Genomic DNA, 72,089 nt, shown 5'->3' with positions numbered 1-72,089 from the left:
TATGATCCAACAACATGATAGTTTGCTGTCAAAGAAGTTCTGTGTCTACCTGTTTACCAATCTTCCTTGCAAAACTTAAACCAATTAAGAGAAGTTTTATCATGACAGGGACTGAATGACTGTCATAACGTAAAAAGAAAAGTGGAAATGTTTCCATGTGTCAGGAAGAAAAACTAAGGAGGAACTCTGAGTGCAGCCAGCTCTCACCAATCCAATCAGGTCCACTGTGTGTTTGCCAGCTATTTTTCCAGTCTGTAGAGGAATACATTCTAATGACCTTTTGATACAGACGACCATAGAATTCTGATGTCACAGTGTTCTGATGTCACGAAATTCTGACACACACACGCACGCACACAGACACACATTCTTGTTCACATTCTACATTTGACACTCCTTGACTTAATACATTTCCTAACCCTAAACACCATAACTGAATGTCTAACCCAACCTAAACCTCATTCTTACCCTAAAACCAAGTCTAAACCCCAGCAGCCTTTTGGGGGTATCAGAAAGTGAGGGCCGATCAAAATGTCCTCCCTTTCAAAAAATTTCCTCACTCTTTTAAGAAAATACTTTTCTTGTCAGTATGTAGCATTTGCAAGTGCACACACACACGCTTCTCATATTGAATTTTAATGTGATGAAATAAACAGTTATTATAATAATACTGAATTCCTTACAATACTACTTCTGTTAAATTATTTAGTTTTTTTCAATTGCTAACGAGCACTGGTCAATACTGAAACTACTTTTTCAAAACTCTCCACACAGTCTGCATTACAAACATGCATCTCAGCTAAACAGTTCATCTCACCTCCAAATATCTTTCTCACCAACAAAACACATCATACATGTCTCAAAATAAGCTCATTCATCCACAACACTGGCAACAAGTCTCACTCAGGAAGCTAACTCTGTCACTCTTTGCACACTGAACTACAAAATATTAACAACAGAGAGCATTACATAAAAGACATTTTATCTTTAAAGTTTGAAAGATTTTTTTTAAGATAAATCAGTATTTTATTATAGAATAAGATCTTTCTATGTATAACATATTCACTCCCTCTCTTCTGCATTTGGTCACATGTTTTTGTCAACATCACATCTTATGTCTTCTTTGGCAATGCACCTTGGGAAGAATCTTTTAGAATGTCTGATTCAACCCTGGCAGGCTTCAGGAGAAATATCTCCACAGCCCTGCATTCATGGCATCCAGCAAGGACAGCTGGTCATGTGGAGAGTGGTCATAAACCTTCCACCTCCATGCAGAGAAAAACTCTTCTATGGGGTTCAGGAAGGGCGAGTATGAAGGCAAGAAAAGGACAGACATCCTGGGATTTGCAGCAAACCCGTCAGTAACTGCAGCAGAGTGGTGGAATACCACATTATCCCACACAACAACCGATGTTGTGTTTCTTGCCCTTTGACCTCTTTCGCCCACTGGCACAAGTTGATTACAGAGGTCAATCGAGAAAGAAATGAGCCTCTCTGTATTGTAGGGACCAATGAGAGGGTTGTACAAAAGCAAACCATGATTGGAGAGGGCTGCACACATCGTAATGTTTGTTCCTCTCTGACCTGGGACATCCACAGTTGCCCGCTGCCCAATGAAGTTTCAACCTCTGCGTCGTGTTTTTGCCAGGTTGAATCCCGCTTCATCCACAAAGATGAATATATGTGGAGTTGGTCTGGCCTCCATCTCAATTACCATCTAAAATAAAGTAAATCCACATTTTTAATACAGCACATTATGCATAGTGTAGCTGCCATCAGAGATAGTCATACAATTTAAGTTCATTTAATAATTTAAATTAAAAATTAGAATAATTTTTATGTTTGGATAAAAATATTTATTTCGTTTATTAACATGATTATTAGTTAGAATACACATAAAAACATATATGAAAAGGAGCTGTGTAATATTTGATAGCGGAACAAATGTTCTTTGTGTTGTTGTGGGTTGGGTTTTTGGTTTGTTGCGCACTGAGCAGGAGCACAGGTGAAAAAGGTTGAAAGCTGAATGAAGACTCAAAAGGCTGGAAGTTCATTTTCTTACCGCCTTTAGTTCAAGCGGCCAATGAGGTATGCAAGTCTATTTTATTTCTATATGTTTGTAATTATTGAGTTCATGTGATAACTGCATGTTACCTTACCGAAGCTAATTATTCATTATTTAAGTGGCTTTCGTCTTCAAGTTAAATAATTATGTAAGCTTTATTTTGTTTGTAACATATGTTTCATAGTAAATTATTATTTTCTGTGAGAATTTATGTCTGTAATATTATAATTTCGTATTTTGTATTCATCCAGTTCTCACGGCATGTTGACGGTATGGATGCAATAAATGCCTACAAGAACGCCTTGTGTTCGTGTTTTAACTGGAGGGAGTAACAGTGAGAACTCAGCCAGCTCGACATGAGGTGAAGAGACGAGAGTCTGTCCGCCGTCGACGAAGCTGCAAGCAAGTTCATCGCACTACAGAACCGAACAGATAAGACTGTGCATAAACCAGTAACCTAAGCAAGCAGCAAGCAGAGTTCATAAGCATTGCTTGGTTAAGCCAACAAAGTGACACATTTAAAATAAGTTAAATGTAAAGGTCTAATGTAGCCTCATCAACTGCTTTAAAGGGACTCTATAAGTGCTAAAAGGGTGAAATGTTTTTGGTGTTATGTACATGTGTATAAGTTAAGTATAAGTAAGTCACTGCTGATTTCAATAGGTATTTACTACTAAGCAATTTTGAAGAGTGAATAATATTTAAAAGGTACTAGCATAGTATAACTATTGTTGTTATAATTTGCCAAGTGTTAAAGAGAAGTGATTTCTGATTCACTGTGATTGTAAATAAGTTCATTTGTTTTGTGAAAGGGTGTTCATAACACACTATAAGTTACTCTAAAATTTAGCTGGTTAAATTTAAAGGTTAATTAAATCAAGTTCATTGCAATTAACATTATTATTGCTGTTCAAATCATAGACTGGTTAGTAACACTGTAGTTGTGCTAATTAATTTAGTTATATTTAAGGTTCAAGAACTAAGCAAGGAAGTATAAGTCAAACAGTACTAAAATGGCTGAGGGTAGCAGTGAAGCTGGAGAGTTACAGCAACAGTCTGCAAACAATAATGCACCAAACCCATCAAAAGAAACTGATGCAGGTGTAGGGACACAAGCTGCTGGAGGACTACGAAGAAGCCAGAGAACCTGAAAGCTAACTGAAAAGGGTCAAGAGCTCCAAGAGAGCAAATTGCTTCAGATCTGTTTATGATAAATTGAAGGCTGTGGCTAAGGAGGCCAAGAAAGAACTTGACAGACCTCTCTCCAGCGAAATCCTACAAGACCTTATGACCAAAATCCAAAGTGCCTCATCAGACCTTAAACAAGCTTATGAGGAGATACGACAATACATAACTCCTGATGCAGAGACCCGCCGCCGAGTAGATATTGTGATGCTGTCTCAAGACAGCTCTTGGACTTTGCGTGGAATCAACAGGAAGAGGAAGACAAGGGTCAAGGTTATAAAGAACAAACCTACTGGACTGAGACAGGCTCAGTGTTCTTATCTGCAGCATACCTGGTTCAGCCTCTCCAAGTTCAAGGTCTTCAAACAGGTTAAGCATAAGGTTAGAACGTTCAAGTGTGTCATCTTCAAGGAAACAAAAAGCAGCAGTGGAACTAGCCGCTACCCAAGCCACCTTGAAGGTTTTACAAGAAGTGGAATATGAGAAACAAGAGATTGAATCCCTTGAAGCTGAGAACAGGCAGAAGCTTGCACTACAAGAAGCAGAAAAGACAAAGAGCCTTAGAAGAGAAGCGCAGACAAATAGAGCATTTAGAGACAGTCAAAAGGATGAATGCTGCAAAGGCACGACTGCAAGTGTATGAACAAGAAGTGGGCTCAGATGAAGATATATCAGAGTTACTCCATGACTGCAAGCTTAGGCAGGAAAGACCTGCACCTGATCCAAGACATCTTCCAGTGCATGATGTGACATCACCACAATATGCCACACATGTACAACCTGCTATGCCAACACAAACTGCTGAAATGTCGCAACCTGCTAGTAACCCACATCAAGAGGATAGCACTATACCAATTGCCACAGCAATAGCCGAGTCTATCAATGCAAGCCGTCTCCCACTACCAGAGTCCTCTGTTTTCATTGGAGACCCACTGAGGTACAAAGACTGGAAAATGTCTTTTCAAACATTGATAGGCAGGAAAAACATTCCAGTAAATGAGAAAGTCTACTACCTACGCAAGTATGTTGGCGGACCTGCAAAGAAAGCCATTGAGAGTTATTTCCTGATAGTTACAGATGCAGCCTATCATTCAGCATGGGATGTCCTGGAAGAAAGGTATGGAAGCTCCTTTGTGGTAGCAAAGGCTTTCTGGGATAAGCTCACTTCATGGTCAAAGATTGGACCGAAGGATAGTGTTGAACTAAAAGAGTTCTCAGACTTCCTTCGAGGCTGTCAAGCAGCAATATCTCAGATCAAGAGCCTTGAAGTCTTAAATGACTGTGGTGAAAACCAAAGAATGCTCGCTAAGCTTCCTGATTGGTTAACAGCCAGATGGAACAAAAAGGTTATTGAGGTTGAAGAAGAAAGAAAGACATTTCCTAGCTTCAGTTAGTTTGTTGAGTTTGTCAAAAAGGAAGCCAAGATAGCCTGTAATCCAGTGACCTCTCTTCATGCTCTGAAGTCTAGTGATGGTGAAAAGCTGAAGACACAAAAGACAAGAAGCGCTGTTGCAAGGGTGACGTTAAGGAGCTCTGAAGAAAACCCAGATGCTAAAGGGTGTGTTTTTTGTGAAAGGTCAAGCCATGGCATTCACACATGTCGAAAATTTGTGGACAAGTCAATCGCAGAAAGAGTATAATCTGTACAAACAAAAAGATTGTGTTTTGGATGTCTGAAACCAGGACACCAGTCAAAGAACTGTGAAAAGAGAAATGTCTGTGACACATGTAACAGGAAGCACCCAACATGCTTACATGAAGATCGTGCTAAAGATGACAAGCCAAAGGAAAGTGGGAAACACTCAAAGGAGAAAGAAAGGTTAAAGGAAAAATTGGAGTCTAAACAGACTGACCAAATGCCAAATGAAGCAGCCTCTAACCAAGCGGTGCAAGACATAGACAGCACTCACACATCCACAGTTATGCCAGTGTGGTTGTCCATGATAAGTAACCCAGAGAATGAAATTCTCATATATGCACTTTTGGACAATCAAAGTGACACCACTTTCATCTTGCAAGATAAGGCAGACACTATTGACACACAGAAGAAGACTGTACGATTAAAACTCTCCACTTTGTCATCCAGAAGCACAGTCGTTCCAAGTCAGAAGCTAGCTGGGCTGTGGGTCAGAGGTTTCTACTCATCAAAGAAAATCCCTCTCCCAGTAACCTATTCAAGAGAATTCATTCCTGCCAATTTAAGTCACATTCCTACACCCATGACAGCAAGGGCATGGCCTCACCTAGAGCACCTTGCCGAAGAAATTGCTCCTTTGATCGAATGTGATGTTGGTATGCTCATAGGTTACAACCGGTCCCAAGCCCTGCTACCCAGAGAAGTTGTGTCAGGCAAAGAGAATGAGCCATTTTCCCAAAGAACAGACCTTGGCTGGAGTATAGTCGGCTGTGTCGATCCTTGTGTAGACTATGGCGACGCACTCGGAAGCAGCCACAGGGTTGTTGTGAGGCAAGTAGTACCTTGTCTGCAGTCTCCTGCTCATCTGACCAGTGAAGTTCAATACATATGCCGAACACAAGTCAAGGAATTAGTCATCGCACCTGATGTGATAAAGGTGCTTGAGTCTGACTTCAATGAAAGGACTGTTGAGGATGCTCACTTCTCTCAAGAGGATCTGCGCTTCATATCAATAATGGAGGAGGGAATCAAGATCAATACAGATGGTCACTGTGAAATGCCCTTGCCATTTAAGGAAGCCAGGCCAAATCTGGAAATGGAAATGTGCAGATCACCGTTTCAAATGTTTGAGAAGGAGATTTGAGAGAGAAAAGCAATACCATAAGGATTACATAGCTTACATGAGTGAAACGATTGCTCGCAGAGACACAGAGAAGCTTCCAGATGAAAAAATCAACAAGAGCCCTGCCTGGTACATCCCTCACCATGGGATGTATCACCCCCAGAAACCAGGCAAAGTATGGGTCGTGTTCGATTGCTCTGCAAAGTTTCAAGGCATGTCACTGAACGATCATCTGCTTACTGGGCCAGAGTTGACAAATACTCTGGTGGGTGTTCTCTGTCGGTTTCGTAAGGGTCCGGTGGCAAGCATCGTGCGATACTGAACGTATGTTCCATCAGTTTCATGTCAGAGCAGAAGACCAAGACTATTTCAGATTTCTGTGGTGGGATGATGGAGACTTTCAATCCAAGCCATCAGTTTATAGAATGAGAGTGCACCTGCTCGGGGCAGGATCATCGCCCGGATGTGCAAACTATGGACCCCATCACATTGCCGCTCAAGGACAAGGTCGCTTTAGTTAAGCATCCATCCGCTTCATTGAAAGAAACTTTTACGTGGATGATGGCCTGACTAGTGTGTCAACAGAAGATGAAGCGATACAGTTAGTCAGTGAAGTGAGACAGCTCTGCAGCACTGGCAAGCTGCGAATCCATAATTTCTTTTCAAATCATCAGGAGGTGCTTGCATCAATTCCCAGGGAAGATTGTAGTGAAACAGTAATACATCAAGACTTAGCCTTGGGTGAGCCGCAGATTGAGAGAGCCTTAGGTGTCAAATGGTGTGTCTCTTCAGATCAATTCCTATTCAGGGTCATTGTAAACGAACGTCCGCTCTCTAGAAGAGGAGTCTTGTCAACAATGGTCTCTATCTACAATCCACTTGGGTTTGTAGTGCCTTTCATTGTTGTTGGAAGCAGATACTTCAACAGATGTGCTGAAACAAGATTGGATGGGATGAACCTCTGTCTGATGACTTGCGGCCACAATGGGAGTCTTGGCTGTTGGACCTACAGAATCTAGCAGATGTCAAGATTCAGGGATGTTACCTCCCAACAGGTTTCAAGGAAGTTCAAAGATACGAACTCCATTACTTCTCCGACGCAAGTGTCACAGGGAATGGAGTGAGTACTTTCCTGAGAGCAATCAGTGCATCAGGACAAATCCACTGTTCTCTAGTCATGGCTAAGGCCAGAGTCGCCCCTCACGAAGGTCACCACCGTACCAAGACTTGAGCTGTCAGCAGCTGTTGTTGCTGTCCATACTAGTGATCTGCTCAGGAAGGAGCTGGAAATACAAAGTGCCCAGGAGATTGTCTGGATAGACTCAAAGGTCGTCCTTGGATATGTTAATAACGATGCCAGACGATTTCATGATCTAGTGGCAAACCGCATCCAGCGTATCAAGGAAAGTACCAGTTCAAGTCAATGGAGATGTGCCCTCTGAGGAAAATCCCGCTGATCATGCATCAAGGGGCCTCAGGGCTAAAGAGCTTATTGCTTCTGACTGGTTTACTGGTCCATAACTTCTGTGGTGTGAAGAGCTTCCCAGCAGAGATGTTAAGGTGGGAGACATAGCAGTTGAAGACCTAGAAGTTCGTAAAGCTTTTGCACACAAGACCTCGACAATAGAAGATTCACTACTTGATCACTTCCTGAAGTTTTCTAGTTGGGACAGTTGAGTCAAAGCCGTTGCCAGACTTGTTAGACGTGTCAAAGAGGTCAAAGGTTTGACATCACTGCGGCAAGGAGATGGTAACAATTCCTTGTTACAGGCTGCATAAACTGAATTCTTTCTTGGACGAGCAAGGAATCCTCAGGGTGGAAGGTCGACTAGAGCACGCAGCTTTGCATCCGCACATCAAGCATCCAGCAGTGTTGCCAACGACGAGTCACATATCAAAGTTGTTGATCAAGCACTACCATCAAAGGGTGCAACACCAAGGGCGTGGTATAACAATGAATGAGCTGCGATCAAACAGCATTTGGATACTTGGATGTAGTTATGCTGTGTCCTCCTACATCTACAAGTGTGTCAGGTGTAGAAAGTTCAGAAGGTGTACAGAGCAACAAAGAATGGCAGATTTACCCCCTGAACGCATGGAAACAACTCCTCCCTTTACATACTATGGGATGGACTATTTTGGCCCATTCTATGTCAAGGAGGGCAGAAGGGAGCTGAAGAGGTATGGTCTGCTGTTTACCTGTCTGTGCTCTCGTGCTGTGCACATTGAACTGCTTGACGACATGATGACTGATGCAACTTCATCAATGCTCTTTGTGCCTTCATTGCCTTGCGTGGAAACGTTCGACAACTTCAGTCTGATCAGGGCACTAATTTTGTTGAATTCCTGGAAGCTGTAAAAGAGATGGACCAAGAGGGCCTTAAGCACCTAGGTTGTGAGTTTGCATGAACCCTCCATCTGCCAGCCATATGGGTGGAGCCTGGGAAAGTGTGTTATCTTAACTGAGAGATGAGTACAGGATGGAAAAGCTATGAAGGATACTATAGGAGTGAAGGCCAGGGGCCAGAAGAGGGGGAGTACCTCTTCTGCTCTCCTCTCCCCTGCATTGCTCAACGTTGACTTTTGTATAACCTGCTAAGTTTATGTTATCTGTATCTGCACTCAGAGAATGACCTTGTATGGACATAAATGTTGGTTCTGCTCTTCTATAGGTTACTAGGACTTAGCTGTGATGTATCAAGGGAACATACAACCTATAAATTGTATGAGTTTGGGATAAACGGGGGAGATCCTTTTTGGCTTTGGGTCCTCTCACAGGCTGTTTTTGATGCTTGTTCAACGATGCTGTGCCTTTTTGTAATAAACCTTTTTATATACAACTGAGCCGGTGTCAGCAGAGATTCCTTCATCATCATCACATCATTGCAAGAGAAGAAACAACAAACTTGGCGTCACGAACTCCGGACGTGCTGCGACCTGCTGTGCTGCCAACGCACCTCAACGCTCTTATCCCCGCTCCAGGCCGGCAAAAAGGGTGAGCATTTCTCACACATTGGGGTGCTGATTTGGTCGTTGAGATTGTTGTCTGCTGTGGGCGCAACGTAAAGTATCATGTGTGTGTGTATGTGCCATGATGTATTGATGGTGGAGTGAGACTCTGCTCTAAATTCACTGCCTTTTTGCGTAGTGCACAACGCAAAAGGGGGGAGTAGTACAATAGAATATAAGAGAGAAGAAGAAAAAATAAATACAGGAATAAAAGGAAAAGGAAAAGAAAAATAATAGAAGACAAAAGAGTAAAAGGAATAAAAGTGAAAAGGAAGGAAATAATAAGTTTAAGGTAGCCGCTGATTTGATAAAAACCCTCAGGGAGGTGGTTTTAGACGGGCCAAAAAACCTGTTGTTTTCTAGGTAGAATTTCAGGTCAGTCCTCAGAAAGGGAGGCTGGAGGAGCAGATTACTTCAGTTAGATAGTGGCCGCTCTTATGTGGCCGACGGGTCATGTATGAAGCTGCTTGTGCTGAAAGTGCTGTCTTTCTCAGGTAGCAAAAATTTAGATTAAGGAAAAAGAAAAAAGAGAAAAGGGAGCGGCAGAGCATGCTTATAGGACAGTATGAATGTGTCGATTTAAAATAGAGTGTTGTGTGTTTATTGGTTAAAATCAACGTATTGGAAAGTTGGAGAGGGTTTTTTCCCCCTTCCTTTTTTTTTCTGTTTGCTTTCTGCCCCTCTACGAAGAGAGACTTAAAGCACTATATGTTGGTTGTTTCCTTATATGTGATAAGATTTGTTGGCTATGTGTTGAAATGCTGTGACAAACTTGCTGTGTGTTTTTGCTGAATTTGCTATGTGCTACAAGTTTGCTGTGTGTTTTACTTGTTGAATGATTTATCTCTGTGGGTGTGGAGCCGGACTCTGCAGCCGCTGCATCTGTGTATGTGAGTGTGTGAGTGTTTATAGGTGTCTTTTTTCTTTTTTATGTGGACATTGTCCTGTCTGTGAGGGGAGAGCTGCAGTGAGTTAGGAGATTTAGGTTAAAGCAATAACTATTATATTAAATAGAAGTGGGGGAATCAGTAAATGAGGGACAGATATTCTGTTTTTATTAATAAAACTTATGAGCCTTTTGTAAGGACGTTTTCAGGATTGGTTAAAACGTATGAGCCTTTTCAAAAAGGACATTTATACTTGGTTAAAAGTTATGAGCTTTATGGAGGATATTTTGAATTTGTAATAACATATGAGCCTCGGATAAGGGGACATTTTTAAGGGTTAAAGTATAAGCCTCCAGGAAAGACGTTTTTAAGAGAAGTGGAAAAGGAATTGGGGATACGTGTGAATGTATGCATGAGTGTTGAGTAATTTGATAAATCACATAATAGCACTATATGAAGGTAATATTTCTATATGGTTGAATGATATATAAGTTAATAGAGAGCATCTATTTGCAATTTTGAGCTGCACAGCTGTGGCACATTTAGGGTGAAGCTTGGCAACAGACTGACCGGTTATTATGCTTGAGTGATTATCCGAATATTGTTCTTGGAATTGTACTTTGTTGAAAAGTTGTAAAGGCGTGGCTCTTGACCTTGTGTGGTTTGGCTGAACTGAAGCATTTGGGGATTGTTGACCTCTTGTGGGATTTTTTTATAGGATATTGACAGGAACTTTGCTTTTGCTTCCAGAGATTGTGTGTGTAGTTAGTTGATATCATACGTGGCTGTGAATTGTTATTATAATAGTAAATGGTTGTTCCCTCCGGAGTTGGCAAGACTTTTTGCAGTTTGTTTACTGTGGCAACATAGTAGCAACATAGTGGCATATGAATAACTAAATGGTTGATTAATAAATAAACAAACAAATAGAGAAACAGATTGGTCAGTTGATTGATTGAGTGATTAATTGGTTAATTAACATTAGATTGATTGTTAATTGGTTAATTTATTAATTAATTAAAAAAAAAAGAGAGGGAGTTATCTAAATAGTTTAACTCATTTAAAGGACCAGTTATTAATTTTGATTTATAATTTGTGAACATACAGGAAATAATCAAAATGTGGAAAAAGAAAGTTAAAAATTTAAGTCCGAAAACAATTACTCCTGTTGATGTAGTACAAAAGAGTAATCCTTTAATTAAAGGTATTGCAAAGATGTCAGAAAAATGGCATAAACGTTGGCCTGAAATTGATCAACCTTGGCCAGTGGAAGGGACTCTTACCCCTGATGTAATTAAAACGATGCAGGTGCTTGTGTCAACCTATAAAGCAGATCAAAAGAAGGGTAAAAAAGGGAAGCAACGTAAAGAAAAAAGACAAAAAGAGCTTGGCATTCTTCAGTTGTTTGAAAATGAGGGACAGAAACGCTTAAAAGCTGCAAAAGATAAGAATGACAGAGGTGTAGAAATAATTCGGAAAAATGTAAAAGAAATAGAAAAAGTGATGGCGGAAATTAATACACCATTTTCACATACAGATCCAATCAAGAGTCCTCCACCTTATGAGAAGGAAGTGGAGTATAAGGAGATTTATCCTCAACTTCCACTGTTAAGCCAGGAAGGGAGGTATAGCATCAGAAATGACAATGATCAGGTGATAGAAGCAGGACAGGCAGAGACAACAATTAAAATGTACCCAACCACTAAGAATAAAAAGAAAACGTTACATGTTGGCTCTAGAGGAAAGTTAGGATCTAAGGAGAAGGATTCAGAGGAAGATCTGAGTGACTATGAAAAAACAATGGGAGCATATGGCCCAACAGTCAGACGACTCCTGGCTAGAGCAGAAAAAAAGGGAGCCGATGAGGGTGAGAAAAAACAGACCAAAGAGGGAAAGCAGAAAAAAGCCAAAAATGATAGTTCCGCAGAAAGCGAGGATGAGAGTAGGGACAGAGGCTTAGACAGTGATAGTTCTCTAGATGAGTCTGGTGACATAATATGTAGTCTTAGACGAAGAAGAAATAAAAAACAGCTTGAGGAAGAGATTGATGCAGACATTAAACAATGCCTTACAGAACTGGATACATGCCCTTCACCACATACCACACGAAAAATAGAAGAATACTTACGAGAGCTAGAAATAAAAAAGAAAGAGTTAAAGAAAAAAGATTCAAAGAAATCAGAAAAGGGAGAAGAAAGATACTCTCTGCGCTCAAAAACAAAACATAAAACCGATAAAATGCTCCCAGTGGTAATTCGTGGCCAGAACTTTGAATATAGACCTTGGCAGAACACAGATATGACGGACATCTTGGAAAAATTACCCATTCTCCAAAACGGAGCACATCCGTGGATCTCAAAGTTAGAAGAACTTATGGTGGGGATACAACTTGCCATGGGAGACATTAAGAGACTCATAGCAAACATCTTAGGGGTCCCAGCTATGGAGGAAATCCTCCAGAGAGCAGGACTTAACCGATTTGTGGCGACTTCTGTAAATGACTCGGAGCTGTTTGCAGCAAATAGAGGTCAAATGTGGAGGTCTTTGAGAGACACCTTTCCCACCAATGTGCACCCTGACAATGTTCTCATTGAACCACTGGGGCAAAATGAAAATCCAAGAGCTTATGTTTCAAGAGCTCTTCAAACCTGGAGAAATGTTACAGGTAATGATCCAGATGAACGTCAAATAGAACAATCAGTACTGCGAGATAAAATACAAAAGGGGCTGCCGCTACCAGTGAGAAGTAAACTTGCTGAAGTGGTTGGTCTTGGAAGCATGACAAAGAGCGTTTATATGGATCACATAGCCCATCAGGTGGAGCTATATAGGAAAAAAGAAAATGCTCAGAAAGAACAGGATCAAGAGATCCTTCGAAAACTCAACCAAGTCCAATTAGTGGATAACAAGAGGAAGGAGAAGAAGCAGGCTGTGGTCATACAAACTCAGTCTCCACAGAATCAATCATTATCACAACCACAACCAAACCAAGTTCAGTTTCAATCACCCCAGCCAACACTGATGGGTCCAAGCGATCTCTACCCACAACCTGTTTTTGGTCAGGTGCAGACCTGGAGAGGAAGAGGTAGAGGAACCTTAGGACGAAGAAGAGGAGGAAGATTTATACCATATTCCCAACAATCTTCAGAAGCATGTTATAACTGCGGACAGTGTGGTCACTTTGCTCGTGAATGTAACTACAGAGGAAACTCTAGAGGAAATTACAGAGGAGGATTCAGGGGCCAACCAAGGTCATCCACAGGGCCGGTGAACCCTTACAGGGGTCCGGAACCAGGATTCTAGAGGTGCCCAGAAGACTCGAAAGGGGGGTGTCAGCTGGTAGTATCAGGGCCGGAGAGAGATCCAACAATAGAGGTGAAAATAAACAATCAGCCATTGGAGGCAATGGTTGATAGCGGAGCTGCTTTCACCTGTATTCGGCCTGAAGATGCTATACATCTCCCCATGTCTGGTCAATTGATTCGGACAATCGGGTTTGAGGGAATTAAACAGCTGATCCCACTCACAAAACCAATTGAGCTCTGCTATAAACACAAGAAGACTACAATACCTATACTGGTATCAGAAAATACACCTATAGCACTGTTGGGAAGAGATGCATTGTGTAGACTGAATTGTACAATAAAGTGCACACCAGACGGCTGTCTGGTGGAAGTGCCAAATGAGGTTGCTAATCAATTTGCAATGACAACGGAAGCTGAAACTTCTTCAGTATTTTGGATTGGAAATCTTAGCATTGAACTTTTGGAACCAGTTAATCTGTGGGAGAAGTTCATTGTAGCAAACATGCCCAATGCAAAGCTTCCAGAATATCCATTTCACTGTACACTCAAGTATTTCAAAAATGCTGTCCAATCGAACCCGGAAGAATGGCTGAATCATCAACCAAATCAAGTTCAACTCAGTGCATGTTGCATAATTTTGGGACCACAAGGAGCAGCTATAAAGATAAACAGAGATGACTATTTGAATGGAGAATTTGATATAAAAAAGAGTGTGCCACATGTAACTTTGTTGGTGTCAGAAGGATATGAGCAGAAACACATAGGAGAAATGATGACAGAAGCAGAAGATGCTGTTTTTGAACCAGTGAAAGAGAATCATGCCATTTGGAGAAGTGAAGATCAAAAGTTTATTAAAATTATGATCTCTGCTCAAGGATGGGGACAACCACAGGTTGTGCGGATGACACACGAGTCAATTTGCAGTGCTAAAGTAGATTCAGACTCTAGGAGAGAGGAGATGTTGAAACAAGTGCCAGAGTGTTTGTGGGCTCAACATAATACTGACATTGGATTAGTTAAGTCAGCCCAACCAGTGAAAGTTGAACTCCGACCAGGAGTTAAACCTCCTTGGAAAAATCAATATCCATTGAAGGAAGAAGCGGTTCAAGGAATTGAATCACAAATTGAAGGACTTTTAAAGGCTGATGTTTTGAAGATAACACAAAATCCTAAAAGTAATACGCCTTTGTTGCCTTTGAAAAAACCAGATGGTTCTTACCGTATGGTACATGATTTAAGAGCAGTGAACGAAGTGGTAGCCGATTTTCCAGCTGAGGTACCAGACCCGCACACTTTGCTAGCTCAAATTCCGCCAGATGCTACACATTTTACAGTGTTAGATTTGTGTGGTGCATTTTTCAGTGTTCCACTTAGTACTGAAAGCCGAGATTTATTTGGATTTACATACAAGGGACAGTTTTATGAGTATAAGAGATTGCCACAAGGATTCAAACATAATCCTCACATTTTCAATTAAGTATTAAAAGATGATCTGACAGGGATAGACCTGATGTTAAAAAGTACTGTTATTCAATACGTGGATGATATCATTATCTGCTCACCAAATGAGGAAACATGTCACAAGGACTCAATCAAATTGCTACAAATACTGGCAGAGAAGGGACATAAGGCTTCTCAGAAGAAGCTACAATATTGTCAGGAGAAAGTGGTCTATTTGGGTCAAATAATAACACAGGGTCACAGAAGCATTTCTGAGAGTCAGTTGGAAGCAATTCGGAAGGTTCCTAAGCCTAGAACTGTCAGAGAGATGTTGACGTTTCTTGGTATTGCTGGATATTCCTCTGCATGGATAGAGGATTATGCTAGTTTAACAGGACCTTTGAGAGCTATGATCAAAGATACTGGTAATGCTCAATTACATAGTAATCTTTCCTGGACACAGGATGGCCTTTTGGCATTTGAAACAATCAAACAGAGACTACAAGAAGCTCCAGCATTAGCACTTCCAGATTATACTAAAAATTTCTTGTTGTATGTGTCTACTTCTACTGGGGGTAAATATGCATGTGCAGTACTTTGTCAGCCAACAGGGACAGGAACCAGTCCTCAACCTATTTCATACTATTCCACTGCATATTCTGATGTAGAATTGGGATTGCCACTGTGCTACAGAGCAATGGTTGGAGTGTCTTTGATGTACGATAAAGCATCATCAGTCACTATGGGTTATCCAGTAACAATACTCACACATCATAGTCTCAGAAATCTCTTGAACTATGGCAAATACACATTGACCATGTCTAGGCTTAGAGACTATCATAGACTTTTAGAACAGGAAGATGTCACTCTAGTGAGATGTGCTACGGTGAATCCAGCGGAAAATCTGCCAACCCCGGAAGATGGTGAACCCCATGATTGTGTTCAGGAAGCTGAGAAATATTCAAAACTTAGATCTGATTTGAAAGCCCTCCCATTGCATGAAGCAGACTTGGAATATTGGACAGATGGTTCTTGCTATCGTGTAGGTGATAAATTGAGTGCTGGTTATGCTGTGGTAAGAGCACAAGGAGAGGGATTTGTTGTAGAAAAAGCTGAAACAATACCTCAACCTGCATCTGCACAGCTTGCTGAACTTGTAGGGTTAACTGAAGCATGTTTGTTAGCAGAAGGTAAGCGAGTGACAATATATACAGATTCTGCTTATGCACATAATGTATGTCATTTGTTTGGATCAGTGTGGAGGAGCCGAGGGTTTAAGAAAACGGATGGTTCTCCAATACAGCATCACGCTCAGATAATGAAATTGTTGCAGGCTATGATGAAGCCTAAAGAAATAGCAATAGCTAAATGTGCAGCACACAGAATGGATGTGTCAAAAGTCACCCAGGGGAATAAAGCGGCTGATGAAGCTGCTAAAGCAGTCACAGGTGCAAACAAACCAGGTAAAGTTCTTTTGGTCACTCATGAAGTAGACTTAGAAGATAAAATTACATCTAGGGATGTGATTTTGATGCAAGAAACAGCATCTGAAATGGATAAACAATTGTGGCAAGATCAAGGTGCTACACAGGATTCTACTGACCTTTGGAGAAATCATGAAGGGCTGGTAATAGCACCCCCAGACCTGTTGGGTTTGATGATACAGGAAGCACATGGGTTAGCTCATGTTGCAAGGGGGGAAGTTAAAAGAAAGATCACAAAGGAGTATGGATTTTGGGCGCCGTGTTTGCTGGAACAGATTGACTATATCATAGGCAGATGCACTATCTGTTTGAAAAATAACATTCGGAGAGGTGTGATGGTTCCTCCTGGTTATATTCCAACGCCGAGAGGTCCTATGAGAGAGTTAGTGGTGGACTTTGTTGACATGATAAAACCAGTTGAAGGACATCTGTTGATCTGTTGTGGACAGATTTTCTCGATGGCCTGAAGCTTGTCCGACTAAGCGAAAGGATGCTCAGTCAGTTGCCAAGTTTTTGTGTAGAGAAGTCATAAGCAGGTGGGGACTTCCAGATCGGATATCCTCAGACAATGGAAAGGAGTTTGTGGATAAGACTGTGAAATTGATTTTACAGAAATTGGGAATTAAACAACGTCTTGGTGCTGTTTATCATCCACAAAGTCAAGGGATTTGTGAGAGAATGAATGGTATCTTAAAAAATCGCATAGTGAAAATTTGTCAACATACAGGTCTCAATTGGGTAACTGCACTTCCATTAGCATTAATGGTGTGTCGCTCGAGTGAGTTACGTGATTTGCACATGACACCTCATGAGTTGCTCATGGGAAGAAGGATGCCGACACCTTGTTTACGAACAAGTGGAAAGGGTCCAAGTTTGTCTCTGTTGGAGGATGAAATGCGAGCGTATGTTACATATATGGCTAACTTCCATAAAAGAATATCTACATATGTCTCTGACAGGCAAAGGAAAGAGGAGATACAGGAGAGGCTCGATGAGCAAAGGAGGAACACAGTGCAACCTGGAGACAAGGTGTTCGTGAAGGTATTTAGAAGGAAGTGGTATAACGAACGCCGTGAAGGGCCATTTGAAGTTGTTCGCAGTACGGGAACTGCGGTCCAGGTTAAAGGGTCTCCAACTTGGTATCACTTGTCACATTGTGTTAAAGCACCAACAGAGGAGGTGCCACCCTCGCAGAGCCGAGATGGTGAGAGCTCAAATCTCCAGAGACAGAACTCGGAAGAGGAAATTGTCAATGTTACCGACAATGGTGATGATTCTGTACACGCTGTTGATGGTACCAGAACTGACGCTGCAGTTGATGGACAGGAGAGAAGGTTCAATGAGATTGACTTTCAACATGTCCCGGAAACAGCAGAACCTGTTTCAGTGGAGTGTGAAACGTCAAAGACTAAAAAGAGCTGTGAACCTGCCTCAGGAGGATCTGGAGATCCGGTCAGGCAAAGGAGTCCGAGACCAGATCGGAAAAGAGTCAGACCAAAGCACTACGGAGATTGTGGTAACAGTTAAGCTGGGAAACGCAGCGTATCTTCCTTGTAAATGTGGGAGATGGAATACTGGCGGCAACAATCCTCCTAAGTGGAAGAATAGTCGTGGTGAGGAGATATTGTTGTCAGGACCTGAAGTAGATGCGACGCCTCGTAATAAGAGGAACTATCTTTTGTACAATGACTTGGGGTGGTCTAGAGTTGTGGGTGACTGTTCACTAGTCTTGAGAAATGTTAGAGGGGAAGATCAGGGAGAGTATGAGTGTACTTATTTGGAGCCAGAGTTTATATTAGTTCCAATTCAAAACTATTGGATTGGGGGTCATGTAATTCGTAAAGTAACCCTTAGGATAAAGGATTGGAGTCCTATTGAGGTTTTCACAGCTGTTTCAAAGTTCAGGAACAATTTACTACAACAACCCCAAGAGTGAACAAAACTCAGACGAAGTTGGTTACTTTGCCTTTAGAAACCACCAAGAGTGCTAACGTAACAATGCAATCGACTACTTTAACAGCAACTTTGAAGAAGATTAATGTTACAACAGAAACAACGACTTTGATGTCTAAAAATGTTATAAATATGACGCAACCACCTAAAGAGACTTCTTTGATACTCAAGGAAGTAGTAAATGTAACCCAGAAACCTATGTTGAAGTTAGAGTTTGGTGTAAACAATAGTAGTGACATTTTTACAGTCAAAGACAAAATGGTGGAAGAAAATAATGTTGATTCTTCTGAGACCGCTCAACAGATGATTCCAGACGTAGAAGAGGAGTTTTTCAATATTGATGAGATGTCTGAAGAGATGATTGTAAACCGAAATCATGCTTTATAAAAGAGAGAAGCCGCATGGAAGGCATATGGATTTGATTCGTCTGTGTTACAGATTAAAGATACATGGGCGGCTAAGAACCTATGGTTTCAGCAGTTGACTCATTCGGTAAGATCGGCCCAAAGATTAGATTGTCCATGTGTGGTGAAAGTTCCATCGCCAGGCACATGGCCTTCAATTTTGGAGGCTATACCTCAACCTTTATCAACCATGTGTCAATCTTTTGCTTTATCATGGCTATTGTATCAGCAGCAGTCAGTAACAGATGCACTTATGTCTTTGTCAAAACATCTGTTTAGACCTAAATTTAATTGCTCTTGGTTAGAGAAACTACCTTATATAAATTTGCTTGATCAACAGGAAAATATTCTAACAGCAATCCCAGATGAAATGGTTGTGACAGCTAAGATGGCTGATAGCTGTTTCTGTTCAAATAATACCTATGACGGACCAGGTATGTTTATGGGATTATCGGACTGTAATGAGTACTTCATGACTTTGGATGAGAGTAAAGGCAAGGTTAGGAAGGGAAAGTATAAAGTGACATTGACAGTTCCTAAGCGGAGACATCAGAAAACTGTGATGGTGAAGGATCAGCTTTTGCCTGGAAATGAGACAATAGGAAATTTTAAAGATATTTGGTGGGTTTGTGGAGACAAGGCATATATATTTCTGCCATATGGATGGACAGGTTGTTGTTACATGGCTACACTGAAACTCCCATATGAAGTTTTTTCTATTCAGAAAGGAGAGATGCCTGATATCGATGATCAACCTAATGCTGTTCCTAAAAATAGGAAGAAGAGGGAGTTAGCGGAATTTCATAAGTTGGAAGCCTACCATTGGAGAGTCAGTCTAGGAGAAAAGTGGGGAATAGGACTGTTTCCATGGTATGGTGTGACATTTTTGGCAGATCACATTGATAATATTACATACACCTTACAGGGGTTTGCTAATGAAACCGTAATAGGGTTTCAACATTTGTCAAATACGCCATAGAAGTCATAGATGACATTGTTGAAGCATGACATGGCTCTCGACTACATTTTGGCCAAACAAGGTGGCCTATGTGTAGCTTTGAATCTAACAGGAGATGCATGTTACACTTTAATTCCAGATACTTCTGATAATATGACTAGTGTCATAGATGCATTAAAACAAATAAGAGATGCATTTTGGCCCATCAAAAGGGGCTGGATGGTCTGCAAATGCTTGGTTGCAGAGCAAACTAGGACCAGTAGGAGCAGTGTTGGTTCAAATACTGGTGGCAGTACTTCTATCATTGTGTGTGATGTTTTTGTTGTTGTACACTATTGTTGACCTTTGCGAAGGCAATGATATTGAGATGGGTTGGTGGTTGTATGCCTGGAGATCAATCCCAGATACCATTACTGCAGAGGAAAAGTAAAGATGATGATGAGGAAGAGACGGTAGAAGAGAGTTAGTGGAGAAATACCCATATTGAACTTTAATTCTAGTAATACTTTAGTATTATTTTTATATCAAGTGATTGTTTAGGTGGTGTGCAAGGGGGGAAATGGAATGTGTGAATTATAATCTGACATAATATGAAGTTTTTGAATTTATATTACACTTTGTATTTGATGTTTAAAATGCATTTGTTGTTTTTGGCAAAGATACTGGTTTGTGTTTTTTCTTTCATTGCAGAAGGACAGTGGGGGAAAACTATTTTGAAGAGACTCAGAAGCACAAAAATGGACCGACTGGCCTGAATTTGGACAATATTTTGATTTTATTTTCTGAGGTTTCTATATGTGTTTACTTAAATTGTAGTCTACATAAATTGTTACAAATAATGACAGTTTTTATTTTAATTGATTTGGAGTACTGTAAGTGGTCGCCTAGGCAGAGGGGCCGTGGGAGAATTTTCCTGTCCAGAATGTTTGATGGAAAATTAAGGAAAGATGGCTGTCAGACAGGTTTTTCGCTGTCACACTCCAAAAAAGATATTGCTAAAAAATTAAAGTATGCTAAAGAAAACATATGTTGAAGGAATGATTATCTCTATTATAATTGTATTCATGTATGCTTCATTCTTTTGTTTTTTCGAGACTCAGTGTAGTCTCGAAGGGGGGAAATATGTGGTATCTTAACTGAGAGATGAGTACAGGATGGAAAAGCTATGAAGGATACTATAGGAGTGAAGGCCAGGGGCCAGAAGAGGGGGAGTACCTCTTCTGCTCTCCTCTCCCCTGCATTGCTCAACGTTGACTTTTGTATAACCTGCTAAGTTTATGTTATCTGTATGTGCACTCAGAGAATGACCTTGTATGGACATAAATGTTGGTTCTGCTCTTCTATAGGTTACTAGGACTTAGCTGTGATGTATCAAGGGAACATACAACCTATAAATTGTATGAGTTTGGGATAAACGGGGGAGATCCTTTTTGGCTTTGGGTCCTCTCACAGGCTGTTTTTGATGCTTGTTCAACGATGCTGTGCCTTTTTGTAATAAACCTTTTTATATACAACTGAGCCGGTGTCAGCAGAGATTCCTTCATCATCATCACATCATTGCAAGAGAAGAAACAACAAAAGGCATTATAGTGTGCTGACATCTATTCTGGATCAGTCATCCAGAAGGCTTGATGGGTCATCTTTGCAAACTTACCTTTACGAAGTCATGGCAATCATAAACAGCAGACTTTTACCAGCTCACTTACTCAATGATCCAGCTGGGCCACAGCCTCTTACACCTAATCACATTCTGACAATGAAGTCTTCAGTACTCTTGCCACCACCTGGAAAGTTCGTCAAGGAAGACCTGTATCTTCACAAAAGATGGCGTAAAGTGCAACATTTAGCCAATGAGTTCTGGTCTAGATGGAAGAAAGAGTACCTGTTAAACCTGCAACAGAGACAAAAATGGCAAAAGACGCGCAGAAACGCAAAGGTTGATCATATAGTGATTGTGCAAGACGACACTGCCCACGGAATGAGTGGAAACTAGCCAAGGTCACTGAGGTATATCTGGGTAAGGATGGATGTGTGAGAAAGCTTCAATTGCTCATCAGTGACTCAGCTCTAGATGATCAAGGAAAACGTCTCAGCAAACCAATGTATCTGGAGCGGCCAGTCCACAAGATGGTTACCCTGCTTGAAGCCGAGTAGTGCAGCTGTCTGTCTACCTTTCTTTTCTATTCTTTAAGGATGTTCTTATTTGAATCCTACACTTAAGTTCATTAGAGAATTCACAGGTGATTTGGTGGGAGTGTAGCTGCCATCAGAGATAGTCATACAATTTAAGTTCATTTAATAATTTAAGCTAAAAATTAGAAAAAAATTTTATGTTTGGATAAAAATATTTTATTAATATCCTCCTTGAACCGTCACCTTACCGTGGTGGAGGAGTTTGAGAGCCCTAATGACCCTAGGAGCTATGTTGTCGGGGGCATTTTGCCCCTGGTAGGGTCTCCCAAGGCAGATTGGTCCTAGGCGAAGGACGGTTCCTAATGATAAGTAATATCAAGAACCCGAGTACCCGGTCCGGAGGGACACCGGGGCCCTGCCCTGGAGCCAGGCCTGGGGTTGGGGCCCGTGGACGAGTGCCTGGTGGCCGGACCTTGGCCCATGGGGCCCGGCCGGGCCCAGCCCGAACCGGCTACATGGGTTCGTCTCCCAGTGGGCTCACCACCTGCAGGAAGAGTCAGCGGGATCCGGTGCATTGTGGATTGGGCAGCAGACCAAGGCGGGGGCCTTGGCGGTCCGATCCTCGGTTACGGAAACTGGTTTTTGGAACATGGAACGTCACCTCTCTGGCGGGGAAGGAGCGGGAGCTTGTGGAAGAGGTCGAGCGATACCGGCTAGATATAGTCGGCCTCACCTCAACACATAGCGTCAGCTCCAGAACCCAAGTCCTTGAGAGGGGCTGGTCTCTCCTCTTTGCTGGAGTTGCTCCGGGTGAGAGGCGGAGGGCCGGGGTGGGCTTTTTGGTGTCCCCCAGGCTCTCTGCCTGTATGTTGGAGTTTACCCCGGTGGACGAAAGGGTTGCATCCCTGCGCCTTCGGGTCGGGGATCGGGTTCTGACTGTTGTCGGTGCTTATGCGCCGAACAGCAGTTCAGACTACCCGCCCTTTTTGGAGTCCTTGGGACGGGTGCTGGAAAGTGCCCCGAAAGGGGACTCCATTGTCCTACTGGGAGACTTCAACGCTCACGTGGGCAATGACAGCGTGACCTGGAAGGGTGTGGTGGGGAGGAACGGACTGCCCGATCTGAACCCGAGCGGCATTCAGTTATTGGACTTCTGTGCTAGTCACAGCTTGGCCATAACTAACACCATGTTCAAACATAAGGATGTCCACAGGTGCACTTGGCACCAGGACACCCTAGGTCGCCGGTCTATGATCGACTTTGTAGTCGTATCATCAGACCTGCGGCCGCATGTTTTGGACACTCGGGTGAAGAGAGGAGCAGAGTTGTCAACCGACCACCACCTGGTGATGAGTTGGATCAGATGGCGGGGGAAGACGCCGCGCAGACCTGGCAGGCCCAAACGGGTTGTGAGGGTCTGCTGGGAAAACCTGGCGGAAGAACCCGTCAAGATGATTTTCAACGCACACCTCCGGCAGAGTTTCGACCGCGTCCCGAGGGCAGTGGGGGACATTGAGTCCGAATGGGCCTTGTTCCGCTCTGCTATTGTTGAGGCGGCTGTTGCAAGCTGCGGCCGCAAGGTAGCTGGGGCCAGTCGTGGCGGTAACCCCCGTACCCGCTGGTGGACACCGGGGGTGGGGGAAGCCGTCAGGCTGAAGAAGGAGGCCTACAGGGCGTGGTTGGCCTGTGGGTCTCAGGAATCAGCTGACTGGTACCGGCGGGCCAAGCGGAGTGCAGCCGCGGCAGTTGCTGAGGCAAAAACTCGGACGTGGGAGGAGTTCGGTGAGACAATGGAGGAAGACTATCGATCGGCTCCAAAAAGGTTCTGGCAAACCGTCCGGCGCCTCAGGGGGGGAAGGCGGCAACTCGCTCACACTGTTTACAGTGGGGGCGGGGAGCTGCTGACGTCAACTGAGGATATAGTAGGACGGTGGAAGGAATACTTTGAGGAGCTCCTCAATCCCACCAACACGTATTCCGTGGAGGAAACAGAGCCAAGAGACCTGGGGATGGATGATCTAATCTCCGGGGCAGAAGTCGCCGAGGTAGTGAAACAACTGCGCGGTGGCAGAGCCCCAGGGGTTGATGAGATCTGCCCTGGGTATCTCAAGACTCTGGATGTTGTAGGGCTGTCTTGGTTGACACGCCTCTGCAACATTGCGTGGACATCGGGGGCAGTGCCTTTGGAGTGGCAAACTGGGGTGGTGGTCCCCATCTTTAAGAAGGGTGACCAGAGGGTGTGTTCCAACTACCGTGGAATTACACTCCTCAGCCTCCCTGGTAAGGTCTATGCCAGGGTACTGGAAAAGAGGGTCCGGTCGATAGTTGAACCTCAGATCGAGGAGGAGCGATGTGGTTTTCGTCCTGGGCGTGGAACTGTGGACCAGCTCTTTACCCTCGCTAGGGTGCTGGAGGGAGCATGGGAGTTTGCCAATCCAGTCCACATGTGTTTTGTGGATTTGGAGAAGGCTTACGACCGTGTTCCCAGGGGCTCCCTGTGGGGGGCACTCCGGGAGTATGGGGTAGATGGCCCCTTGTTAGTGGCCATTAAATCCCTGTACCAAAGGAGTGTGAGTCTGGTTCGCGTAGCCGGCAGTAAGTCGGACCTGTTCCCGGTGAGGGTTGGACTCCGCCAGGGCTGCCCTTTGTCACCGGTTCTGTTCGTAACTTTTATGGACAGAATTTCTAGGCGCAGCCGGGTGGTGGACGGGTTTGGGTTCGGTGGCGGGAGGATCTCGTCTCTGCTTTTTGCGGATGATGTGGTCCTCCTAGCTTCATCGAGTGCCGACAGCTCTCGCTTGGGCGGTTCGCGGCCGAGTGTGAAACGGCTGGGAAGATCAGCACCTCCAAGTCTGAGGCCATGGTTCTCAGCCGGAAACGGGTGGACTGCCCGCTCCGGGTCGGGGGGGGAGGCTTTGCCTCAGGTGGAGGAGTTTAAGTATCTCGGGATCTTGTTCACAAGTGAGGGTAGGATGGAGCGGGAGATCGACAGGCGGATTGGGGCGGCGTCAGCAGTGATGCGGGCGCTGAATCGGTCCGTTGTGGGGAAGAGGGAGCTAAGCCGGAAGGCGAAGCTCTCAATTTTCCGGTCGATCTACGTTCCGATCCTCACCTATGGTCATGAGCTTTGGGTAATGACCGAAAGAACGAGATCGCGAGTACAAGCGGCCGAAATGAGTTTCCTCCGCAGGGTGGCCGGGCTCAGCCTTAGAGATAGGGTGAGGAGCTCGGTCATCCGGGAGGGACTCGGAGTAGAGCCGCTGCTCCTCCATGTCGAGAGGAGCCAGTTGAGGTGGTTCGGGCATCTGGTGAGGATGCCTCCTGGACGCCTTCCCAGGGAGGTCTCGAGGCCGACCAAGGACACGCTGGAGGGATTATATCTCGCGGCTGGCCTTGGAACGCCTCGGGATTCTCCCGGAGGAACTGGTGGAAGTGGCTGGGGAGAGGGCCGTCTGGACCTCTTTGCTGAGGCTGCTGCCCCTGCGACCCGGATCCGGATAAGCGGGAGACGACGAGAGACGAGACGAAAAATATTTATTTCGTTTATTAACATGATTATTAGTTAGAATACACATAAAAACACACATGAAAAGGAGCTGTGTAATATTTGATAGCAGAACAAATGTTCTTTGCGTTGTTGTGGGTTGGGTTTTTGGTTAGTTGCGCACTGAGCAGGAGCACGGGTGAAAAAGATTCGGTTCGTCAGAAAGGATGGCAAAAGGTTGCTCACTGTATTAAGTGTATGAAGATAAATGAAGACTCAAAAGGCTGGAGGTTCATTTTCTTACCCCCTTTAGTTCACACAGCCAATGAGGTATGCAAGTCTATTTTATTTCTATATGTTTGTAATTATTGAGTTCACGTGATAACTGCATGTTACCTTACCAAAGTGTAACCCCATGTAAAATTCAGACAGGTTACGAAATGTATTTTACTATTGTTTTATGTAAATTGTTTTCATTGCTATGCACATTCACTAAAAGAGTTGTGTTGTGACTGTAGTTTCCTTAAGCAACCACAAGGGGGCGCTTCTTGTTTAGACAGTGCAGGAAATGTAGTGCCGTGTGCATTGCATGCAGGGAGGGAGACACGATAGTTGAGCTCCGATACTGATATTGCCACGAGTGCCATGAGTGAGAGTTTTGCCCTTTCATGGGAAGAGTGTTGTTTTATTTGTGTGCATATCAGTGTTATTGTGTGTTTGAGTTGTGACCGATGTTCCATGACGGCTGTGATGGAGGAATTGCCGTGTTTTGTTGTTTTTTTTCCACCGAGGACTCCGGTGAGTTTTTAGTTGAATGCTACATGCTAGTTGCTAGCCAAGATGTATCTTTCTGTTGTAGTGAATGCTAATTGTGAAGTTCCAAGTTAGAGAACAAAAACCAATCGGAGATTGACTATAATTATTATGAGATGTTTCAATGAGCGGTAAGCTGAGTTTTAGTTACGAGTGTATTTGTTCCCATGACAACCATACTTTTTATGCGCCATTTCTGGACGCCATGTTCATGGTTGGTGGATGAAAATTGTCCGTTAAGGGTTATATTATGTACATTGTAGGGATTCTCGTGAATTATTAATGTGAACGTGGTGTTTAGTTCACTTTGAAATGGTTGAACATGATTATATAGATAAGATAGAAGATAACAATTGGTGCAACATGATTTATGTGATACTGCAAACTAACATTAATGATGATTTGAGTTATTTATATCTCATGGTACAATTATTCATTCTTGTGGTCAGAATTACAGGTTGCACTTATTTGAAAGAAAAAAAGAATTCTGTACAGAAATTAATTTATGATTTTATATTCTGCTATGCAGATTGGTTTTTTGGCTGGATCCGTATTGATTTGGACAGCGTTGATATTGATTGAACAGGGATCGAGGGGAGATACTCCACCCTTCGTCTTCACCTTCCAACCCTGGATCCAGATAAGCACCGAAAGAGTACCACACACACACTACCCGGGTAGACAGACTTGAACTTGAATCACAAGACATTGGACTGACTTAATGGAACTGTGAACTTTGAACTGTGAGAACTTATCTACTTTGAACTATGAACTTAAGAACAGCTATAAGCTTATTTTGGTTTGTTATTTTCTTTTATTGTTGAAAGGGATTTGAACAGATTCTTCTTTTGTTGTGTAAATAAATTTGTACTTACCGTCCCTCGCTCCTTGAGTCGAACCAGTAACTAATTAACTAGGTTACATACTACCCCGTTACTGAAGCTTCAATGCTAATTATTCATTATTTAAGTGGCTTTCGTCTTCAAGTTAAATAATTATGTAAGCTTTATTTTGTTTGTAACATATGTTTCATAGTAAATTATTATTCTCTGTGAGAATTTATGTCTGTAAATTTATAATTTCGTATTTTGGATTCATCCAGTTCTCAAGGCATGTTGACGGTATGGATGCAATAAATGCCCGTATCTACAAGAACACCTTGTGTTCGTGTTTTAACTGGAGGGAGTAACACATAGTTATGCATGTATTCTGTTTGCTTATTGAACAGACATCTTACCTGGACTTATTGATAATGGAGTTCTTTCACACGTTCTCCATTTCTTTCAAATGGTACTGTGGACAACTGCTTCATCCTTATTTTATGTTTTTCAAAGACTCTGGCAATTGTTCTTGTGCTGACCATATTCACATTGGCAAAAGTAACATTGTCTGCCAGCACTCTGTCCCAAATTTCTCTCCCAAAGATTCTCAATATTGATGCAACTGTTGAACGCCTCAAGTTTGGCTGCACTTTTAAACTGGCATCTCTCAAAGAGAGTCCATGATTCACCACATGGTCAATAATTGTGACCCTCATCTCATCAGAGACCATAGCTCCTGGTCTTCCTCTCCTTCCTCTTCTCCCTCTCCCTGCCACTCTTCTCTCTCCACCAACCTGTCCTCTTTGATCCATATTTCCAAAAAAAACATTCAGAAGCCATCCCCTTTTATCTGCTTGCTACAGTAATGAGGCCAAACACAGGTCACCTGGGTAGGTTTTCAGCTGCACACTACACTCAGCTGTGTTTGAATTATTATTATTTCATTTTATTGTCAATATTTTGATATTATTTTCTATAGATTTCAATGTGGCTGCAGCAGAAATGCACTTTTTTTCCCCATCATTCTGTTTTAACTGTTTTGAACAAAGTGTGATAGCATTTGACTGTGGTCACTGAATGCATTTTGTGTGAAAGCAATGAAATGTGATTCACAGTTTGCTCCAAATAGACTATGTGTTTTGACAATGTGACTTTAGTCTTGACCAAGTTGCGTTGCTAGCAATTGAAAAAAGGTGATCCAAACGTTAGCTATTTTGATATATATTGCATTATATTAGCTTGGGCACATTGAGTTCAACTTATGATTTAAAAATGAGATGAATATCAGATCATGACCAATTAGAATTTTTTTCAGTTGCTAACAACCATCTGTCAACACTGAGGCCACTTCATTATACAGTCCTCCGTATTTAAGAACATGTATCTTCACTAAACTGTCCATCTCACCTCCAGAACTCAGTCAGACCAAAACACTATGTTCAACCATAACATTGCTACAGTTCTCACTCAGGAGACAGACAGTGTCACTCATAACACACTGACATAATTAATACTAACAACAGGAAGAATTATGATAAATGATGAGCTCTTATCTCTGAGATTTCACATAAATCAGTATTTCATTATAGACTATGGCATCTTTTCACTATGACAAGAATGAATCAGAAATGCAGCAACTTTTTTTTTTATCTCTGATCACAATTTGCTGTAATTCTCATTTCTCGTAAATGTAGCAATAACCTAGACGTCTACTCCAAAACCTTAGTCACAAAAGTCTAACGGGAAGTAACTTGCCTTTTCCAAACACAACCAATTAAAATGCTACACATATTCACCGGTGTCACATGCTTCACATGTACCAACGCTAATTGTTTAACTGATCACAAGCCAATCACTGCTTTAGAATAGTCCAATAAATAGGCTGAAGGTCAGACAGCAGAGGGAGAGGATGAGAACAAGGACAAGGACGAGGATGAGAAAGAATGAGGAAGAAAAGCGAAAAAGAGGAGGGAGACCCATCTCTGATGAGATTAGAGTTACACTTGTTGATAATGTCATCAGGTTATTGTAACTATGAGAGAGACTGGAGGCAATGAGAGTCCAACCCCACATGAGCCAGTTTACAGTGGCATTCATAATTCAAACTGAACAGGACAGTTACGTAGACATTTGTAGGCCTTCCTGTAGCCACCCATTTATGTATGGTTATCATACTGTACTACAATACAGCCAGCTCCAAAAAAACGTGTGTATTATACTGAAAACACCCACACTGTTTGTTACTTTAATTTTCTACTGAGTGGAAAGGTAAAAAATATCATGGAGAAACAGGAAGTATGTAGGTTTTTACATACAAGTGCAAATTCCTATATATTGTATATAATTTTGTTTTCTTGTATTACACTGTACTACAGTTACAACAGTAAAGTTTTGGATAGCTAAATATATTCAGTTTCAACATTGCATTGGTGTTTTCTGTACTGTGTACATGTCTCAACAGATCACTGTACTGTACTGTCACTGTCCATTGTATGGTAATGTGGCCTATATAAAAGCTTATGGAAGACAGAGCTCTGCCTCATGAGCTGGACACCATAAATGTTGGATCTTCAGTTGTCTATCAATTTATTCGCTATCATAAATTAAGAACATATGAAAAATATTAATATAAAATAATAACTGTAAAATGAAATAAAGTCCTTAGGGGCACCAGCCTAAACTAAAAGGCAAAATAGCCAATATTGTTTCAGTCTTAATTTATTACCATTAATCTGGAACTCCGCTTAATAATTACCTTAATAACTATAACCAAATTACCATATCAACAGTAAATTAAATTGAAGAATTGGAGTTCTACTAAGTAGAGGCTGGCAATATTCACACTTGTGCAACATTAAACACACCAGTGGTTATACTTAAAGACATTTATTTACAATGGAACACAGTAAAAACACATGTGTGTATGGGGGTGTGTCTGTAGGGACACAGACAAAGGCAAGATGGCCGATTCAAAGTGGTCACTGTGACCACATGACCTGAACAAAGAAGACTATATAAGATGGTGGTAAACAAAGAAACTACTCAAAATTGCCACTGAGACCACCTAGTGTGTGGGGGAGGGAAGGTGTGAGTTTCTTTGTTAGCGTAGCTCATGTAATCTAAAGGTACCAGGTTAGAGGGAAAAGTTTAGCTACATGCAGGTTCTAGAACTGAGGCGTACTACAGGTATGTGTGTGAACATACAAGTACCCGATTAACTGTGTGACTGACCACAACCTAAGCAAACATTACAACAACAAGATATTAATCAACATTAATATTGGTACATTAACAAAGTTAAGACTTCTGCTGCTTAGCTGTACTGTGCTATGCTGTGCTTGGAGAGGTTAGGTCCAGTCAGTTAATGTTACGCAGTCCTTGGAACAAAACAAAGAGGTCCTTTCCAGTGTTGTTGTAAAGTCCAGTGAATTGGGGAGGCTTCCTGGTGGGGTAAAGTCCTGTCTGGCTGGGTGGCTTCTGCTGTTATCTCCTTTGTTCTCCTCACAGAGTTAGCTGTTCCGTGCTAACTCTGCTGTGGCTCCCGTTGCTTGGAAAATCAGCTGGCTTACCTTGTGTTGTAGCTGCTGATTCTGAAGAGAGCTTGGTTTACTCTCAGTTAATCCGAAGCAGGAGGCTGCTGTTGAGGAGAAGAGTGTTTGCAGGCTGCTGTGAGCAGGCTGGCAAGAGAGCTGGTTTCTCAGGTAGAAGGGCTGACCTGCGCTGGGGCCTTGTTGCCCTTTGAAGAGCAGAGAGGGGAGAGCAGGAGCTGCTCTCCAGAGCATGTCGAGAAGAGAGGGGAAGAAAGAAGATCTGGTTTTGTTTGGTGACACCCTGGGGAGTCACATGTCACACACTGACCAACACTGACTGGTAAGTGAGGTCCCTGGGGGAGGGTCACCCCCAGTTGTGAACAGTGAGGAAATGTGAGGAGGTGAGTTCCTTTGTCTGTGGAGCAAAGAAACATCTGGTCTCTTGAATAAGTCCCAATAGAGCTTTAGATCTAGAACAACATTGTCTGTATGGTATACCCAAAAATTTACTACAATACTATTTGATTTGATTTTGAGATGTGTTTATGATATTTCGAATGCAGTTTTTTATTTTGCAGCAGATTTGAGGCACTTTGCATTTTGTGTGTGAAATTTTTGGATTTGTGTGTAACGTTTTGAAAAAATGAGACCTAGTTTAGAAAATGTGTGAAAACAATTGTAAAAAAAACTTTAATACCCTGACTGGAATGGAAAGTATCCTCAGTATCTTGAACTGAGAATTAACAGCGAAGTATAACAAGATGCAAACGTAAGAGCGGCATGCTTCAGCTGAAATAATTAAACAACCAGATTCCCTTCTCTTGACTGAAGAGTCAGGACATAATGAAATAAATGATAACAAATAAATAATAACTTGTTTGATTAAAAGAAATTCAGCACTTTTATGCATTAAGCTGATTAGTCAGTCATTAAGGGAATAGTTAGTTGGTGCCATATTTATTGATTTAAAAAAGGCATTTAATACAATGAATCATAAGGTTCTCTTATCATATATCTGAATGGGTGCAGTACGTTATTTCATCATTTTGCTGTAGTACACTGATTTTCTCAATGTGTGGATTGCAGTAGTGGCAGTAGATGGTAGCCATAGTGCTGGCACCCAGATCCTTATCTCACTTTGGGGTTGCAGGAAAGACTGAACTGAACCTAACAAGACTTGGTTAACAGTTCTCTGCAACTACTTAGAATCACATAGACATGCTGAGTGCAGCAGAAGCTTCTGCCATGATAACAAAACAGGAATAATAAGATGATCCTTCTGGATTTTACATCCTTTACTCATATCTATTCATGTCAAATTGTTAACATTTTAAGTTCGTACAAAACCTTTAAAAGTCTCACTCTTTGACAACAGCTGAAACTCAATTGCAAGTGATTGCAGTGAAAAGTATTTTATAGTTGTAATGTCCAGAAAGGTAACAACTCTTAAACTAATGAACAGGTCTCCAAGAAAAGAGAGGAAGGACTATTGCTTGGATTTAAAACATGTTTCAATATATAGGCTATGAAAAAAACTTTTCATGTAGGTTATTATTTATTTTTTTATTTTTATTTTTATTTTTATTTTTATTTTTTCACAGAAGTTCAGATCATAGACTGGTTGAGATAAATGAATATGTAGTCCTCTTCCATTCGGTTACTCCGGTCCGTGGTTTATGGAGGTTTTTCTCCCTGATCCATCTCGGGGTTTTACTTCCGCCTTACTGCCCGACAGGAAGTTGGCTTGAAAACAAGGACAGAAACTGAATTTATCCCAAGATGGATTAAAATATAAAAGCGTTGTTATTGTTTTCAAGTTACAGATTCTACAGATGATGTCTAACACGGCCAGGAGCGGAGACATCATCCACCTGAACGTCGGAGGGAAGAGGTGAGAAACCGGAGGATGTTTGGGGAGTGTCAGCTAACCCGGTTAGCCACCGGGAACACGGCTAATAGAGGGGCGTCTGTTATCGGACAGGTCCATGTCCAATCAGGTCATCCATGTTTTTCACGAGGAACAACTGCAAAGTGTTTACAGCAAAGCCTTCAACATTTGGTTGTCTCTGTAATAAACAGCTAAACCCAAACAAACTCAACATTAGCTAACCACTGGTCGTGTCCAACGGTTTAGCAGTTCATTGTGATTTTCTCCAGCCCGACGCTTCATGTAATCGTTAACTGACTATTTAGTCTCGTAATGATGCTTTTCATAGCAAAAACTAATGGCAGAGAGTAAAATAACTTAACATAGACAGAGGAAAGTAAGAGTAAAATTACGTTAGGGTGAAATTTAAGTTAATGGGTTACCTTGTATCATACAATGGAACAAGGGCAAACCAGCATGAACATAAGGATGCTGACAGTTTACACAAACAAACAATAAATTAAATTGTTTCGCGATGTTTAATTGGTGTTTCATACGCGGGAAACAAACAACATGGAGAAAATTGATAGATGGCTGTGTCCAACAATGGACCTCTTTGTATTCGCCTGTGATAACATTACAGAAACATGATTTAGCATCTTGCGTATTTATCCTATCCCCAGGAGGAAAGAAAATTCAGTTCGCAAACTGATGTGAACAGTGTCTTACCTACCTTTGCAGTGTGTACTGTGCAAAAGTTTTAGTCACTTAAAGTAAAGCGGGGAAGCTTTTTAAATCAGTAAAGTGTCAAAACCAAAGTCAAATCAGTTTGCTGTGACCCCTTTGCCTTTAGAACAGCTTCAGTTCTCCTCAGTACACCTGCACATAGGTCTTCAGATACTTTGCAGGTAGGTTGTGTGGAAAAGTTTTTGATTTGAAAAGAAGTGGCTGCCACACAACCCCAAGCAGATTATTTTCCATCGCCACACTTAACAGCAGAGGGATGGAAACATGTAGGGATTAATGGGAATGAAATAGAATAAAATTACAATGCAGTGGCAGAGATTATGGGATGAAGAACTTTCAATCAAGGCATTTATATTTGGTTCATCAAGAAGTTAGGGAAGGTGACATTAGACCTGGATTAGAAGGATGAGATGGGGGTATACAAAAGTACATTCATCTCTGAACCTCAAGGGAAAACACCCAGACAGAAACCAAATGGAGACTATGGATCGTGCTGTTTTTGTTTGTTGGAAATAGGTAGTACACCAACAGTAGTACAACAGTAGTTGTGTTTGTTTGTTTCCAGGTTCAGCACCTCCCGACAGACCCTGACCTGGGTTCCTGACTCATTTTTCTCCAGGTTAGTCAGAAAAACACACACACGTAGCATATGCAGCCAACCGCTCGTAATTCCCAGAGCCAAATTGACAATTTTATGTCCCCTTGCTAACTGGCAAACACAGCTGTAATTTGAAATGTAAAGTAAGGTCTTTGATGAATAAGAATGTTCTGCTGGTAATTTCAGCATAAAAATAACTGCATTTAAACTGTGCTTCAGCTTGAGGTCTTTACTTTTAACCAAGGATATCAAGCTCTGTGTTTGAGGAATAGTGTGTGAATAAGAAACAAAACACTACTAAGGTTAAATTTATTAACTTAATGGTCAATCAATCAATTGGTCGATCAAAAGAAAATTATTCAGCAACTATTTTGGTAATTTTTTTTTTTTTTTTTTTTTTTTTAGAAGAAATGCATCTCAAATATGAGGATTTGCTGCTGTTTTTACCATGTATGACAGTAGATGAAACAAGCTAAACAAGTAATTTCAGGACATTGCTTTGGTCTCTGGGAAGTTGGGTTTTTCTACTTCAAGATTGAACAAATAATCAAGAAAATAATCAGCAGATTAATATATAATGAAAATAATCATCAGTTGCAGCCCACTCGGGTTATTTGGGCTTCATGCTCAAAGGTAGGTGTGCTTGCCCATAAAGAAGATGATTTTTACCTGGAGTCTGGGAGGGTGTTCTCCAGTGTCCAGTAAAATGTAAAATGTAAATGCCTGCTGTGTGTTTGTGCTGTTGACAACTGGATCTTTGTGTTTTGTTTTTGTCTTCAGTCTGTTGAGTGGTCGGATCTCGACTCTGAAGGATGAAACCGGGGCTGTAAGTACAGTAGTTGTGTTTTCATTTGGTGACATAACGATCAAATCCTACTATTGTTATTATTATCATTACACTGGAGGGTAATGGAAGCTATGTGTGTTTATAATAATTGTTATGTGTGTGTGAATCTGCCCTTGTCCCTCCTCTTTCACCGTAGATCTTCATCGACAGGGATCCCTCTCTGTTTGCTCCCATCCTCAACTTCCTGCGGACCAAAGAGCTGCACCCCCGCTCCATCAACGTGCACATGCTCATGCATGAGGCCGAGTTTTATGGCATCACACCGCTGGGTGAGACACAGAGAGACAGGAGAAAGCTGCTGCATGGCAGTTAAGGGTTTACAGGGTTTTTATATTAATGTGATACAGTAACTTGGTATTTAGGTATTTATTCATCATATTTACATTTTATTTTCTATCAGGAAAAAGCAAAATATTGTTAAAAAGAAAAACTGCTGTGGGCCTGACAGTGAGAATTAAATGAATTCCACTTTATTAAATGCACTCTTACTGTCTTACTTCACAGTATTCTGCTGAGTAACAGCTGGTAGCAGTAACATGCCAAGAAAGACTGGAGACTATAGAAAGAAGACTGTTAGCTAGCAAACATGGATGTCAACAATGCACAGTTTAAAGTATTTCAAAAATTTGTTTTGCAAATGTTTAATGAAGAAGGAGCTGTATTCAACACAGGATTTAAATAGAAACATCTTTAATTTAAAAGAAAAGTCCACAGGGGAGCTTTAACGTCTCACCTTGCTGCAGTGATGTAGAAGTGTAACCAGTTACAGTGTGACATGTCTGCCCTGCCTCTGATTCTTAACTATTGCTCAGCTCTGTTCTCTGTTGTAACTTCTAATTAAATCACTGTGTCTTTAACAGTCCGTAAGCTGCAGCTGTGTGACGAGCTGGACCGATCTTCCTGTGGAAATGTGCTATTCAACGGCTATCTGCCTCCACCAGGTAAACTACCCTGTCCTCACAGCAAGCCTGATCCGCCAGAGAGGAGGAGTCAGAGAGATGCGGCTTAGTTTGAAAACACTGGCTTTAATAAGTCTTACAAACTGAGGCAGGATGAAGCTGCTAATTGAAAACGGGCTGAGCCTCCTCGGAAACCAGCTTCTGCACCAGGCTAGAATTCCCTAATGAAGTTTTAGCTAATAAAACACCTGCCTCCACTGAGCTGAGAGCCACACTATCTTAGGGTCCCTGAATTATTTCTGTTGCACTCTCTGCTTCATTCCCCTTTGTGTCGTCCCAGTGTACCCAGCGAAGCGTCGTAACCGTCACAGCGTGGCTGGGTCGCAGCTCATGGGGGGCCGAGTCATGCCTGTAGAGAGAGCACCAGTCAGACGAAGCAACACCATGCCCCCCAACCTAGGGAACTCCGGGATACTGGGCAGGGCCAGCACTGAAGAGAGGCCGTCTGGAGGTACACACACACACACACACACACACACACACACACACACACAGACACACAGACACACACAGACTCTAGGATTGGAAAATATTAGCACATTTAAAGGGTTTTTTGAGGGAGGGCTTGAGACCAATATGGTGTTATGTTATCTGTGTTTGTGTGTAGGTCAGTCATCAGATTCTGGCATGGTTCGGATCATCTGTGGTCATCATAACTGGATCGCTGTGGCCTACGCGCAGTTTGTCGTCTGCTACAGGTAAACAGTTTTATTACCAGCCATGACAGTGTGGCTGGTGTTGTTTTCACCTTGTATGTTTGTGTCTGTCATCGTGGCAAAATGTGGTCCTAGAGACACCTACTGTAGCAGGAGCTACCACAGAGGTGGTTTTGAGAACTTTTTTTTTTTTTTTTAATTTTTTTGGGCCTTTTTATGCCTTTATTGACAGTGCAGTAGAGAGAGACAGGAAATGGGGAGGCAGAGAGAGGGGGAATGACATGCAGCAAAGGGCTGTCCGATGTGGGACTCGAACCGGGGCCAAATGCAGCGAGGACCTGGAGGTGTACACCTTGATCAAAATGAAGGTCGAGTTCGAAAATGGGTGTGGTCTGACCCATGAGTGCTGAGTACTCATGTTTAATGGCTGCGTGGCTTGTGTGTGGCTGCTGTTGAACGTCTTGGTTTTCATTTCGGGGCACATGTTAACAGGTAGAGCAGACACACTGCATGAGTGATCTAGTAATTTGCTGTCTCGCCTATTTTATCACGCTTTGTCTCACAGCAAGTAGACAGAGAAAAGACCTGTTGATGTCATGTTGACATCATACCAGCAACATTACATTAAACTGACACCTTCCACTATAGTTTGTACAGTATGTCTAGGCTGAATCTGAATATGCCATAGACATGAAAAAATGCATGTGTGTCTTTATATATTTTTTGTTTTTAAAATGTATTAGTTGTTAATGTAGATTAGGATGATTTTAAAATTGAATTTTAAATGTCATTAAGTTGTCATCAGCTTCATATGTTTTCTCTGGGACACTGGTGTTACAGAGTCTGTGTCCAAAACTCTCAAGCAAAAAGGGCACCTCAGTTTTACATGTTAATTAAAGGGTCAGTTCACCCAAATCACAAGTTCATTCAGACTGGTGGAACAACATGTTTAGACTGAGATGGTGGCAGAGGCATGAAAAGCACCTGGATGAGCCTTGCGCTCATCTTTAACCTCTGTGCCTCTGTCTTTTTTCTCTGTCAGGGTGAAGGAGTCGACCGGGTGGCAGCAGGTCTTCACCTCTCCTCGCCTGGACTGGGTGATTGACAGGGTTGCACTCAATGCCAAGGTGATGGGCGGCTCGCTGGGAGACAATGACAAGATGGTGGCCGTTGCCTCTGTGACAGAGATCATCCTGTGGGCCATCTGTCCAGATGGCAATGGAAATGAAATAGGTATAAGTTGTTTTTTTTCATATTACAGAATAATGATTTACCTCAATGCTAATTATATACAGTATTTTGACAGCTTTCTTAAAAAGCAGGTAAAGGTCTAATTTGAACTAAGAATCTTCCTGAAGAGACAAATCTTGTTTACATAGCTGTTGCAGCGACATAGAAAAATAATTAGCATCTGTCTTCTGCAGGTGTCTTCAGTCTGAACGTGCCAGTGGAGGCGCTCTTCTTCGTCGGTAACCAGCTGATCGCCACCAGCCACTCAGGGAAGGTCGGAGTGTGGAACGCCGTCACAAAACACTGGCAGGTGGGTGGAGCCACTCACTCACATCAAATAGTTTTGTTCAGTTTAGTTCAAGGTTCACTCTCATTGACAATAAACAGCACAGTGCAGAGGTTTTTTGAAGATGCATTCAAAAATAAAGCCATGAGTAGTTGAACTGTTCACTGTGTTCAGTGTTGCAGCGTTGTGTTCTTTGTTGTCTTTGTGCAGAACCAGGACGTGGTTCCTATTAGCAGCTATGACACTGCAGGCTCCTTCCTCATCCTGGGCTGCAACAATGGATCCATCTACTACATAGGTAAGAAACTCTGCTGTGACTGCTTCCTGCTGAAGTGTGTGTGTTACAGGAAGTACAGACGGTTCAGTATAAAGACTGTCTGACCTCAGCAGGGATAGACGGAGACAGACAGTCTTTATGGGTTTGTAGGATCTGTATGTTTGTTTACAACCGTTTGAGTCTTGTATCTGTCTGATGGTTTTCAGCAGTGTCCATCAGTCAATACACCACTTTAGTCCAAACTAAAATATCTCAACAACCACTGGATGGATTGCCATGAAATGTTGTTGAGGCATACACGGTCCCCAGAGGACGAATCCTGCTGACTTTGACAGACATAACAGAAAATCTTAATTTGAGTAGCTGATACCAGAGAATATTTGTCACTGGTTTTTCCTGGAAAATGCCTGAAATTTTGAGTCAGTTCTCAAAATCAACTCAACTAAAGACTCTGCTGATCCCCTGACTTGTATCCTAACATCATGTTTTGTGTGAAATGTGTGGACATTGTATGGATCGGTTGGATTTAGCTCAAAGATGTACAATCTTACAGAGCTGTAGGACAAATCCTTGGGCTGTACAACAGCTGATTGATTGTTTTTTTTTTGAGAATTTTCTTTATTGGAGGTAGTTTCACAAGTCGATTACATATTAACAAAAGTAAATCCAACCTTTTTTTCCATTTACTCCCCATGTATCCCTCCCAGCATCTCACCCCTCCCAACATCCCACCCCTGTCAGGAGAGAGCAGTTATCTTTAAACAAGTAGAGATTCCAAGCAATCGATTCATACAAGTATACAAATATACAAATAAAGAAACACCAAAAAAACAGAAAAAATTAATAAAAAGAAAATAAATAAATAAATAAAATAAGAAACCAAAACAGGAAAAACAAGTAGGTAAGTAAATAAATGATTAATAATTAATAGGGGGGGGGGCTCAGGGCTCGGGGCTCAGTCGTCACCTTCAGGTAGAGATATCAAAGATTCAAAATGGTTTAAGAGAGGTTTCCAGGTATTGTCAAATGAGTTCAAGGAACCTTGAAGGGAGAATCTAAGCTTTTCTAGACTGATGGACAGTAAAAGTTCTTTCACCCATCTGTTATAAGATGGGGGTTGAGGGTGTTTCCATTTAAGGAGTATAAGTCGTCTGGCCAACAAGGTAGAAAAGGCTAAAACCGTCTGCATTACTGTAGAGGTTGTAGGTGACAGGGGCGTACCAAACAAGGCCAAAAGGGGTTCTGGAATGATAGTGACATTATATGCTGTGGCAAGAGTTTTAAAAATTTCAGACCAAAATGTAGCAAGCCTGGGGCAGAACCAAAACATTTGTGAGTGGTCGGCTGGGGATTGATGACATCTGTTACATGAATCAGTTATGTTAGGGTAAATCTGCGGTAGTCTCATGTTAGTATAGTGAACTTTATAGACAACTTTACATTGTAAGAGGCTGTGTCTTGCGCAAATTGAAGAGGAATGAACGAGATGTAAAACTTGTTGCCAATAGGTGTCAGGCAGCGTGATTCCCAGCTCTAGCTCCCAAGACTCCTTAGGGTTGGGTGCTAGGCTATCAATAGGAGAGTTAATGAGATTATAAATATTGGAAATTAGTCGTTTTTGTTTGGGATCAAGAGCTAGCAGGCGGTCCAATAGAGTTTCTGGGGGGCGACTAGGGAACTTGGGATTCTGATTCTGAATAAAATGCCTAATCTGAAAGAATCGAAAAAGATGAGACTCAGGAAGTTCAAATTTCTTTGAAAGCTCGGAGAAAGACATAAAAGTCCCTTGATTGTAAAGGTCTTTAAATGTAGCTAGCCCTTTGTCCGACCAAGTCCAAAAAGTTGGATCAGTGCGGGATGGCAGGAAAAGATGATTATCTACAATAGGAGAGAGGTCAGAGGCCTTCAGCAGTTTAAGGCTTTTCCTAATTTGAGTCCGGATTTTAACAGAGTTGGTTACCAAAGGGTTTGAGGAGAAATTGGAGACAGTCAAAGGAAGTTGAGAACAAACCAGAGAATGGAGAGAGTGTTTAGAAGATTTAAGTTCCATATCCACCCATGCAGGACACATACTGTCTGCTGTGTCATTAATTAAATATAAAATTTTATGAATATTACAGGACCAGTAGTAGTGTAAAAAATTGGGCAAGGCCAAGCCGCCAAGAGCTTTGGGGAGCTGTAATACTGATCTTCTAATGCGTGGTTTTTTTTTACCCCAAAGGAAAAAACTTATTAATTGATCAAGCGATCTAAAAAAGGACTTCTTAATAAAGATAGGAATATGTGTAAAAAGATATATAAACTTGGGTAAAACTACCATTTTAACCAGATTAATTCGGCCTACCAAAGATAGTGGAAGGCCACCCCATCTGTCAAAATCTCGTTTACATCTCTCCAAAAGAGGAGAGAAATTCTTAGAAAAAAGTTGACTAATTGGATTGGTGATGGTCACTCCCAAATATTTAAATCCATCTATGGCATATTTGAAAGGAAAAAAAGACTGAGGTATATTTTTAGCTGAGAGATTGATGGGAAGAAGTTCGCTTTTTTGGAGGTTAAGTTTATAGCCGGAGTAGGACCCAAATTTGTCAAGGATGTTGAGAACCACAGGGAGAGAGGTGGCTGGGTTAGACACAAATAAGAGAAGGTCGTCGGCATATAACGACAGTTTATGAACAGTCCCAGCTCGTGTAATGCCCTGAAACTTATCCTCCTGACGCAACCAGATAGCCAGAGGTTCAATAGCCAGGGCAAATAAGAGGGGAGAGAGAGGACAGCCCTGTCTGGTTCCTCGATAAAGGGGAAATGGAGTGGACAGAAATCCATTTGTTTGGACTGAGGCAACTGGGTTAGCGTAAAGTAGCTTAATCCAAGCTATAAAATCTGAATTAAAACCAAATTTCTGCAGAACAGAAAAAAGAAAGCTCCACTCCACCCTGTCGAAGGCTTTTTCTGCATCTAATGAAATAATCACTTCTGGTGTGTTTGAGCTGGGAGAGTTAATAATATTTAAAAGCCTCCTTGTGTTATGAAATGAGTGCCTTCCAAGCATGAATCCAGTTTGGTCAGTTGATATTATATTTGATAGGACCCGTTGTAGACGTTGGGCTAAAATCTTGGACAGTATCTTTAAGTCAACATTTAAAAGGGAGATGGGCCTATAGCTGCCACACAACAGGGGGTCTTTATCACTCTTAAGCAAAAGGGAAATCGTGGCCTCTGACAGGGTGGGGGGCAGGCGACCCTCGGCAAAAGATTCATTGTACATTCTTTGAAGGGCTGGAGCAATGGTGACAGAAAATTGTTTAAAAAACTCAGCAGTGAACCCATCTGGGCCTGGGGTTTTACCATTCTGCAACAGCTTAATTGTTTCTTGTACCTCCCTGGTGGAAATTGGGTTGCCCAGTTCTCTGCATAAGTCTTCATTTACTTTAGGAAAAACAATCTTATCGAAGGAGGTGTCTTTCTCCCAAACGTCTGAGGGGTATTGTGAGGAGTAAAGGTCAGAATAAAAAGAACAGAATATTTTATTAATCTCAATCGGGTCAGAGGTAACTTCACCAGACGTATGTTTAATGCTAGTAATCAGTCTGGATAGAGTAGATGCACGCGCCTGGTGTGCTAATAGCCTTCCAGCTTTATCACCGTTTTCAAAAATACGTTGTTTAGCCAAGAAAAGCTGCTTCTGGATTTTACTTGTGGATAATCCATCGAATTTAGACTAGAGCTGGAGGCGTTCTTTATAAAGCGCAGGAGTAGGAGCTGAAGCATATGAACTGTCAATTCTGAATATCTCCTTGATAAGTGCCTCTGACTCCGCCTTTTCTGCTTTCTTTAAGGATGAGATATATGATATAATTTGACCACACATAAACGCCTTAAAGGCTTCCCATAAAGTGCATCGTGAAATCTCTGGGGAATCATTAATGTCAAAGAACAGGGAGATCTGTGTTTGAAGGAATTCTTTAAAAGAAGCTTGGGCTAAGAAAGAGGAATTAAGTCTCCACTGTCTGGAGGGGATGGCACGGCTGGCAAAACTAATATCAACAGATACAGGAGCGTGGTCTGAGATGACAATACTATGATATTCGCATGAATTAACCTCAGATAAGAAATTGTTATCCAGGAGGAAAAAATCTATCCTAGAGTATGAGTGGTGGACATGTGAAAAAAAGGAAAAAGCTTTATCTACAGGAAATTTAGCTCTCCACGGATCAAATAACCCTAAAATTAGTCTTGTATGTATCAAGGATTTTAGCTGACTTGGATAACCCTTGAGGATTAGAAGAAGACCTGTCTAGGGATGGATTTTGAGTGAAATTAAAGTCGCCGCCAACAATTAGGTAATGATCGTCAACCTTAGGGAGAGAAGAAAAGAAACTTGTAATAAATTTATCATCGTCCCAATTGGGTGCATACACACAGGCCATAACCACAGGTAAATCACATAATCTGCCAGTAATAATTACAAATCGACCATTAGGGTCTTCAATGGAATTTGTTACTTTAAAAGGGACACTTTTATGTATAAGTATAGCCGCACCCCTTGCCGGGAAACTAGAGTGAAAAACATCCCCTATCCAGGGTTGCTTACTACGGTAAATCTCTGAACAGCAAAGGTGAGTTTCTTGTAAGAAAAAGATGTCACCCCTAAGCTGCTGTAAATGGGTTATTACCTTGTTGCGTTTGATGGGGTGATTAACACCTTTCAGGTTCCAAGAAATAAAACGAAGATTCTTACCCTGAGTCGTCATGTTAATGAGACATGGTGAGCACTAAGCCTCCCAGACCTGAGGTGATTCCTGAGCCAAAGGAAAAATGGAGAAAAAAAAACAAAAAAAAAAAAAAAAAAAAAAACAAAAAAAAAACACACAACAACATCCGGACAACCAGACTCTTCCCTCCATGTCCCTCCCACCCCCCATTCCCTTATACAAACCAAATCACCTACACAACTTAATCCCAACAGGATAACACTTTCTGCTTCCGTTGCCTTCTGTTATTCTAGAGGTCAACCGATTAAAGAAAACAAAGATGCACCACAGGATAATATCTGATTGGGAGTATCAGCCTTCCCGTTTAACTAAGGTAGACAGGCAAAAAGTAGGTTAGGCCCATATATATACACACATATACATACACACACACATATATATATATATATACATATACACACACATACATACACCTATACATACATAGACACACACATACACACACACACATACACATACATACACACACATGCATACACACACATGCATATATCCATACATACACATACACACAAGCATACATACCCACATACATACACATGCACACATATATACGTACATACATGTATGCCCATACACCCATATACATGCCTGTTATACAATCTGAGTAAGCTAAAGGCTTTTCAAGTAAACCGAGATTACATTGAGACCTACTAAACATTTTAACATCATAGTCCCATAAAAAGAGAAAAACAAAAATACAAAAAACAAACAAAAAAATACTGGTAGCGTACCAAGCGGCTTCCACACTATGTGATTAAAGGTAAACAGAGCCCCCAGCATACCAGGTATAGTACTAAAAGTCTGAATACGTTGCTCTTAAGGCATGATAAGAAGCTGATTGATTGTTATCGGTAAATTATATGAATAAAGATATGTTTGAATTGAGAATCACTGCTGTCTGTGATGCCCCTGTCTTGTTTGTTTTTTGTTTGTCAGATGTTCAGAAGTTTCCTCTGAGGATGAAGGATAACGATCTGCTTGTGACAGAGCTGTACAGAGACCCGACTGAGGACGCCATCACTGCTCTCAGTGTCTACCTCACCCCCAAAACTAGTATGGAGCTTTGACACTGCTGCCGTTTGTTAACAGTGCTGCTGCTTTTCTCATAATACTGTTCACAGCTAATCATTTCATCAAAATATTAATGAAATCGCAATATGGCCAAGAGCAACATCCAGGTCGCAGGAGCTGTCATTATTTTTAAATGGTAAAATGTGTCAACATACAGTACTATTCTAAATGAAGCAAACATGCCTTGGCCTACAGACCTTATCCTCCAGATGTACAGACTACAGACTTCAGCAAAAATCACATCCTCTTTCTCATGATTTCACGATTTCTCGCGAAAATGAAATAAAATAAAAAATACCATTCCCACTGAAGTCATGACTCATATCACAATTTCTGTCAAAATAATGGCAAAATGATTCTTTTTTTTTGCATAACATTCAGCCCCACTACTATTACTACCACTACTACCACCACCACTACTGCTGCTGCTATTAAAGGCAGAGTATCAATTTATTCAAAAGTTTTTTCCTTGATCACACAGTTGCTGGTTTAAATTACATTTTTCCACTGTATTTTACTGATTATTTAACATAGTGCTGCTGCAGCTGCTTGTGTTTAGACATTTTCAATATTTTGTTTTATTTATTAGTGTTTTCTAGGAGAACGCAACTTAAACTTTTTGTGATTCAAAGTTATCTTACAGTAGCCAGCACCTCCAACCTAGAAGTACAGGTTTCTATCTCTTTACAGCTTTAGCTCTGTTTGGCTGTTTGACTACTGAAAGCTTTGTGTGACAGTCAGGTTCGCCCTGATTCATCTTCTTCTATGGGATGTAAGTGATTTGCTCCCTGAGGCTCTATGTGTGATGTGTGTCCAAACATCACACGTATTTCTTCTACACTGCAGCACACTGCCACATCTTAAGGCACTTTAACTCTCCAGAAAATTGCCAAGTTTGACCACATAGACACCCCAGATCAAAACTCTCACTGTTTTCATCCAATTTGAGTTTGCAGGCTGCAACAGCACAAGGTCAAACATGCAGAGACGCAGTGTAATTATCCTTCAGTTATTAACTCTAATGCACAAAGAAAATAAAATCAGTTTTAAAAACGTGGGAACACCGTGAAACTAATTTTGTTGAGGAGTTTCCTCTTATGTCTGATTAGTCTGTAAAACATTTTTTCCCCTATGGTGCAATTAGGACAAAATATGAGAAAATAAATAAATAAAAACAAATACAATTACAATAATAATTAGAGCATTAGCATTAGCATGGCAATTAATGAAAATTGAGCCAAAAATAAACAAGTCTAACATGTCAGTCTGTTCTTGTACCTGTATTGGATATTATGACACAATTGACTCTCTGATAATGTAAAATGATGAATCTAATGAGAAAATGTATTAGTAAATTTACTGGGAGAAAACTGGACGATTGACTCCCACACTCACCACTGATTCCATCTAATCAGGTGACAGTGGGAACTGGATTGAGATCGCGTATGGGACCAGCTCTGGAACAGTTCGAGTCATTGTTCAGCATCCAGAGACCGTTGGATCGGGGCCTCAGCTCTTCCAGACCTTCTCTGTCCACCGCAGCCCCGTTACTAAGATCATGCTGTCTGAGAAACACCTCATCTCAGGTCCGAGTCTGAGTAACCTAGCATGTAGATCCAGAGAATAACACACACTGACCCACTCGTCTGTTATTATCAGGGTTTGTCCTCCGTCCTGTCACTGATTCTCATGTTTGTCATCTTTCAGTTTGTGCAGACAACAACCATGTCCGGACGTGGACGGTTACCCGGTTCAGAGGGATGATCTCCACCCAGCCGGGATCCACGCCGCTCACCTCCTTCAAGATCCTCAGCCTGGACGATGTTGACGGACACGGAGGCTGCAGCGCCGGGACAGAGATAGGTAACACACACATGCAACCACAGGGGTTAAAGGTCAAAGTTTTAAGTGTCATCCCAAATTGTGTTAAAAGTTCCAGGTGACACTTTCTTCTGCTTTCCTCTGCTTTCCTCATTTGTTTTGACGCATTGTTAAAAAAATCATCTGATTATATTTGGAGAACAAGACAGCAAAAATATTCCAAGTTCATCACTGGTCAAAACTGCATTTTTTGTACAGTCAGAGTAGTGGGGTTTTGGGGAAACCATCTCCATAGTTATTTGTTTGGTTGCTGAGCTGAATGGATGCCTTCAAAATCTGCTTGTTAGAAGTAAATGATCATATTTCTCCAACATTCTGCTGCAGTTGCAGTTGAGTCAGTGCAGCTGCTAATTTATTCTGAGCAGGTTTCAGTGACTCATCTGGACCTCTGACTTGTCTCAGACTTGTAGCACTAAAATGCTTGTAATGTGAATTACTCTCAGACCAAAAACTCAAAAGGGGAGGATTAATTAATCATGTGATCTGACCCTTTTTCATCAGCTTCTCAGTCACTGTACTGCAGGTTTTGTCCAGCAGAGGTCCCACTTGGAGTATGAGTGTAGAAAAGAGTCCATTAAAATTCATGTTAGAGTTAGGATTTTTCACAGGGGTCAGATGGTAATTATTTCTGGTTTCAGGTCCGTATGGAGAGAGAGATGACCAGCAGGTCTTTATACAGAGAGTGGTACCCGACACTGATAAACTGTACGTCAGACTGTCGTCCAATGGAAAGAGGTGAGTGACACGTTAATCATGAGGTTCAGATTGTTCTGGCCTCATTTCACATTTCACAGGCTCCTCATACAGATGTAACAGATGCTTTGGAGACACTATGTAACACCTGGATATGTGCTGCACACATGCACAGGAGGTTGAGACATAATACCAACAAAGTCCTCCTCTTCACCAAACTGATAAACAATTTAGTTGTTTTTTGGCTAAAAAGAGGATGAAGAGGAAGTGATGTAGTACCAGGAAATCTGTGTCCTTCCCTCTCTTTCTAAGATGTCTGTTTCTATCTCTGTGCTTTTCTGTGTGTTTCTAAGAAAAACTAGTTTTGCTCTGTAGGCCTATGTGCTGACACAAACTTAGTAACAAATGAAATGTATCATTAAGTATTAATTTTACGTGAAATATCAATAAATACAGGCTTTTATATACATTTACATACACAAGCTGCTCTTACAAGACCAAAAATAGAAAAGAGCTTTGAATGAGGTGTGTGTGTGTGTGTGTGTGTGTGTGTGTGTGTGTGTGTGTGTGTGTGTGTGTGTGTGTGTGTCAGGGTGTGCGAGGTGCGCTCGGTCGACGGCACCTCCATCACGGCCTTCATGGTCCACGAGTGCGAGGGCTCAAGTCGCATCGGTTCTCGGCCACGGCGCTACCTGTTCAGTGGCCACAGCAACGGCAGCATCCAGATGTGGGACCTGACGACTGCCATGGAGATCGCCGGCAAGGTCGACATCAGAGGTCAGGCTCTTCTACTGTCACAACTTTAATGTTCAGTGATGTCACAACAGAGGACAGGTTTTAATGGTCAAACATGAACACAACAGCAGCAGACGATCAAGGAAATATGTTGTGTGTGTGTGTGTGTGTGTGTGTGTGTGTGTGTGTGTGTGTGTATATATATATATATATATGTGTGTGTGTGTGTGTGTAACCCTCTGTGATTCCGTCAGCGAGTGATGTGATTGTTTGTCTCACAGCACTGGGCGGGCCCACCGAGGAGGAGCTGCTGGAGCTATTGGACCAGTGTGACCTGGCTCTGACCAGAACACCTGACAATACACCTAGAGCCTCTACCTGCAGGTACACTCTCTCTCTCACACACACACACACACACACACACACACACACACACACACACACACACACACACACACACACACACACACACACACACACACACACACAGAATTTATGGAAATCAAATGCATCCTGTAACATTAGCTTTAAGAGTTGGAATAGATACAGTATATCACTTGAAACCTGTAGATTATTTTATACAGGTTTTTTATTTTTGGCTGGACCACCACAGCAGGGCCAGCAGGGCTGTAAATAATGACTGACTGACTGAGTTGAGGTTCCTCATTTGCCATTGCTCTTTCAAAATGATTTGGCATAAACAGTTTCTATTAGAGGTCATTTACAGTCTGCAGTGTTGACAACTTAGAGCATTTGATGCTAGAGTTAAAGATTGTTTCATAAAAGATTATATAATAAAAAATGAATAAAAATAAATAAAAAAAATTAGTGACAAATCTGGAGACTGAAACCAGCTGACACTAGATACAGCGGCTCCTCAACACTTCACACATTGACCATACACGGTCCAGACAGATACTAGGTTCTGACCTGGTCCTGTTACATGACCACAGTGTTTCTCAACACTTTTGCCCAGAATGTCCCACTTTTAAATAACTTAACTCATATCTAACTTGAGTTTATCTCTCATAAAACATATTTAATTGCACAAACAGTTTTCAGCAAAGTGACTTCAGCACCATCATTTCCTGAGTTTTGGTGTTGAAGTGACAAATGTCTGTTTTGGTTCCAATGACTTTTAACAGTCAGAAACTAAATTATTATTAGTGTTCATATTATATTTAGTTGCATATTTTAGTGTTTAGGTAACTTCATTATGAAAATTATATTGTAATAATTACATAACGGATATCATGTTTTCATCTAAATCATCATATTACATGAATCATATTTGTTGTTGTTGACTCTGGTGACTTCCTGTCTTCCAGTCTTCACTCTCAGCTCAGTGACGGCTTCAGGGTGGAGCGTCTTCATTCTGCAGGAGGAGGACGAGGAACAGGAGCTTCGAGTTCGTCGGCTTCACTGTACAGTAGTCTCCCCCGCCAAGCTCCACCCCCAATGCCGCTCGCCAAACCTGTCCGAGACCCGAGCCTCTCAGCTGGGCCCGGAGCTGAACCACAGACCCCCTCCATCCCCAGTCCCGCCTACACCCACAGCTCCACCTCCAGCCCCAACCAGGCCACCAGCCCCCGCCCCCACAGACACCTGGACCGGGACAGAGAGTGGGGGTCTGTCCGCAGGGGGAGCTTTGTGGAGCGCTGCCAGGAGCTCGCTAAGGGTTCAGAGGCAGCTGGAGGGTTTGGGGTCCTGGCAGGGTCGGAGGGCATCAGGCGGAGCCTAGCTGTGTGTAGCGAGTTAGAGGCCAGATTCAGCCACAGGACCCCCACCACTTTCTCTGTGTCACCCAGTGCTCGCCATTCACCTGGAACACCTTCATCACTGTCATCATCACCGTTATCTTCATCACAACGCAGGGCCACACCCACTTCCCCAACAAGCCCCCCCCCCTCAGTGGTAAGCCCAACCTGGTCTCAGACCCCTGTCTCACCTCGCCGCGGTGCTGCAGCATCTCCTGCGGATGTCCCGGCATCACCTGAGAGCCCCACGAGTCCAGATATCCCCGCCACCGCCCCTTCCACCAGCCCCAAACCACACATGAATGAGACCAGCTTCTGATTGGCTGATCTGGCTGAGATTCAGACGCTCAGAACGAATCAGAGGAAGACTGAGAAACTTCAGTATTTCCTGTCAGAACAGACAGAGTTGGTCCTGAGAGCTGGAACCTGGTTTTCAGCAGGTTTGGATTTCTGTCGCATGTTGAGACCTGAAGCCGAAACAAGTGGCAGGTCTGAGTGAGTAGCTAATCACCTGTCAAGTAGTGTTGCCTTGGTTGCCACATGTGGGATGGCTGTTTCCAAGATTGAGACTAACGAAATAATGTCAGAAATTAATCTGAACCACCAAAAAAACAGCTAAACGTCTGTCTAACTGTTTAACTGAAGCTGCACTGATCAATATTTTTACATTATCAATAAATCCACTAACTCAGTGTAATGTTAAAGGGCTCACTCTTAGTTCTGAACCCAGTAACCATTTGCTAAACCCCATCCTAGATATGTACAGATTATAGTAACGGTAACAAATTTACCATCAATTTTCACAGTAATTTATGAAACAGTGGATCATTGATTTCAGACATAAAGACACAAAAACAGCTTCTGACCTCCAGCTGACGATCAATGACATTAACACCTGAGATAACAACAGAAAAAAACTACAGAAATCAGTGTTGTGTGGCCAGATTAGACAGATTGAACCCACACCGTTTTATATAAAAAAATAAGAAAAATGACGAATGCATAGATAACGTTATATTAAACATTAAGCTTTAACAGTCTGATATCACAGAGCTGTGACAGAATGAAGAATTGAATAGGAAAAAAAAGTTTCTACTTAATTAAGTTGTGTTGGTCAACATTGATCAGTCCGTGTGTGTCGAGGCCCCTCTGTGTTAGTCACTCAGACCAGAGGAGGGGCTTTTTGTTGGTGGAAACCGAATGGTACAAAAAGAAAGTATCCCAGTTGGGTGGGAAGCTGTTGATCATTCTCACCAGTTGATGATTCTGATTATTTCATGTAGGGGCAAATAAAGAAACAGTCCTGTTGTTGTCTCATGGGTTTGTTCTGGTTTTACTTTGTTTATTTTGGTGAAGTTTATGCTCCATTAACTACAACTGGGTGTGTGTTACATTAGGTCACAGGCACCAGGTTTGTAAAATGTTTCTGTCTTCATCCTGCATTAAAAGAAAAGTAAATCCACGATCGTCAGCCAGAAACAAGAAGCTGCTGTCGCCTCTTTGTGTCTGAAATCATAGATCCACTGTTTAAAAACTTACTTTGAGTTTCGATTTGTGGTAAATCTCTGCTGTATGCGAACAGACACAGTCAGCGAGCAGCTGGTGAACATAGTGGAACATTCACCAGCTAAAAAGAAAGATATTTCCCTCAGGAGCTGGTGGAGCCCAAACACAGAGCTAAAAGAGAGGGAAATACAGATCCTGTTGTTCTGTATCTTCAGCTTGTTCCACTGCCCCTAACTGACAGACAGAAGTCAGTTTATCTTTGTTTCTGTAGCATTTTATAACCAACAGATGAGTCTTTCTAACCAGAATCTTCTATCTGTTCCTCTTCTGACTGTGATTTTAATTAAAAAAGTTTTTATAGAAGCTTTATATTTTAAATTTGTATGTATCCTGCATTTTGGTAGTTCAGCAAACTAAATTATAAATTCACACTGTGATGACAAAAAAACACGTATTCAGTCCATTCTTCATTGTCTGATGCTTTATTTTACAGCTCTGTATTTTCCTAATAATTAATCTTCTATTAATCACAGAGAAAAAAGGAAGAACTGCACCATCTAAACCCTAACAAAATTAATTCAGTATTCTTTCATTATTTAAAATGTGTTATTAACTCCTCCACTAATACTTTTCATATTCAGATTAATGAAATAATATATAATATAATCAACAAATAAATAATGATATATTATTATTCATTAAGAAAAAACTTTATTGATCCTGGGAAGACATTCACAAATGACCCAGCAGAATAGAAAGTGATTTTGAAATCAGCTCAAATCAGCTAAAGTGATGAACAAATGAGTAATTTTGGTATATTAGTATTGTGTTGTATTGCAATTAATAAGCGTTATTCAAGTATTTCAATCATTTCAATATTTAATTATTTCAATGCTAATGCTATTGGGCTTTTCAGTAAAACTTTCAACACAGGACTTGTAACAGATATTTTCTACTCTGTTGTGTTAAAGTTTCCTCAGCAGGTTTAGAGAGTGTTAAATCTGTTACTGCTGTCGGAGGCCCTCCACCTCCAAACACACAGTGGGTCACTGCTGCAGGACGGTGGTCATCAGCTCAGACTGTCAGTGTTCACAAACACTGAAATGAATTAATCTTCTCTCATTCGTTAATCAATCCACCAGGTTTCTGCCTCTTGTCCTGTTCCAGGTAGTGTTAATTTAATTGAGATCATTAGTAATTATAGTGAGATGCAGCTGGAAGGACTGAAAAACATGATATACTAATATATAATTCTAGGTCATATTGTCCATACTGGTTTTGCATCATACTTTCATAATTGTGAAACAGCTGTTAAATAACATTCTGTGTGATTAAGTTGGAGAACCTGCAGAGACCCTCAATTAGTTTGATGCTAGATTCATTCTTTCTTGGAAACTTCCAAAGAAATTATAGGGAGCTTTTTAGGAAAATATTGAGCCTTAAAATGAAGTTTTCAGACTGTCCACATGTTATGTTTTTTTCACCGTCTTCCTGTTTTAATTTGAAGTACTTCCTGTTGAAACAGTCTGCTTCCATCCACTCCTCTTGTGAGTCCACCTCCTATAACGTTGACACTGGTTTTACCTCCTGTCCTGTTGTTTTCCTGTCTTACTGCTGAGAGTGATGTCTGACTGTTTCTCTAGTCTCCGTGGGCTCATCTCAATTTAAACACACGCTCTCAGCATTAAACCCTAAGTTTGTCTGTTTATGCATCTAATGTTTGTTCTACAGCCTGTGATGTGAATGTTCAGAGCCACAGAGCTTTAAAAAATATTTGTTAAAATAGAAAATATAAAAAAATCAAGCAGTTGAACACTTGTTTTAAAGCTGTAACTAACAGAGTTTCGTTATCTGTTAATCCTTAGGTCTGTAGAATTACAGAAAAGACTGAAAAATGTATCTCAGCTTCATGATGTCTTTCTTCAAAAGTTCTTCAAACTCAATTTACTGTGACATAAAACAGAAAAGCGGAAAATCCTCACACTGCAGAAGCTGAAACAAAGGCATGAGTAATAAGTTAAACAGTTATTTGATCATCAGAATAGATGCAGATAAACTTTCCCTTGTGATCATTTTAAAATGCAGCATCAGTCAGTCTCTCTGTGGCTCTGAGCTGTTCATCCATGCTCAGTTTGTTTCCTGCTCAGTGATTGAATTTCAGTTTTGTAAACAGTTCATAGTGAATGTAGTGAGACAGTTGTTGCAGCTGGTCTCAGATCAGCACTGTATGGAAAGCTGTGACAGATGCATCAGACAGTTTGTAACCATGTTTACTAACCAAACAAGTTTTTCTAACAGACTTTGTATAAAAAATTAAAAGCAGTGACTCAAGGAGATGTCATGGGAATCATTTGGAAATTATAACACCATCATGTTTTACTCCAAAAGCATTTATTTCACTCTGTAAACTAGTTAACAGCAAAACATCTTCAGCTCACTGAATGAAACTAATCAGCAGCCGATAAATAATCAATACTGATAGAAAATGTCTTTGTCACCTTTAAGGTAAACACAACATGATCCACACAAAAATATCTGTTTTCTTTTACAAAAATAGATCACAAATGTGAATTTTATGACATGACAAATTGTGTAGATGATGATGATGATGATGCTGATGATGGAGGTTGTGGGGTGATGGTCTGGTTCCAGCTGTGAACAGATGTGAACAGATGTGAAGCAGTGTGTTCTGTCTCTGGATGCTTGTAAGTTTTCTCTGGTCACATTTGTCATGACAGTAAAACACTTCAAATCACTGACCCCTGATCAGCAGTAAAGAACCGTGTCTGGTCCCTGAAGGTGGCGTCTTTATTTTCCCAAACCAAAAATATGAGCTAAAATGTAATGAAACTATGGTCTAATGTAAGTCAGCAAGTCCAGCTAACTAACTTACTACCTAGTCCTTCATCTACCTGTAACATGAGGTGGAGCTGCAGGTCTGGTTCCTAACTGCTTCTGCATCAGTCTGACAAAAGTCTTCAGTCCAACGTTGATGGACCTGAGCAGACCTGGAGCTGGATTTGGTCTCAGAGTGAGGACAGGCAGGAAACCTTCAGGCTTTGGCGTCTAGCATCTCCAGCAGCAGTTTGTGGAGGGGGACATGGCGGTGGTGGTGCAGGCGCAGCAGGGCCTTCACGGCTCGGTCGGCGGTCTGTCGCAGCAGGGGGAGGCTCATCAACAGCCGGCCCGTCCTGTGCTGCTCCCTGCGGGACGACTCGTACTCCTGCAGGGCCTCGTGGAGCCCATCCTGAAACCTCTGCACCGATTCCAGACAGTCCACCGGGTCTGCGTCTGTCGGACAAGGAAGACAGACAGAGGACGTTAGGAATTACATTTAAGCACCGAATTTAAACATCACTTTATTAGCTCAGAGCAGCAAACATTAGTTGATGAGTTGAAAAATGTTCTGCATCTAGTTTGATAATCAAGTCATCAATAAAGTTTTTTTTTGTGCTTTTTTTTTCATGTATGAAAGTAAACTAAATGTTTTGAAATGAGGAAAATTAATGACCAAATCAATTAATTAAAACAATGATCAACAGATTAATCAGCAATGAAATCAATTAATAGATGAACCCTGGAGTATTTGCATTTAATACTTTGATTACTTTAGATTTGACATGATAAACTTAACTTTATAAAATACAATATATTGTTAAAGATTAAACCAGATGCTCGAAACCCTTTTGATTTACTGGTTTCAGTGAATTGTTTTTATTATCTCCATGACTTTATAACCTTGATGTTGTTAGTAGGTGTATTAATGTAAAATGGAATATAAATAATCTATACATGTCCAAACCACACACAAATCAGCTGTGGGAGAAGTACTTAAGTCCTTTACTACAGTAAAAGTATTGATATCATAATGTAAAAATACTCCATTACAAGTAAAGTCCTGCATGTAATATCTTATTAAAGTAAAAGTACATTTGTTCCTTACTTCCTGTTACATTACCACAGTAAAAGTACATCATGTAGTTAAAGTATCACAGTAAAAGTACTTCCTGTAGTTACAGTGTCACAGTAAAAGTACTTCATGTAGTTAAAGTATCACAGTACAAGTACTCCCTGTAGTTACAGTGTCACAGTAAAGTTACTTCCTGTAGTTACAGTATCACAGTAAAAGTACTTCACATAGTTAGAGTGTCACAGTGAAAGTACTTCCTGTAGTTACAGTATCACAGTAAAAGTACTTCACATAGTTAGAGTGTCACAGTGAAAGTACTTCCTGTAGTTACAGTATCACAGTAAAAGTACTTCACATAGTTAGAGTGTCACAGTGAAAGTACTTCCTGTAGTTACAGTGTCACAGTGAAAGTACTTAATTGTGCAGTATACTGTCTCCTGTGACTGATCACTGATCAGATCATTGATCCTGGGTCATTTTACTACTACGTCCTATACCCTTAGATAGTTTAGTTCACTTGTTCCCAACCTAGGGGTTGGGCTCCTCCATAAAGGGCCCCAGATGAGAGAAAAGAAGAAGAAGAAACAAACATCTGATTCACAAACTGTGAATTTCTTGATTTTTGTGAAATATTGTAGTTGTTCTTGTTTGGGCTAACAATTCAGACAGTTGCAGTGTTTTAATGTTTTCTAATAGTTCACAAGCCAAAATGTTGGAAAACCACTGGTTTCATTCATTTTAAAATAGTAGAGGTAGAAGTAGTAGTATAATCTTAATCTGGAAGTGCTGATGGCACTTCAATTTGAAATCACCACAAGTTTGTTTATGTTGTAACTAACAATTTTCATCTATATATAATTTCTAGAGCAATGAGAAACATCACATTTACTGGATTATACAGCTACACCTGAACTAATCCAGTCTGCATCTGATGCATTAAGAGGCACAGAGAGGTCAGGAGACGGTCAAGTGGGAGATGTAAAGGTCAAGGTCAGCCACACACACACACACACACACACACACACACACACACACACACAAACATTATCTTCTGTTGTGTGAAATATTGATGTTCAGGCTGTTAATGGGCTGAGCAGAAAAACTAAGACCCACATCAGGCTGAAATACATTAACACACACACACACACACACACTGTGTCTGTGTCCTCCAGCTGACACTTAACAGTTTATAGATCCAGAACTGAGTCTATCAATACAATTTATTGATCCAAGGCTCAGACAGTGGGAGACTGACCAGACTTCAGATGGAAGGACCCACCACTGTCCCATCATGCACTGCTTCATCAGGGGTATTTAATACAGTCAGATGTTATTGATCAGCTGCTGTCCACCCACTGTTAGTATTGTTAGCATTATTAGCACTGTTAGCATTCCCCACTGAAGCCACACAGTGAACATCTCCTACTAACAAGTAAAACATGGGTGACATGTTCCTTCATCACCATGAACACAAACACTGTAGTTTACTTTGATTCAGTCCTACACACTGTCCAGTTGCACCAAATATGGATTAATCCGCCACAGCCAGTGGTCCTCAACAAATTCACTATTTCCTGCTGTTTGTTTGTTTTTTCGCCTTTATTCAGATAGCAACAGTGAGTGAGAGACAGGAAAGCCACGGAGAGAGAGAGAGAGAGAGAGATAGAGAGAGCGGATGATGCGCAGCAAAGGGCCACAGGTTGGACCTGAACCCAGGCCACTGAGGCCAGCACCAAGTTAATCTTTATATGTGTGAGGTATTTCAAAGATTTCCATCTTCAGTAGGAACCAATGAGCTCAGAGCTGAGAGCCACAGACAGATGGGGGACGAACTGAATTAGAAAAAGAGAACAATACCAGAATCCTCCCCCCCCCCCCCCATCCCCCCCCCCCCCCCCCCCCCCCCCCCCCCCCCCCCCCCCCCCCACCCCCCCACCCCCCACCACAACAACACACCACACACACACACACACCACCCGACACCCCACCCCCCACCCGAAAAAGATGACACAACAGCAGTCCCCGTTTCCAAAACAAAAAAGTACATTTCTGGAACTAATCAATATCAATACTGCGAAGCATCAGCCCCCAGCCACTGATCAATATCAATAACCACTCCTCTGGGATCAATACGTTCAGACTCCCACCCCTCCAACCCCTCCCAAAAAACCCAACTTCTCCCCTCTTATAATTGTAAATCAATATCAGTGTTCATGCTGCTGTTTCTGTTTTTACACTGTGTCTGTGTGAGTGTCTACACGGGGGGGCAAATCCCACCATATCACCAAAGATTTTTTTCCCATGAACTATTGCAGTAATATATTTTTCTTGATTTAGTTCTATTTCCTGTTTTTGTTTCCTGTCAGGGTGTCAGGGTATAGATACAGTATCTGTGTGGTTGACTGATGTATGGACAGATAATAATCTTGCTCAGAGAAGAATATTAGGAGAAAGATGGTATTTCCCCCCGTCCCCTCTCTCTCTTCATTTTTTTATTTGGGCTCACCCACTGGCCTCCCATGTGAAAACCTCTTGTTCACATTCTCATGTTAGATTTTAGCAATTTATTTGTGTGTGCGTGCATGTGTATGTGTGTACCAGAGTTGGCGAGGGCCATGGCCTTCAGCGTCACCACCTCCTCGGGGCTCAGGTTCATCACCTGGTATTTAGCCGTCAGGTGATGCAATGCCTCGTACAGGTCAGCCAATCCTGCAGCTCGACACTGGCCTTCGTCCAGCCGCAGGTTCCCAGCGAACACAAGCCCTTCCCCTGCCACGCCCTGCGAGCGCCAGGCCACGCCTACCAACAGCGCCTCCATCCAACCACTTTGCAGCAGTGACATCTGATCAACCAATGAGAGCCCGGAGAAACCTGGGAGGGGTGGGACAGAGCAGGTGTCACTCTGTCTCATAATTGTGAGAAAACAAGTATCACTGTATTCTGTGACCTGATCTCCTGATCAGGTCACAGAATACAGTTATTCAGTTATATCTTCACTGCACACGTTTTATCAGACTTTTCAAACTTAATTTTGCTGATTGTTACAAAATGGTACCATAGTATTTAGATAGGGTGGCAAACGTTGACAGTTTCACGTCTCTTTGTGTCTTTGTGGTGTATTACTACAACAGTGACATAATAATAATAATAATGATAATAATAATAATAATAATATTGATAATAATAAAAAACGTCCACTTCACTCAATGACTTTAATATCTGTCTCAAACCAAGGAGGAAATAAAATGTCTCCTTAAATACTGATGAGGACCCCCTGAGGACCAAACAACCAGACTACTGCCCCCCGGATGGTCAGAGTGAATGTGGTCCTCAGTGAGTACCTGGGATCTGTTTGGCCCAGCCAATCAGAACCAGCAGCTCCCGGTTCAGGAGGTCACAGAGGGTCAGCAGGGTCCGCAGGCTGCTGTCATTGGTCGAATCGTCCTGATTGGCAGCCAGGGGGGTGGGTTCTGTCAGCAGCAAATGGGAAATCACCTTGTTTCCTGAAAGACAGACAATAATTAAATAAACTATCCAGACTCAGCATGAAGTTTGAATAAAATGAAGGAACCTTGATTAGTAACGTGTGAACTCACGGTTGCTGACGGGGTGACTGTACGGCCCTTTGGTGTATAAATTCAGTCCGGTCTCCACTCGCCTCTTGTACTTCTGCCGTCCTCCTCTGACCCGGTCCATACGAACACCTGAACCACAGAGAGGCTGTTTTACATTTTGTGTCTGTTTGTAGTCAGTTTATGTCTCTTTGTGGTTTTTTTGAATCTCTGTGGTAATTTTATGTCTCTTTTTATTCATTTTAAGCCTTATTCTTGTGATTTCTGAGTCTCTTTGCAGTTGTTTTGATTTGCTCTATGGTCATTTTTGTTTCTGTGGCTAAGAAATATGAACAGTTACTTCAACAACATTGCAAAGGCTCATGGGAGGTGTCTCTGACCAATGTAACGTACCCTCCCTCATCATCCCAGCCTGGAGACACTTCTGGAAGCGGCAGGCCTGACAGGCTTTCCTCCTCCGCTTGGTGATCTCACACTCGTTCATCACAGGACAGCTGTACTCGATGTTGCCTAGGTGACCACAAACAACTTTATTTAGATAAATTAAAGTTATTACCAACTGCAGGGCCTGGCTACATCTTTACATTAAACAGAGCACATATTACACACTATAATATACTATAATATAATTAATATAATAAATTCTAATAATAAATTCAAAACGTTTTTTTGTTTATTCCTTTGAAAACGTGTCATCTCAGTTTGACTATGGCTTGTGTTTCTCTTCTCTCTGTTCCTGTTGTCATCCTGTCTATTCTCACAGAAATCTATAAAAAAAAAGTCTGTCCAGTCCCCCACCCCAACCGCCCACCCAGTCCACCACCCTCCTCCCATCATTGGGGCTTAAACTGCAGCGTCCTGTTAACAGGATATTGATGAGCAGTGAAAAGACTGGAAGCTGGTTCTCAGCTGACTGAGTTGATTGTGGGTTTACTGGTCCAGAACATGTTCACATGACAGAGGTGGAGTTGTGCAGTAAAATTCAAACTAATACAATTATATACATACATATATATATATATATATACACATATAAAGACTTAAAGGTGACACTAAGAATAATGAAGAACATAATCCAGCATCTGAAATGAAGTTCGAGAAATCAAAGTTAAAAATATGTATGTACTATACATTCAGTAGTTTATTCTAACCTTAAAATTCAGTAGTGATTAAATTTCCCCGTTTTCACAATAAGGTGTTCATTTGCTTGTAAAACTGTCATCACTTTGCTTCCATAGATCTGTTAAAAACAGATTCAACATGTGCTGATGACTGAACTGATCAGACGCGACCAAGCAATCAATCACTCAATCATGGACGCTGTTATCTGATCTGAATCCAGCTGAGGTGAGAAACAAGCAGTTTGCTCACAAGTGTGAGCTGATGATTTCACACACTAATCAATGCAGTGGTTGTGCTGCTGAACTGATCAATTGATCAACTCTGCTCATTAATTCACTTATTAATTAACACACACACACACACACACCCTCACCTTGTATGGTCCTCTTGAAGAAAGCCTTGCAGGCCTCGCAGGACGCCACACCGTAGTGAAAACCAGAGGCAAAGTCTCCACACACCAGACACAGCCTCTTGGGCCCCACAGCACCTATCGGTGTCAGGTAGTCCCTCCTCAGGATGGAGTCCACCTGCAGACAGAAAACACACTGAAGCCTCCTCTGCTATATAGTATAATTATCAGTGGTGAAAGGTAACAAGTACATTTAGTTACAAGTTCTGCACTTGAATATAATTCTGATGTGTGTTTTCTGCTACTTTATCTTCCACTCCACCAAATTTCAGAGGAAAACATTGTACTTTTTACGCCACTGCATTTATCTGAAAGTTGCGGTTACTTTTACATTAAACCTTCACATGGTAAATGAGTTTATGAAATATAAAACATTGGTAACCACTGGTTTTTAAATCCCTGACAAGAAATCAGTGTCTGGCTGTGTCTCCAAGTTTCAGATGTCTCAGTGTTTCCCCTTTAAACTGGTCAAATGATTTAATACTATACACAAAAACATCAGGGAAAATAGACTGTGTATGAGGTCTTTGCTGAGTTGTTGTTGTCAGTTTCACCAGACATTTTGAATGTAAAACTGTAAAGTAATTATTTAAACAGTTGTTCGAGGCCCAAAGAGAAAAAAAATTCTATTTAAAAAAAAAAAAAAAAGGTTGGAGAAATTGTTTTTTTCTTTCCTTATATCTGGTGGCCCTTTGCAGGGGCCCGACACTTAGGTTGGGAACCAGTGGACTAAACTAAGGGGTGGTGACATAGTTTAAGCAGCTACACCTGCAGCAGCTACAACAGTAAAATGCTGCTGAAGCATAAGTGACTCAGGATCAATGACCTGATAAAATATGATTCTTTTACACCAAAATCTGACATATTGTACGTCATCTGACAGTTTATTCATCAGCGCAGAAAATATTAATAAAACAAAGAATTCAGAAATATTCTTCACCTGTGCTGAAAACGAGTCGGTGTGCGACACTGTAAATCGCAGCGAAGCCTCTGACACAACAGCGCCGCCTCCGACGCTTCCGCCGCTGGAACTAGATCCTGTCGGGGAGTCGGGTTCCGGCGCTCCGCAGAGGAGGCTGTAGGATGAGGAGGAGGAGGAGGAGGCCGGGCTAGGGAGGAGGAAAGCCGGGTGTGTAGGACTGAGAGTGAGCGTGGTGTCCAGAGGGAAGGAGGGACTGAGGGGGGAGGAGTGGAGGAAGGAGGCCGGAGACCGAGCTTCATCAGTGAGAGAGGAAGAGGAGGAGGAGGAAGAGGAGGAGGGGGAGGACTCCAGGAGGCTGAGGAGAAAGAAATGTGAGATTTAACAGTTAAAACTGACCAAGCAGGAGCAGTGATGCAGAAATAATAATAATAATAAGAAGAAGAAGAAGAAGAAGAAGAAGAAGAAAAAAATCAATTAAAACTTTCTTTAAAAACCGTTTTAATCAAAATGACCCATTCACTCTCATTAAAAAGTTCCATCATAACAGAATCACAGTGCAGTATGTGTAATTTTCAATTTGATTTGTCTTTTTTCTTTTTTTAGTTTAAATATTCCTCTTTTTGTTTCTTGCTGTGCTGCAGGAGCAGAACGGGGGATGTCTGTAACTCTGGAGGATACTGATCCACTTGACTCAATCTGTTGAAACTTCATAAACCACCAAAACATATGAGTATTTCTGCACCAAGCAAAGGCATTGTCCTCTGTCAGTGACATTATGAAGCAGATTATGAACAGGGGGAACGATCACAGAGAGGACAAACTGAAAAACTGTGAATCTGTCCTTTAATATTCTCCTACAATTAAACATATCAAGCATATCATATCATATCATATCATATTAAGCAGACTGAACAGGATGTTAACATGGTGTATTGAGTTTAAACTGCAGATTTACACAGAATTTGTTTTTGTTGTTGCTGTCACTATGGACACACAAAAATCACTTTCATCAGGAGTAGATGAATGAAATGCCTGGTTGTGTATGTGCAGATGTACATTTATATGGATATTGTTTCCTCATACAAATGTCTGGGGTTCATAATCATATGAAAAAACTGAGAAAATTCTCCATTAAATCAGTCTCACCATTTTTGTGCTGAAAGCTGTCAAACCTATGAGAAAATTGACGCTTGCCCGTTTCCTGTGTTTTTGACATTATTTGTAAAGTTTTGTTTCGTCTGTATTATTTTTTAATGATTCATTTTCAAGGTTTTATTTCATAATAATTTAGTTTCTGCAGGTTCACCAAGTTAAATTTAAGACTTTTTTAGAGGATGAAATTTACAACCTGTTTCTCTGCCAAAGTGAAAACCGGTGAGGATGATGAGGCCTGGAACTATTTACCAAGTTCATGAATCCATTGAAATTTGTGTCAGATGTGTCTCTGCAGTATTTATCAGTCATGTCTGAGAAGATCTTTTAACTCCAAATTGACCTGGATCAGCAGCAGGATATGATGAACTAATAACAGAAAAGTCATTTATTTAAAAAACATATTTTGGAGATCATTTTTTCAGTTTCTGCTAAAATCAAAACTAAAGTTAGTATCTATGACTAACTAGAAAAAACATGTGAGACTTTTGCAAAAGAAATGAAAGACGAGGCCTTTTCTTTAGATAAATGAAATTGATGCTTTTTAAGACGTGAAGACAGGCAGATCCTCTATTTACAGACAGTGTTTTTATTTTTGACTTGATTGATTGATTGTGTTACATACATGTTTTTTATTTTTAATTTCATGGATCCTCAGGCTCCTGAGCTGCACACGTGTTTGTCTTTCACACATTGTTTGCTGTGACCTGCTTATCTGATTGGTTCTTATTTGTTTACTGAGCATGTGAGACCAAACCAGTTTCCCTTTAATGATTAATAAAGTGATGTAGTGTTTGTGTTATCTGGTAACACGTCTGCCTTTATGTGTGTTCTGTTCTATGTCTCATATTGTTCTTTAATAAATAGAACAATATCTATTAATATAGAACATAATAAAAACAAGTGAATAAAGAGTGTGAATGAGTTTCTCACCGCTGTGGGCTGAGGAGTGGATAGTCATCAGTCAGACAGAAGTCCTTCAGCTCCATCCTGAACCTGATGCCAGATCAGCTTCAACAGCCTCAGAGACAGACTTCAGACCTGCAGTAGCACTGCCTCCAGAATCTGATAGATCCAACCAGAAAATAAAATGAGTCCTGAAAAGTCCTGAGTGCTGTGTTCACACACTCAGCTTTCAGTCAGTAAAACAAGGGTTTCTGATGGTACTTCAGGTCCAATGAAAAAGTGGAAAATCGTAATAAATAATCTTCCACACAGGTGAAAAGTTTCCCTGAATGCCTGCAGAGAGAAGAGGATGATGATGAAGATAATGATGATGAGTGTATAAACCTACATAGATATCTGAGCTCTGAGGTGTCTGAGCTGCTATTTATCTATTCCTCATATCATCACAGAGGAGGGGAGGGGCAGGACCTGCAGGATGAGCCAATCAGCATGCAGCATCACCGGTCTAAACAGAGTATTGACTTCTTCTTTTATCATCCCTATTGATTTGGACAGTGACAGATGTAGGCCACCGCGGCCAGCCACTTTTCCTCTGGACCTTTCAATACACATGAGGAAAAACACAAGTTTAATACAGAAAATACACAAAACTAAAGCTGTTTAGTGTGTGTGTGTGTGTGTGTGTGTGTGTGTGTGTGTGTGTGTGTGTGTGTGTGTGTGTGTGTGTGTGTGTGTTTGTGTGTGTGTGTGTGTGTTTACAGCAAACAGAGAAGAATAGCTGAGTAAACAGCAGAGATCTGCTGATGTCACAGCATCAGCTCCTATAGAACAGACCTGAAACCCCTTGTCAACAAATCAACTCATCTACTGACAAATAAAACTGAATATAAACTATGATTTTGTGAAGAATAAATGTAACCTGTTAGCATTAGCCTCAGTCTGTTACATGTTATTATTATATGTATACAGGTGTACTTCATATTTAGGAAACTTTGACAGGATTCTCATTTTAAAACAAGTCACTTGGAAACTTTAATAAGCCAACTCATGAAGCTCAGTGACAAAATCTGACTGCTAGAGTTCTCAACAGTGGTCTGAATTTAGAAACGTTGATGGTTAACCCACTGTTTATAAATCATAAACTGTGCCATGTGAGAACAGAAGAACTGACAGCTCAGAGTTACTAAATGGTCCATTGATTGTTTAAGTGCAGACTCCTGGGTACAGATGATTCTCTGTCTCTTATTTTTCCACTGATACTCTGTGCTCAGTGAAATTCAAACATTTGTTGTCCTGGAGCTTCAAACAAGCTTTACATTAATTTAAAAAATGTCTACAGGGTAAAAGCAGCAGGTTTGGCAGATAAGATGAAGTCATCAGCATAGAAAATGGATTAAGCGCTGTTTGTTGAGGTTCTACTGTGAGTTCAGTGTCTGGGTACTCCAGAAAACCCAGTGATTTAAATGGTATTGTGTCTTTTTAAGTTGACTTTACAGAGTCATAGTTCCAGTGTGAGCAGAGGAAGCAGCAGAAGAGAAATTAATGAAATATATTAGAAATAGATATGAAGACAGCGACACAGAGAGTTGAGGATTAACACACACCTGCTGCCTGAGTGTGTGTGTGTGTATGTATGTGGAGGAAGGGGGAGGGTGCTGAAGCAGCACTTTCTGACACAGCAAGGTGTGAGAACCAAACACACACACACATACACACATACACACACACACACACACAAACACACACACAGTGTGTCCTAATCTCACCCTCAGACGTACAGGCAGTTCAGATCAGTCTCACCTACATCTGCTGTTTCATAAGAGCTGCATAACTAGGTCTAACTGCCTGCCTGTCTCTCTCTCTGCCTCCCTGCCTGTCTATCTGTCTGTGTGGTTTCGTTAGGTGTTCTTGGTTTCCATGTTTTATTAATTTTCAGCAGAATCAGTTCCTTTGCTTCCTCTGCTCAGAGACCATGAAGGCCTAATCCTAACTGCAGCGGCCCGTGTTCAAGTTCAACCCATGGCCCTTTGCACCATATCATCCTCTCTCTCTCCCCCTCTCTCAAAAAAGGCAAAAAATAACTTAAAAAGAAAAAAGTGATGAACCTGCTGGGACACACTTGTTGTTCAATGCTTTTATCTTCAAAAGTCACAAAGCATTGAACAACAAGTCCCAGCCAGTTCATCACTTTTTGGTATCCCCTGGAAATTCATGTGTCCATTAGCTCATTGTTGATAATAATAATAATAATAATAATAATAATAATAATAATAATAATAATAGCAGTTAATAATAAATAAACAATAATAATTAGATTAGTCCACTTCCTCTGGCTGTGGTGTTCTACAGCCTGATGGCAGTGGGAACAAAAGATCTCATGAACCTCTCTGTTCTGCAATGCAGTGAGATGAGACCAATGCTGCAGCTGTAGGTGCTTCTCTGTCCTGCGAGAATGTTGTGGAGAGGATGGTTGGTATTGTCCAAGATGGCCTCCATCTTACATTGCATGCATCTCTCCACAACAGTCCTGAGTGAGTCCAGACACCAAGCACAGACCCAGCCTTTTTGACCAGCTTATCCAGTCTTGTGCCCCAGCAGACTGCAGCATAAAAAAGTACACTGGCCACCACTGACAGATAAAACATGTGCAGCATTGGGGGTTATTTCTATTATCATGGGTCGCTCAGAGGCTCTGTGACTTGTTTGTTTCATGTTATTTGAAGCCAGTTTATCAGTAAAGCTGTGAAATGATCCTCAAGTGCAGTGAGATAATCTGAGTAAAAATATCCTGAGATAAAGGCATAAGTCTGGATCCAGAGTGAAATCCATCTGAGAGACGGACGCTACTCACACAGCTGACCCACTCACCTGCTTCAGATCTGGGTCAGTGCCACTCTGAGTCACCCTGGTCTAACCTCACACCACCTGGCTCCTGTACGACCTCAGCACAGTACATCACCATCATCAGGCTGTAGAAGAAGTCTTTCAACCTAAACAAGGGCCTAAATAGGTTGTTTTCAACCCACTGATATGACCCATAGGAGTGTCTCCTGAAATAGTGCTCCTGCAGCCGCATGCCTCCAGACCTCAGTTACCAGTTACCATAATAAACACAGGACTGTACAGAGAGCGGCGTACGGAATGTTGCTGTGGTTACTATAATAATGGTCACAGCTTGGTTAGGTTAAGGCACTAAACTACTTGGTTAGGGATTGGAACACATCAAGATTTGGGATAAAATAAGTACTTCTTTAACATCAGACGATCTTTGTTGTCATGGTTATAATAATAACAACGAACGGTCATGAATAATAGAAACAATATAAACTACTCCTTTGCACATTTGTCTTACTGTCACTTACTGCCTTCAAAATCTAAGTAAAAGTAAAGTGTAAGTAAAAGTATTATCTGCAAAATGCACCAAATATCAAAAGTAAAAGTACAGCAGCAGAATGTCATTGTGGTTGTTTTCTTTGTCTTTGTGGTTGTTTCTTTTTAGCTTTGTGGTTGTTTTTCTTTCTGTGGTTGTTTTGTTTCTCTTTGTGGTTGGTCTGTGTAGCTTTGTGGTTGTTTTGTGTCTCTTTGTGGTTGTTCGGTGTAGCCTTGTGGTTGTTTTCTTTCTGTGGTTGTTTTGTGTCTCTTTTTGGTTGTTCAGTGTAGCCTTGTGGTTGCTTTCTTTCTGTGGTTGTTTTGTGTCTCTTTGTAGTTGTTCTATTTAGCTTTGTGGTTGTTTTCTTTCTGTGGTTGTTTTGTGTCTCTTTGCAGTTGTTCTATGTAGCTTTGTGGTTGTTTTCTTTCTGTGGTTGTTTTGTGTCTCTGTGTGGTTGTTCAATGTTAAAATAAACCAAAAACAGAGAAGCAGACTTCAAAAAGTTCAAACCTCATAGAGCACTGAACAACAAGCTTGTCGGCTGGGTTCATGATACTTCCTGTCACACTGATGAAGCTGTTTTCTTCATCTGCCTGTGTTGTGTCTGTTTGTGTGTTTTCTGAAGCTGCAGTGTGTTGAGCCCTCTCAGCCACCGTAGTACTGCCCAGTGTGACTACAGCAGTAAACAGTGACGTTTGAAGCCTCTTATCCAAATTATGTAATGCATATCTAAGTTATGAATCTGATTGGAATCATTATGCACTATATGTTTAGATAAAGGGAGGAGGGCAGGGAAGGCTGCATTTTATATATATTTTTACATCTTTTGTAAAACACATGGTTTTGCATTTTGTCCAAAATCTACTTTATACTACGTTGTGGTTGTATTGGTCATGGTTCATGGGGACACCTACACCCTTCACTGTGAAAACTATTAAACTGAAGGGACCAGTATAACAGAACTGCTGCCACATGATTGGCTGATTGGATAATTGCACAAATAAGCGGGTGCACAGGTGTTGCTAAAAAGTGCTCAGTGAGTGTTTATCGTTGGTACTGGGGACTGAGTTTTATCTAGCAGCATGTTTGGATTTATTTCTTTTCTTTGTTTTTAGACACAGATTATCATCTGTAATATGATATCATTTACATGTAGTTGTTGTCTTTGTAGGTCAGACTTTGACACATCAGTGTGTGTTAACACTCCCCAGGACACTGGATGAACAGCTGTAGTATTTAGCAGTGTGTGTATGTGCGTGTTGGATGAGGTGTTGGATGTGTGGTGATGCAGGTCTTTAAAAGGTGCTGGCCGTTCTGTGAAAGTGAAAGCTGATATTCCGCTGGCTCAGTTTCAGGCTCAGTACTGGGTGAACCTGTGTGTAATCCCATTAACGCTGCCTGAGGGTGAAAGTATGTGTGTGCTGTGAGTCTGTGTGTGGACGGATTGGCCTATAATATAAAGTGGCTTACAGACCTGGATCTACATAAACAGTGCAGGCACTCAGGTTATGGAGCCAGGTGGGGGATTAGAGGGGGTCAGCAAGCGAGCATCACCGGAGGTGGCAACAACAAACACTTCGTACACATGGCTAGTGTTAGCAACATGCTAATGGAGAGTCCACCATTGAAAACAAACAGTTAAAGACATACTGCGGGGGATTCAAAACCAACACACACTGACTGAGAAAACTATCCACATCTTCTACTGAAGTCAAATCAGCCAAACTTCATTTGCATAGCACCTTTCACACAGGTTAGTGCAGTTCACAGAGACTGACAAGCTTATAATAGGACATTTTTATTTCTTGTGTAGGCCTACATTGGTCTCAAATTATTTTGCTGTTTACATTTGCATTGTCTTACTGTCACTTACTGCACTAACCTGTTGGAAAGGTGCTATACAAATTAAGTTGAATTGATTGATAAAAAAAATATTTCAAGTTAAAGTCCTGCCTTCAAAATCTAAGTAAAAGTAAAGTGTAAGTAAAAGTATTATCTGCAAAATGCACCAAATATCAAAAGTAAAAGTACAGCAGCAGAAAGTCCTTGTGGTTGTTTTGTGTCTCTTTGTGGTTGTTCAGTGTAGCTTTGTGGTTGTTTTTCTTTCTGTGGTTGTTTTGTGTCACTTTGTGGTTGTTCTGTGTAGCTTTGTGGTTGTTTTCTTTCTGTGGTTGTTCTGCGTTTCTTTTTGGTTGTTTTGAGTCTTTTTCTGGTTGTTTTCCATCTTATTGAAGTTGTTTTGTGTCTCTTTGTGGTTGTTTTGTGTCTGTTTAAGGTTGTTCTGTGTAGCTTTGTGGTTGTTTTCTTTCTGTGGTTGTTTTATGTCTCTTTGTGGTTGTTTTCCATCTCTTTGTGGTTGTTTTGTGTCTCTTTGTTGTTGTTTTGTGTCTCTTTGTGTTTGTTTTGTGTCTCTGTGGTTGTTTTGAGTCTCTTTGTGGTTGTTTTCCATCTCTTTGTGGTTGTTTCACATCTCTTTGTTGTTGTTTTGTGTCTCTTTTTGGCTTACAGCCCTGATCTCCTCTGACTGAAAATAACTCACTGTGAGCCTCCCTGTTTCCCTGACCAGACTTTTACTAGGTGGAATTGGGATTTCAGCAACCTTCACTCACTACCTCTCACTTCCTCTGTCCTACAGACCAGACAAACACAAACACAAAGCAAGACAACACTCACAAGTTTCACTGAAAGTGTGTGCAAATATATCTTAATTTCTTGTCATACAACCAACAATGATAAAAAAAAGGGAATCACTAACCATAAAAACAAAAACAAAAAAACACCAGAGATGACAATTTAAACAATTTACACAATCTCCTGTGTGAACAGATAAGGCTGGTCTCTGGCAGATACAGTGCATGTTATACATCAAACATTAGGTGCTGAGGAGGAAAGGTCATTAAGATGGATTCAGCATGAAAGTACAATAGAAAGTTATTAAAAACACAGTAAACACGCTCTCTTACAGGCTGGAACAGCTTAATTCATTTGGTAACAATAAGGATTATTGTGTCAGCTACAATCTACACAATATGACTGGATGCAGCTTCCAGTACATTCATGAGGAGAAACATGTGGACAGTTGGAATTATGCAGAAAAACCTGACTTCTAAAATAATGGAAACTGGAGGTCAGAACATCAGCCCGCGTGGTTGGTTACATTGTCCAGGAGAGTCCTGAGTTTCTTTGTTCAGCAACAGATCATTAATGGAAAAAACACTTTTAGTGCTCTGATATTCTTCAGATTAAATATCTTTTTTAATATCTATTTTAAGCCAAAAATAAATTAAATTAAAATGTAATGAAATGAATAAGCATTTATCCACCAGAGTTACATGATGGCAGTCTGGTGAATGTTTTGGAACAAACTAAACCAATCAGCCGGAGACGTTTTGAACTCATCGCCTCAGTATTTCAGTGTCTACAGCCCCATGAGCAAATCAGTTTTCAGCAGAATGAAGCTCTTTCAATTCTTCAGTTTCCAAACACTCTCGTTAGCTGGTGAAAACTAAGTACTAATCTTATCTATTAGCTTCTAGTTAGAAGATGGCTCATGAATGATGCATTTAGTGGCTAACATTTAAAATCTTCATGTTAGCAGAAGCTTTCTGTCTTTACAGTGGGACAGCTGTCATGGCTGAGTTTAACAAAATAGATGTCATAGTCGGAGCTAATGTGGTAAAATGTGGAATATGTTTGAAATTAAAACTCCATTATTTAAACTTCTGCTGTAAATCATTCGTTAACAATATTTTCTTTTTTATGACTGCAGATGACACCATTCAAATCTGTATACCACTGAACAGACTGGTGTGGTGTTTTATATATTTGATGCTGTAGACACTATGATCATTATCACACCTCAGCTGAGACGCTGATTTGAGCTGCACATTTAGTTGATTAATCAGTTAGTTGATTGACAGGAAAATAACTGGCAACCACTTTGATGATCAATTAATCGTTTGAGTAATTTTTCAAGCAAAAACTCCAAACGGTCAGTACAGCTGCAGCCTTGTATCTTTGTTCTTAGCTCAGCGTTTCCCAACCTGAGGGTTGAGACACCTGAAATGGTTCACATGTTAATTCTGAGGTGTTCACGACATTCTTAATGGAAGAGGTGAGTAATCAAGTTCTCATTCACTGATCTGAAATATCTTGATAGTTTGACCTGTTTGCTGGGTCACTTGCAAACACACACAGGCTGTGAGACTCAGTCTTGTAGGCAAGTGAAGTAAACATATTGGGTTTTGGACTGTAGCTTGAATAAAACATGATATGTGAAGACATCCCGTTTTGTCCTCTGGGAGTAACAGATTTTTTTTCTTCTTTTTTCTTTTTTTTTTACTGTTTTTTTTACGTTTTATACACATTGTCAACAATTAATCAATAATAATCAGACGATGAATTGATAATGAAAATAATCGTTAATTGCAGTGATGTTAATATCTTTCCCTCAGTCGTCTGTCAAGGTAAAATGTGAAGTTGTTGTCTGCTGTCTTCCAGTGAGGCCTGGTTAGTCTCCTAAATAAAAAAAAAAACACACGACTGTCTCTTCTTCTACTAAACAACTTCACACGTCTCCAAACAAACCTACCAGACCTTCTCATACGATCTACGATAAAAATCAGGATGCTGCTGTAGCTGTGTACACATACACTGTGGGCACAGATTGGTCCCAGTGCTCTTGATAGAGGGCTAAACAGGGCTAGTCAGGGCTGCTCTGGTTTACACTACAAGGCTATTTAGAGCTGGCCTGGAGTCAACGTATGGGTTAGCCTGGTTTCAGTCACTGAGCTAACTAAAAAGGGCTAGACTGGTTTAGACTGAGCACAACACTACAATTTTTTCTTTGTATGTTGTGTTTAACTCACACTACACTTTTTCTGCTGTTATTAGAAAACCACAGCCTGGGACCAGAATTTAGATTTTTAATAAAATGACTATATGTAACAACCACCAAAAAGTGGATTTAGTGAAAAGTTTTTAAGGAAACAGAACTTTTGGCTAAACATGAATAAAAACACAGTTTAAATGTACACAACTGGTGTTACATGAATAACACGTGAGCTGAACTCTGTGGGGTAAAAGTTGTTTAGTCTCCTATCAAACCTGGTTTAGTTTAGTCTTGTCTGGTTGAGCTGCTAAAAGTTTTAAGAAATTAAAATAATTTTTTTCCCAAATCAGACTTTTTATTAGCTAGTGGGCTGACAAGCTAACAAACATACCAGAGAATATATAACTGAAGACAAAGACTAAGCTGTGATTTCAGCTTCATTTTCTGGTTTTGTCTCTCACATATAGCACAGCTTCCGTCTGGGTAAGAAACTGCTGCCGAGTAGACAGAGAGAGAGAGAGAGAGAGAGAGAGAGAGAGAAACAGAGGAAGAGGGCAGATCTGGAGACTTTCTTATAAGTAGCCAAGATTTGTGCAGAAAGTTGCTAAATTTGTCTCTAGGTGCTTTTTAGCGAAAAAAAAAAAAAAAAATTCTGAATAGCCACAAAGTCTCTAAGTTGTCAACACTGCAGACTGTGAACACCCCCTAACAGAGTCTGTTTGTGCAAATTCATTTGAAAGAGCAATGGCCAATGAGGAAACTCCAACACAGTCACATGGCATTCAGCTGACCAGTGGTGGAACTTGATCACTCAGTCAGTCAGTCTGTTAGTCAGTCAGTCAGTCAGGGACATTCATGATTATAGGGCTGACCTGCTGTTGTGGTCCAGCCAAAAATGAGGAATTTCAAATTTCAGCTCAACTCAATATAGAATAACATAATAGACAGAATAACATGAGATAGTTAACCATGTGCACAGTCACTTCATTACACCATTAACTTATCCTGGTCCCAGTCTCAAGTGTTCCTTACAACAAAAGTTATTTTCCTTTTTGCAATGAAAATCCAGTAATTCTGTTTTCTAGAAATCAAAATTATCTGTGATGTTTCCTGGTAGACCAGATCCCTGAACTACAGGACAACACCCCTCCACGACATAAACCTAAATACAGAAAACACCTGTCAGAGAGAATATGGAAAAAATAAGAGTGACCCAGTGTTGTGCAAGCCCATTCCAGTCCAGCCTAGCCCAGTCTGGTCTAGTGCAATCTAGAATATTTTAGTCCAGTACATTTTATCCTGGTCAAGTCTAGTTTGTCAAATCTGCTCATATAGTAAAGCCCAAACTAGTTCAGTTCAATCTAGTCTAGCCCTGTCAGCTATTGTGTAGTCCAGTCTTAGATTGTCTAGACCAGCTGATACAGGTCTAATGGAGTCCAGTCTGGCTTGATCCGGTCTATGCAGCCACACAGTGGTTTGGTCTTCGGGACATGATGTATCCTCTCCTGCAGACGCAGCGAAACGAGCCTTCGGTGTTCACACAGCGAGCGTTCACACATGGGAACTCCACGCTGACGCTGTCCTCGCACTCGTTTACATCTGCAAACACACACACAGGTACTATTAATTTGATTCACTAATTATATAAATACTGGCCTCGTTATCTCTAATTCATCATGACAGAGTAGAAAAAGAAAAGAAACATAAATAGATGAAGATGTGTCCTTGTGTCCTTGTTCTAACTTAAAAATATTGGAATTTCTCTTTAATACTTTAA

The 72,089-nt window shown here is 41.2% G+C and overlaps 3 protein-coding genes across 4 annotated transcripts in view; 1 reads left to right on the top strand and 2 right to left on the bottom strand.

Annotated features, from left to right (window-relative positions):
• The first annotated feature begins 31,964 nt into the window (after window positions 1–31,964).
• Window positions 31,965–51,788, top strand: shkbp1 (SH3KBP1 binding protein 1). The gene is made up of 17 exons (XM_022738395.1): window positions 31,965–32,121; window positions 33,410–33,463; window positions 34,223–34,268; window positions 34,426–34,558; window positions 35,150–35,230; window positions 35,529–35,699; window positions 35,856–35,946; window positions 36,947–37,137; window positions 37,329–37,444; window positions 37,631–37,718; window positions 43,412–43,528; window positions 44,962–45,132; window positions 45,254–45,409; window positions 46,066–46,162; window positions 46,713–46,897; window positions 47,137–47,239; window positions 48,184–51,788. Exons 1-17 carry the CDS (start codon window positions 32,063–32,065, stop codon window positions 48,929–48,931), a joined length of 2,607 nt encoding a protein of 868 aa, XP_022594116.1. The 5' UTR covers window positions 31,965–32,062; the 3' UTR covers window positions 48,932–51,788.
• A 708-nt stretch (window positions 51,789–52,496) lies between these two features.
• On the bottom strand, window positions 52,497–62,489 carry LOC111216777 (steroid hormone receptor ERR2-like). Of its 2 annotated transcripts, XR_002664931.1 has the most exons (9): window positions 62,139–62,489; window positions 60,072–60,408; window positions 59,096–59,249; window positions 57,994–58,110; window positions 57,625–57,732; window positions 57,370–57,531; window positions 56,627–56,899; window positions 53,031–53,409; window positions 52,497–52,770 (listed from the first exon to the last, which is right to left on the bottom strand). XR_002664931.1 is itself a non-coding variant. In XM_022738396.1 (8 exons), the coding sequence occupies exons 1-8, from the start codon at window positions 62,192–62,194 to the stop codon at window positions 53,171–53,173; spliced, it is 1,446 nt and encodes a 481-aa protein (XP_022594117.1). In that variant the 5' UTR covers window positions 62,195–62,489; the 3' UTR covers window positions 52,497–53,170. The 2 variants fall into 2 exon arrangements, 1 of the variants encoding a protein (XP_022594117.1); XM_022738396.1 differs by having other exon boundaries at window positions 52,497–53,409.
• An 8,654-nt stretch (window positions 62,490–71,143) lies between these two features.
• The window catches only part of ltbp4 (latent transforming growth factor beta binding protein 4), a 71,364-nt gene continuing 70,418 nt past the window's right edge, over window positions 71,144–72,089 (bottom strand). The window contains exon 36 of the mRNA XM_022738432.1: window positions 71,144–71,911. Coding sequence (XP_022594153.1) covers window positions 71,769–71,911 — 143 coding nt within the window. The 3' untranslated portion in view covers window positions 71,144–71,768. The remainder of the gene's footprint in view (window positions 71,912–72,089) is intronic.

Source organism: Seriola dumerili, unplaced genomic scaffold, assembly GCF_002260705.1.
Source record: "Seriola dumerili isolate Sdu_G_001 unplaced genomic scaffold, Sdu_1.0 BDQW01000036.1, whole genome shotgun sequence".
Taxonomy (NCBI): Eukaryota; Metazoa; Chordata; class Actinopteri; order Carangiformes; family Carangidae; genus Seriola; species Seriola dumerili.
The sequence above is the reverse complement of the archived record's forward strand: the minus strand, read 5'-3'. Positions and strand labels throughout refer to the sequence as shown.

What these genes read in the sequence shown, in the direction of transcription:
- shkbp1 (XM_022738395.1), top strand. Translation starts at nt 32,063, where the DNA reads ATGATGTCTAACACGGCCAGGAGCGGAGACATCATCCACCTGAACGTC. An exon ending in CGGCTATCTGCCTCCACCAG is followed by an intron (nt 35,231 to 35,528) that starts GTAAACTACCCT and finishes GTGTCGTCCCAG; the next exon opens with TGTACCCAGCGAAGCGTCGT. An exon ending in TGAAGAGAGGCCGTCTGGAG is followed by an intron (nt 35,700 to 35,855) that starts GTACACACACAC and finishes GTTTGTGTGTAG; the next exon opens with GTCAGTCATCAGATTCTGGC.
- LOC111216777 (XM_022738396.1), bottom strand. Translation starts at nt 62,194, where the DNA reads ATGGAGCTGAAGGACTTCTGTCTGACTGATGACTATCCACTCCTCAGC. An exon ending in CCACTCCTCAGCCCACAGCG is followed by an intron (nt 60,409 to 62,138) that starts GTGAGAAACTCA and finishes CTTTCTCCTCAG; the next exon opens with CCTCCTGGAGTCCTCCCCCT. An exon ending in CTGGGCCAAACAGATCCCAG is followed by an intron (nt 56,900 to 57,369) that starts GTACTCACTGAG and finishes CACCCCTCCCAG; the next exon opens with GTTTCTCCGGGCTCTCATTG.